This window comes from Chiroxiphia lanceolata, chromosome 5 (genome assembly GCF_009829145.1).
Source record: "Chiroxiphia lanceolata isolate bChiLan1 chromosome 5, bChiLan1.pri, whole genome shotgun sequence".
Classification (NCBI taxonomy): domain Eukaryota; kingdom Metazoa; phylum Chordata; class Aves; order Passeriformes; family Pipridae; genus Chiroxiphia; species Chiroxiphia lanceolata.
Window position 1 is genome coordinate 3,876,317 of NC_045641.1, and position 72,089 is coordinate 3,948,405.

Genomic DNA, 72,089 nt, shown 5'->3' on the forward strand with positions numbered 1-72,089 from the left:
TGCACATCCCCTCTGCAACCCCTTTGAGATACCAGACCCCACTGACAGACCTGCCACCTTCTGGTAGTGAAAAGGAACATTTTATTCTCTTTTTGGATACCTTTGCACAGTGCCCAGTCTTTTCTTTTAGATACTGCTCTATGCAGTAGTTGCAGTTGTTCAAATGTTTGCTGCACCTGTGTATTTATGGGTTGAAATTCCCCTGGGGAACATTCCCCAGACAGCACAGAACCATTTTAATGGCTTTTCTAAGCACCTCTGTTCTTTGTCCCTATTTAATCACATCAGTGTCCATTTTTCAATTGTACACAACATTCTATTAAACTGTACAAACAGCACTGGCATTTAAAAAATTCATGTTAACCATTCTAATTAAACATGATGACCAGCTACACAAACTGTGAGCACAGATACTCCCTGTGTTTCATACAACACAAACAAGGATTTCATCAGAGTCACTGGACTGAAACTTTCCCAGGGCACTCCAGTCTTCTTGTTGACTTCAGGCACTTCAGCCCTTGTTCCTGCAGGATTTGGTGCCTGCAGTCGCTGTCAGTGATATCACAGCACTGCCTGCAAGGCTGCATTTATCCTGTAGGGGGGTCCAAGTTGACAGCCCGGTCCAGCAGAGCCAGAAAGGCACTTCTGAAGCAAATCTGATTTTGGGATAACTCATCTTCTAGAGCTGCTCTTCTCCGTGGACTGGAGGGGTTGATGCAATGAAGTTTCAAATGTTTGCTCTTCAGCTAGAGCCTAACACCAACCTGGGTGACTGCCTGAGTCTAAGCTATTACAGAATCCTCTTTTTAGGTTTTGACTTAATTTTGACCCAGTATTTAAGTGGTATCTCAGTGACAAGCAGTAACTGGGCAATTCTACAGTTCTCCAACTTCAGAAAAAAGTGCATCTTTATTTAAAAGGATCCCATGGCAAAAGGATCACAGAAAAGACTCTTTTTAACCCAGCTACTTTTCCACAGACTGTAAAGGGATAGAGCACACAGCAAAATGTCATGAGATGAAGGCAAGGACCACCCTCACCTGATGTGCTGTCCTGCCCTCTGACTGTTGGGTGCAGTTCATTGATCTGTGCCCACTTTACCAAAGAGTTGGGGCATCATTTAGAGCAACAGAAAGCAAATCAGTCTTTGCAGGGACTGGTTAGTATCTCTCAAGTAAAATACCCCAAATCTGTGCCTGGAACACCAGTTTTACGATGCTTAAATAATGTTTTGAGGAAACATCTTCCACTTTTCTCATGCAGTTTCAGGATAAAAACCCAGAAATCCCAGTCCAGATTTTGCCCTGAGTTTGGCAAGGACAGTTAAAGTTTAAAACGTGGTTCTTGAGGCATTTTGCAACTTCCCATCCTCCCTGTTCTACTGCTAAATGTAAACCACTGGTTTTCTGTATTGATTTTGGCACTTCCCGTGGCAATGATCCTCCTTTGGGGTTGATTCCTTAGTTCCAGTGCCTCCAATTAAGATGTACAGATATTGGAATGGGCACCTGCAAAGTCTCTTTGTCCCAGGAGAGCAGAATTGAATCCTAACACCTTGTGAACAGTATTCTTAAAGTGTGTAGGGAACAAAATACTTCTTCAAAACAGTGCAGACATGCACAATTCTGCACATGTACAGGTGGAGGTTACCAAAGCATCCAATCTGAAGTCTTCCCAGGTACCTCCAGGCCTTGAGCAAACCACTTTTCCTTCAGAAGAAGGTGGGTCTAGGTGAGAGTTGCAGAAATGGGCACTGACATCACCAGAAGCTCAAATATACTAGTTTTTTTTACACAGAAGCCCGTTGGCTGCATGTACGAGTAGTGGGGAACAGGTTTTGGCAGCTCCTCATTTTCAGATGCTCTCAACTTTGATATCATTGGGAAGAGAGAGAAGAGAGACCAAAAGATACCACAAAGAAACTTTATCATTAAGGAAGAGTGGCTGGCATCTGCTACAGACTGGACTAAGCTGGAAGCCTCCAGGCATGGTACAAACTTTCACTGAGGTGTGTTTTTCTGGAGGGTTCTTGATAAAAATAACGGTGCGGAGTCTTCAGTTGACAAAGTGCTGCTCAAACCATTACAGAGAATTCCTTCAGTAAGGCAGATCTCAGGAAAATATTTTCTCCATTTTAGGGTTCACGAAGGAGAAGTTGCTGAACATGTTTTGGTCCATGCTGTTAATCAGTGCTCTGTCGGCACAGGACAGTCGAGGTTTTTCATTTAGAAATTCCTTGTCGAAGTTGCTACAGTCACTTGGAGATTTCTTCAAGAAAAGGAAAAAAAAAATGATGTCAAACCACTAATGTTGAGATTTTTATTACAATGATACTGGCCCTATCAGGCTGCTCATTCATATGGGCTTAGCTTATTTAGTCAGGAGCTAGTAAATATAAACATAAAATGAGCCTGTGATCCATGAATTCTGCCAGGCAGGGATGTTGGAGCTTTACAACACATCAGACTGGACCCATCAGTTAAATAACACTTGTGAAAGACTGTAAAATGAAAGAATGATGCTCTTTTCAAATTAAATAATATTATCGTTATTTATAGGAGATTAATAGTTTAATAGGACAGTTATTAAAAGTCAGGATTATTCTAACTTAGCCAACCACCTGGTTACCTGAACTGCTTTCCCTTCTGCAGTGCAATGGAAGATAATCCCTACAGAATGAGGTGAAATTACGTGGTTAAGGCAAGGCATTATGAGGCATCCAGACCCCTGCTCTGGTAACTGAGAATGTGATGTGTAATTTATGGTTTCTCAGGTGTGGACATGCCAGACCTGGGCTTACAGCCATCACAGAGCAGTATTGTGATGATCAGGTCAGGCAGCTCAGCCACTAGAAGTACATAGTCTAGAAGAACATGGGATGGATGGAACTGGAAGAAGATGCATCCTCACCACTCTTGGTTTGAAAGGAGGCTCCATCCTTCTTTCTTCTAAAGCTTCCCAGTTGATTTCCCGGAAAAAGGCATGCTGGCGGATGTTCCCTCTTGCTCCCAGTCTCCTCTCAGGTTCTCTTACAAAAAGCTAGAATGTTGATTCCATAGGTTAAATTCTGTGCTGATAATGCAAGCATTAAGCAGAGTGGAATATGATGTAACTATTGCGTCAGTGCAATGAGAACAGCCCATAATGGAGAAAATGTGAGTTCTTTTCCCAAAGCAAGGCAATTTCTTGATTGGTATGAAGATGATCACTATCTCTAATCCTAACAGAAGTACAGGTTGACTGTGCAGAAAGATGGCAGTGTGTGTCCCAGAAACAGATGTTCAACATCTCAGTCTGCTGTAACCCTTAGTTAACCTGCCTCGTACCTTAGGGATTGCTCTGCAATAAAACTGACCTCTGCTGGTATCTGGAACCCTGTGAGGAGCCATATCACAACTCAGGAGAAAGGGGACACATGGATGGCCTTATGACTTAGGTGAGGTGCAGTTTGAGGTCCACAGAAAAGACAGTGAGTCTCTCTGGTCCTATCACGCTGAATTTGTTTCTCTGTGCAACAGTTGAAGATGCACAAACCAAAGATGACAATTCAGGCAAAAAAGACTTTCATTCCCTATGTGGTTATTCTTACCTTCACCAAAATGTCCTTTGCATCCTTGTCAAGCCAGCGAGGGTAGAAGGGGTTATCCATACGGATAGACTGGAAAAGCTCCTCTTCATCTTGGCCGTGGAAAGGGGATTGGCCGATAAGCATCTCATACAGGAGGACACCAAAGGACCACCAGTCAACAGAGGTGTTGTACTTCTGCCCCAGCAGGATCTGCCCAAAAACAGGAGGGACAAAGGCTGAAGGGAAATGTCTGACATGAGTATTTCAGCTTCAGAAGGGCGGCCAGACCTTGACCTTCCAACAGCTGCTTTGCACTGAGTGGGATGGCAGAGGTGCTTCCCTCTGCCTGCAGGAGCCAGAACATCTGCCAGAGGTGAAGGGGCTGTGGTTTGAGGAGCTCCAAGTCGCAGCCACACCTGGGAGCCAAAACAGTCCTTCTCACTACAAATAAGGTTGCATGTAACTCTAAAGTTACTTGAACAAGTCTTTGGCATCTTTGAGACATCTCAAAACATAAAAAGCGAGGCAACTAATTTTTTTTGCCTGCTCTCCAGGTTATCTCAGGGGTTCAAATCAGGCTTGTGCTGTCCAAGAAGACAAATGGTTAGGCATTATAATTTTGGAACTGATTCAACTCACAAAAAACTGCATTTTAAATTACAAAAGCTGCAGTGCAAGGGTACTTTAGGACCGTTAGTCAGTTGAAATGGTGTGAATCTATCCCAGCAAAATCTTTCCCAGGAAAAACAGGAAATTGGTTGCTGATATGCCCTCTTGAGACAAAATGAGTTATAAGTAAAGGAATGGGAATTTGCCCTCAGTCAGTCCATTTGTTTGTGCCTTTCTGTGTCAGTTATAAAGTGGAGGCCACATCCAGTGTGTGGGGGCCAGGAGGGTCAGCTGCAGTCACAACCTCCCCCAGGTCTCAAGGACCACCACCAAATTCTCAAACTCTCTGGAGGAGCAAAATTATTCTCACCTGCCTTTATATATCTGTTATGGAGATACCTAGAGCTGAACCATTAGCTCCTTTTACAGCCAAGGAAGGGAATTAGTCCAATTTTAGACATCCAGATAAATATCTACCTGCTGTAAAATACAACCCCCTATTTGTCTCCTTTGGTTATCAAGAAGCCTAGAAAGCTTGCTCATATACAGATGTTTACAATGTAGATATCTAAAGGGTCATGTGATGACTGTGATGTGGAGGATTATCAGGATTTTAGAGCTGTAGAGGGGAAAAGTTCATTTTAAAGCACAATCTTTAGTCTTTTCAATGGGATGCCTGATACTGTAGCTATGGGATAGGTATCAATGACAAGTCCTGGTGATGTCTTAATACCATTGAAACAACTCTCCAGGTCAGTACAGGTGAAACTGCTGAGAGTTTAAAAATTATCATCTTACTGCCTAAAAATTATGTGTCTTATTGATTTATGCATGCAGTCTTTCTATGGTTATGGAGGGAAAATGGTGATTTAATTGATTTTTTCACTTGAGGTAGGAAGGGATGACTTGTTTCCTGGGATGTTTGTCCTTCTACAACATTATAAAGTGCCATCTAGTGCTTCATTTTTAGATGAATTTCCTCACATTAGGTGAGAAATATCCCCCCCCTTAGTACCTGTGGCATCTAACAAAGCAGGACTTTATTGTCAGAAGTCTAAATCCAATCTGGTGTACAGTGCTCATGACTAACACTTCTGTCTCCAAAGGAGGGGATGCAAAAAGGACAAAAAAGAGATCTGAATATATGATGTAACATATACAAAGAGTTTCACTCAAAACAAACAAACAAAAAAGGAATCAGTAAGACTCCCTAATATATTTCTTGTGAATCATTTACAACAAAATCATCCCAACCTTTCCTTCTGAAAAGACACAATTATTTTTGTAAGGTTTTACCTTCTAAAGGATAAAGTGTCTGGAAATTGAAATTAAATGTTTCATGGAAATCAAAGAAAAGATTTATTAGCTTGGAAAATATCTGGGAAAAAAAAGAAATAAACCCAGCAATTTCATTTCAGGTGAAGTCTTTTTATTTTTTTTCGGATATTTTTTTAATAAAAAAAATTGTTTGTCTACTAACCCAAAGCCTCCTTATTCACGTGGCTGTGGCCAAGGTGCTGGGGCTGTAACAAATTACAGTGGTAGCAGCTGCAGTGAAATACTGACAAAGAATCCAGCACTCCTGCCTCTGGCAGGAGAGATGATCCATAAACTCTAGAATTGCTTTGAATTCAGAGGTACAATGTTTTATATTCACTCGTTGAATCTCTAAAATAAACGATGGTGCAGAAACAAAACTCTGAGCTATTTTAGTTTTTCTCTTTTCTATAAAGCAAAACCACAGATAGTGGATCAACACTTGGTTCTCTTTTTATTCTTTTGGATAGAAAAATAGCTCTTTTTTTCTTAAATAAAAGGATATTGAAGTGGAATAAAATCCAATTGCAGCTTGATTGCAGAGCACACTTACACCTGATCTTAGGCAATAGAAATCCAATTGATTTGAAGAGACCCTTGATTTTCAGCAGTGGTGTAACCTAGGCCAGGATTGAGCCCTGAGTGCACAGTAGAGGATTAATGAATTATAGTAGAGTGAAAAAAAAACCACCAAAGGCTTTGAAAGCTATTTGGAAAGTACCAATATCCATCATGAAAACAGTAAAATTATGAAATGGGATCTTGAAAGGCAAATAAATGGATTTCAGACCGATGTCAGACATGGATGACTTGTAGGTTTTTCTCTGAGATGAAAAATGTTTCTTTGGCCCCAATTTTGCCACCTAATTAGTCAAATCCTCTCCACAGTAAGATCTATTATTGTGTGAAGTCACCTGGTTAAGGGTACTTTCTCCTTTCTGGGGGGATCTAGTTCAAAATACTGAAATTAAAAAACAACAACAACAAACCAAAACCAACACAAACCAAAACAAACTAAAAAAAACCCCATCAAACAAAAACCGAAACCAAACCAACAACAACAAAAAAGCCCAACCCAAGTTTCCCTCTGGTTAAAAATGGAAAGAAATAAAGGAAAGGGCACAATCAGCATTTCTCATGCTGTTTCTGTCCCTGAATTGCAGGACCTACATCTTGGAGCTTCTCCTGCCATGGTCCAAGCTGAATTTCTATTAACTATTCTGCTTCTTGGGTTAAGAAAAGCACTACTTATTTTCCATCCCCATTTGCACAAAAAAATGAATTAATTGCAAAAATATTCAATTCCAGACAGGAATGTAGAGTCTGGGTCAAACTGAAATCCGGTTTCTAGCCTGGAACTGCTCAAACCCAGGTTATTTCTCTTTGCAGCCTCCACTACTGACCAACAGTTGTGTCCTAAGACATGTTACTCTGTCCCACAGCAGCTTGATGATCCCCCTGAACTCCACACCCACCTCAGGAGCAATATAGTCAGGAGTCCCACAGAAAGTGCTTGTTTTTGCATCTCCAAACATGTTCTCCTTGCACATCCCAAAGTCAGCAATTTTGATGTGCCCCTCATTGTCCAGGAGGACGTTGTCCAGCTTCAAGTCTCTGCAAGGAAAGAGAAGGAAGACCCCCCCTTTAAAGTGTTCCAGAGACACACAAGTCATTTTAGTTATTTTAGCCTACAAAGGAAGGCTGAGGGATGAATGAAAAGTTGCTCTCTCGGAGTTAAGGATCTCTTTTCTTAATTTCTCTTGTCCCAGCACTGATTTACTTGCTGGAAAAGACATAGAATCATGGAATCACAGACTGGTTTGAGTTCGAAGGGACCTTAAAGATCATCTTGTTCCACACCCAACTTGTGTTCCTGCCCTAGCACAGCCTGGAAAAGGGGAGTAAGAGTGACCAGATAATTCCCACTTTCTCCTTCCCTGGGATTCTCAATATTCTCTCTGAAGCTACTGCCAGATCTCCCTCCCAGTGCAGGCTCTACAAATGTTGGAAGACACAAGGACACACAAGCCCTGCATGGCTCGCAGAGAGTCAGAATAATCCCAGACATCAGTGGAACACCCACCACCTTTTCACTGCTGGGCTGCACCATCTGAACCCCAGGGGTTTACAAAGCCCTTCACACACATCTGCCAGGCTGTTGTCTGAGGTTCCAGGCTCTGAGCTCCTCTGGGAAGCAGAGTCCAGAGAGAGGAAGAAAACAGAGATGCACAGGAAGGAAATGAAAGCCAGTGAGCTGATGAATCATGACCACTGATGGAAAACAATAAGGTCCTCGCATGAGAACAAACTCTGAAAGGAGAGAAAAGCTTGCAAAGAAGGAAAGAAAAAGACAGAAAGAAAGGATGGCTGGCATGGCTTCTATGTTAATTTTTTATATCTTACCTAAAAGTTTTGCTTTTCATTGAGGTAATGACCCGGGGAGATGTTTGGATCAGTGATGCTGCACTTCACATGGGAGGTAGATAGAGTTTGGGTCAGCTGGTCTCTGAGCACACACATTCCTGCATGTCCTGTCTGGTGCCATAATCACTGCTCCTTCTCAGGGCTCCCAAAGCACCCAGAGACATTTGCTTGTACTCATAACTTAGGATATAATGGTTCTTTTTCAACCTCTGCTAATTCACAGCCTACACACATTTTGGCCAATAGGCCCAGTTGGGTGAGGCCTGATCTAGTGAGTGGCATCCCTGCCCATGGTGAGGGGGCTGGAACTAGATGATATTTAAGGTCCCTTCCAACCCAAATCACTCTGTGATTCTTTGATTTTCCACATCTCAGGCGAGAGTCCTAAGAGTGAGGCTGCTGTATGGCCACCCTCCTGATGACAACCGTTTTACAGTGTGGATTTTTTTTCAGAAATGGTTTTGAATCCTTCAAAGAAGGTGATTTCTAATGCATGATGCTCCTGAGATGATTGCCTGCAACTGCAGGAAAGATGAGTGTTCAGCCTCCCTCTGTGCAAAGCTCCTTGTCTTGCTTTGTCCAGGTCCTAATCAGGGTGGGGGACGTCGAAGTGTTTACACACTAAATTGTTGTCATGGGGCAATTGTTTCTTGCTGCCAGAATATGGCCCAAGACAAAATGGGAGTCATCAATCAAAGAGAAATATAGAGACAAGTGAGACATTTGCCTTCCAAGTGGCAGACACTCATGTTGTCACAATTTCCAGCTGGAATGACTTATTTTAGTTACACCACTGAGATCAATCTCGGGCTGCCAGCACTGCTTTTATTTATCTGGTAGATCGAAGCAAAGCAAAAAACCCATCACCTACAGTTTGCTTTCATTATTTTGATGAGTTGCAAACTCATTGGCTCCAGGGACTGGAGTTTCTGCCAAAAACGCTTCGGCTCATTCATTAAAATTTAAGCCAACCTTTCCAAACGTGGGTGCATGAGACAGAACAGCTGGATTCATTATTCTTACGACATTGCAAGTGATGTAGTTTCAAAAATGATTTCTGTTCACCTTCCTAAGTGCTTAGTTCTCTCTGACAGAGATACTGATGACTGTGAGTTCTCAGCTGACCTCGTCATTGTCTTCAGTGAAAGAAGGAAAAGGGAGTAGGACTCGTTAAACCTCTTCTCACAAGGGTTGATTCTCAAAGCAATATTACAGTAACTCCTTGGAATGAGATATTTCTTCCTATCCCCATGCTCCCCAATGCCCAGATATCAAAATTTTCTCACATTTCCCAAGGTTCCAAACTCTGAACACCCCGCTCCTTTCAGGAGGAAACAGGTCCTAAACCCTGACACAGCACCGGTGTAGTGATTCTAAGTAAAAATGTGAATTATAAATAAAATTTGGGCATTAACAGTCCTGCCATAAACTCATCATGTCCTGCAGATATTTTTTTAATCAGCTTTTCTGAGAAGACTGAGCAAAAATGACAGGAATAGCAAAGTGGTTTGGGCACTTCGGAAAATTTTTCCCTTCAGTCATCCAGAATAATAATTAGAGCCAGAAACCTGCTGAGACCCCAGAGATCATCTTAGATTAATGCCACTGGTATTGATCTCATGTTTATGCAACCACCATCACTGGTCAGTAAAGACTATAAATGGCTCCCACGTGAGTACTAACAAGAATCAAAGAGAGTGTTTTAAAGGGGGAATGGATTGTAAACAAGCCATTCACTTTCAGTGTTTGTTCTGATGTTCACACTACATGACAAACATTGCAATATGCTCATTTTGAGTTCAGCAGACATCATTGTTGTGGTGTGCTTTCTTATTTGTTTGTGACAAGCTATTTGTTTCCTGCTTTTACAGAAGGCTGCAATGCAGTAACTGAATTTTGCCATGAAGATGAGCTTGACTAGAGCTCCCCAGAAATTCAGTTCCTCCTTTTGGCCATGGGAAATAAGACTGTGGCCTGACTTCTGGTAGAAATGGGCACTTCTTGTACACACTCTAACACAGGTTTGACAAACCTAAAAATGCCCACTCCTCTCTGCTTACTAAAAGAAGAGCTTGACAGCGAACTCAGACTCATGAAGGTAGGTGAGATGAATCCCATGTCCCCGTGGAACTGTGCAGAGTACACCTGCTAATAATCCAAAATTAAGATATATCACTGTTTCCCTGCTGTTGTTACTTGAGCTGAGCTTGTCACCACTGTCCCGGGGTAACCAGCACAACAGATATTTCAAAGTTCTCATGTCTGACTGGACCTTATATACCTTGATATGTTGAAAGCTTAAACAGGGTGCCTATACTGGGTGATGTGTTGTAAATGCATCCAAGGCCTTCTTTTAATGTTAACTGAAACAGGACTGGATTCTGAAAAAAAGCCTCAAAAATGCTTTTTAACTCTATCTCTTCAAAATAAAGTGCCCAGATTCTGTAAAAGGGAAATCTGCATAGAAAAGCAATGCCAGTAAGTACACCCAAGAAACAGGCTCTCTGTTACCATTAGTGCTTGCAAGGAAAGCAGAAAAGGTTTAGCATATTAGCATATTATTTACATTACAGAGTAAAATTACCTGTATATTATGCCCTTGGAATGGAGGAACTGGAGCCCACAAATTATTTCAGCAGCATAAAACCTGAGTGAGAGAAGGCAAAGTTAGAACGGATTCTTCCCAAAAGTGTTTTCAGTTAGACCCAAAAAGAGGGAAATTTTGTCTCTACAAGAACCAAAATTTCATTAGCTTCCCAGAAGGTCTGGAGTATCTCTAGAAGGTTTGGGGTGACTGTGTTTTACTGAGGGATGATGTGATATTCCCCAAAGTGTGCCACACAGCTAGTAGCCTAATTCCCACTGAAACCACTTCGGGAAACAGTAAGGATGTGGAGCCTACTTATCTTCAGGGATTTGGAAGCCACACTGCATGGCTAGATGCATTTTTCTCTAAGTAACTGATTCTGAGAATGGTTTCTTCAGGGACAAAGAATGTCTCCAGATCAGCTGTGGAGCAAAAAAACCACAAGCTCCTACTGCCCACTCTGCCTTGCCTCAAAATATGATCCCTATAAGAAAGGCAGACATGTCTGTACCTCTCCCTTATTTACAGATTTAATCAATGAGTTACAGTGATCATAGAATAATAAAATGGTTTGGAAGGGACCTTAAAGACCATTTAGTTCCACCCTCTGCCATGGGCAGGGACACTTTCCATGAGACCAGGTTGCTCCAAGCCCCACCCAACCTGGCCTTGGACACTCCAGGGATGGGGCAGCCACAGCTTCTCTGGGCAACCTGTGCCAGGGCTTCACCACAGTAAAGAATGTTTTCCCTAATATCTGACCTAAACCTGCCCTCTTTCAGTTTAAAGGCACTCCTCCTTTTTTTATCCCTACATGCTGCACCGGACTGCAAACTTCAAACAACAGTGAATGCCTCAGACCTCAGAAGAGCAGCTTTGATTTGCCACAGTGAGTAGCAGCTGCAAAAAGCATTGGACTGTTCCCAGCAATGGGACAGGCAGGTGGGCATCTGGGATGGGGAGCACTGACAGAATCCTTGGCTTGTTAGTCTGCCCTCTTCCCTGCTCAGATTTATGACTTGTGTTTCATTGACTCACAGAATGATTTAGGTTGGAAAAGACCTCTAAGATCATTGAGTCCAACCATTCCCCCAGCACTGCCAAGGCCACCACTAAACCATGCCCCAAGTGCCACGTCCTTGCCTTTTTTGATCACTTCCAGGGGTGGTGATTCCACCACTTCCCTGGGCAACATGCTCCAGTGACTGACCACCCATTCAGTGAAGAATTTTTTCCTAATTTTGAAAGCTTGTCCATTATATGAACTAGCAGCTTGGTGACCTTTCTCTGGAGTTTTTTTCTAATTTGAGGTCTTTGTTCTCCACATATTTTACCCAAAGGACATCACCACATCCTGCTGCAAAGAGGTAGCATCAGTGTGAAGAATGAAAGTGCCCTCCCAGAAGGCAATGCAACCAGAGAATCATATTTCCCTCCAGTGTGGCACAGCTCTGCTCACTCAGTCTTCAATGCATTGCTCCTTAATTCTGAATATTCAAATGCTTTTGAAAAAAAAGATCATCAAACATTTATTTAAATGACAGTCTGGGGTTTTTTTTAATTAAATTACTACATAAAAATTAATCCCTATAGTGGTTTCAATATTGACTTTCAAAATACCTATTGTTTGCAGAAGGATTAAAAGCACATTTTATTTTTTCTAATTCTTCTATTTGCTTTAATCAAAGCTAAATAAATTTTTAATTCTCTGTTGGTATATTAATTTTTTGTTTAAATTTACCTTTTGTACTTCTGATAGGTTTTATCTCTTTCCCCCTACCCCCTTGAACTTTAAAAGGAAAAAGGGAAAATCCCATTACTTCTAACAAATAACAGCTTCACCTCTGATCACTGGACTGGGAACCCCAGCTTAAGCAGGTCCTGCAGCTTGGCTACAGGCCACCCAGCGCTGTAAAGAACAAGATATTTGGTTCCATAGCCAGCTGAAAATGCATTTCTTGGATTTCTTTGATGGTGGTAAATCTGGAGCAGAGGTTGGGTCCACAATGTCATTATCGGGACCTCTGATTACGGGCTGAGCAAGAACTCAAGGAGTGTAACAGAGAGACTGCTGTACAGGGCTGCTGTAATTCACAGCAGACAGTTGTAGGTTGTTTTAACATGACTCTCATCCATGGGAAATGTAAGTAAAACCCTGAGATTAGCTCAGTTGGTTAGAGCATGGTGCTAATAACACCAAGATTGTGGGTTTGATCTCCATACAGGCCATTCACTTAAGAGTTGGGCTTGATCATTGTGGGTCCTTCCAACTCAGGATATTCTGTGATTCTGATTCTGAAGATCTGAGGCAGGTTTGGGGCTGTTCATATACAGTGGAGACACCTCCAGAGGTGAAGTCACAGCTGGACTGGCTGGTGCCTCTGAAGCCCTGATCTGAGTGAGGGACTGAAGCCTGGGAAGGGGACTAATCCATCAAGAAGGGTAGCCTAAGGGACAGCTTCCCTCCAGTTCAGCTCTCGGCTCTGAACAAACCTGTGTGGGACTGTGCTGAGGACAGTGCAAAATACAGAAGCCAGGTCACAGGCTGGAAGGAGATTGCTGGTTTGCAGGCTAAAGATTAATTCTGCAGGCAGACACAAAGCTGATGAGGGTGTAGCAGCATCTGTAACACTTCCAGACAGAAAAACCTTCCTGGTTGACCAAGAGTGTAAAGTAAGTTCACATCTGACTAAAATCGACTGCGTGGATGGGCTCCAAAAGCCTTCTGTGGGAGGGGAAAGAGGACAGGGAGAGGAAGTGATTTGCTCCAAGTCCTTCACTGAGGAGGGGTGACAACCTGCATGTCTATTTTGTTCAGTTTGGAGAGAGCTGGGATAGAGAGTGATCTGGTTTCCAGCACAAGTGTTATCCTCACTCTGCAGCTGGGCGAGGTGAAGAGAGGTCAAATGATTTGCCCAATGTTTCCTCTACAGAACAGAAGCAGAGCTGGGAATAAAATCAAGTTCCCAGGTGTCTGCTGCCTTTGCTTCTCTCATGTGGGCAACCTGCAAGCCCAGAGGCAATAATAATAATAATAATAATAATAATAATAATAATAATAATAATAATAATAATAATAATAATAATAATAACAACAACATCTTACGTTGCTCTTGGAAGGTCAAACTTATGGCAACTCTGGATATGGAACATAAGGTCTCCTCCATTGAGGTATTCCATCACAAAAAAGAGGTTTTCCTGAGAATGAGACAAGATGAGAATAAATAAGGTTGGGGGAAAGGGCAAAGTAAAAGTATAAAAAAACCCTGAACAACAAACCCCTTAGAAAGCACTCAAAAAGAGGAAGGAAAAGATTACTGTGAGGGTTTTGGAAAGAAAGCTGTTTCTTTTTTAGATTCCTCATTTCTCCTCTTTGTTTCCCAAGCCCATACTCACCCTCTCTGCTCTGATTTGTACAAACACCATTAGCAAACATTGCAAATCCACTTAACAACCAGCTGATACCGTTAATTTTTACCAGCAGACCTCCAGGCTCACTAGAAGGGGATGAGTAACTCTACAGTGCCTGTATAACAGAAGGACAGATGGATAAGCTTCCTAGAGGGACTAGTAGAAGAGGTAAAAGTCAATACTAGGTCTCCTCTGGTCCCCATTCCAGACCACTATCCATCCAGTGGAGTGATCTCAAGCTGCTGCCACCCGAATTCCTGCACATCTTCTGTGGAGGCACATGGGTCTGACTTTTTCAAGTTCCCAGAGAAACTGGCCAGATGTAGCAATCCGTTTTAAGCACATGCCTGATTTTAAACCTGAAAGCTGCTCTATTAAACAGGGTAAGATGCAACTTGCTGGTGGGAAGATTCATGAATTAGTCATATTTCTGGATACCCACTGAGTGCCTGCATGTCAGAGAAGCCTGGAAGAACGTCCAGTCTTTGTCCCCCATTGCATGCAATCATCAGCTGTTTGACGAGGGCAGTGGAAAGCCCTCCTCCTGCTACATAAAAATAATGGAATTGAATATTGGATAACGAGCAGAACTGATCACCTAGGTTTCTTTTTCAATCCTTGATGTAGAATCATAGAGCCACAGAATGGTTTGGGTCGAAAGAGACCTCAAAGATCACTCAGTTCCAACCCCCCTGCCATGAGCAGGGACGCCTTCCACTAGACCAGGTTGCTCATGTACACAACTCTGATCCTCTCACAGCTTCACCAGCCAAAACTTCACCACCAGACCCCTGCAGAAGGCAGAAGCTGGTTGAGACTGATCCCTTCCACACTAAATTGTATCTACAAAGCAGGAAGGGCACCTTCTCCTGGAAGAAGAGTATCTGTGCACTGAGTTACGCCCTCAGTCCAAACTTCTGTTCTTGTAATCTCACCTTCTGTGCATAAATGCAGGAATAAAATAAAATGGATGCAGTATTTTTATTTCTCAAAAGCCTCCCTCTGTTCCCTACACACCTGAAGTCAGTCATCTCTCGGCTGTGCTATAAAGTTTATGAATACCTTCCCTGTGTTGCCTATTGCCCATCACATTTTTTCTGGGGGGGGGGGAAATAGAGTTCTTTTCACTTACACTTTTAACAGTTGAAGATTTTTATCCATAAGATCTAATATAAGTATGTCTGGCAGCCAGCCAAGAGCTGGCTATTTTAAAAAACCACAACAGTGCTTGTTCCTTTCAAACAACAGCTGTCTGCTCTAATTTGTGAAATTTCTTTAGCCAGATCCTTTTAATTACAGCACTCTTATTTAAATGGATGTCTCATTGGAAACCCCACCTGTCATCTAAGAAGCACAAGGCCAGATTTGGCCTCCTGGGGAAAGAATACAAATTTTATCACTAAACCAAATGGGTGCAGGTTTTCAGTTCGAAGGTCTTGCATCTGTAGAGGGCTATGCACGTAAATCAGTTTAAGCAAGTAAAAGGGCCAAATGGAGATGGGTAATTTAGTGGAGAAATGCATAAATCTTGGAAACAATGTGAGCTCAGGAGCCCCTTAAGGAAAATACTGGAACATATGCTCTTTGTGAAGGCACACAGGGAGGTGATGAGGTTCAGCCACCAACACACCAGCAGCCACATGTGTCACACTGGGACAGAACAAACCTGATGGGTCCTCAGATGGGTTAGATTCAGCTTTAGTGGACTGGGAAGCAGAAAACCCTTGGGTTTCCCTGGAAAGTCCACTAATTTTGGCTACACCTTACCACACATCTTGAAGTGCAAGTTGAAGCCCAAGTTTATTCAGCAGAACAAGCAACCATGCTCTGTTTGCTCATGGATTTGAGCAACCACCTGATGTGCCTATTTAATCAAACCAGGGACTCTAACTTGAAACTGGGGGCTTTGTCAGCACCCTTCTGCCATCCAAGGAAACAGGTTTCCCACCTCTCAGATTAATTTACATCCAAATATATGAACTCTGTTGCTCGACTGCCTTAAGCTATAAAGTTGCAGACCACAAACTCAGGTATGATTAGTACTGAAGTCTGTAGCCTACCAGGTGCTATAGAGTGGTACATAAACACTGTTGGAAAGAGAGATGGCATCACTCTGACTTTTTTGCTCTGGGGCTTGGATGTTCTCCTTGCTTCTTGCAAAGGGCAGTTGTCTGGAATGGGTCATGGAGAAAAACTGCTTGAGATCAGCCCTAAGTGTGTCATTATGAGTAGGAAGGTGTAATCAAGCAGGGCAAACTGCAACAAGTTATTGGAGTCAGCTTCCTAAGCCTGAGATCTACAGAGCCACAGAACGCACTAAAAATGGGAAGTGGCAAGACCCATACTTGAAACCACTGAAAACTCAACAGTCTTACTCAACAGAGGTTAAAGGGTTAGAGTGGCACAGGGGACGTGTTTGCAGACAGGTTCCAACCTAAACTTCCTCTTGGCCCTGGAAAGCTGTCTGATGGCTCCTGACTGCTACTGCCAGGCTCTGAAGTCTGTCAGCACCTGGGGCACGTCAGAGTGGGTTAAGTGGGTATTATGTAGTTGAAAATGCCCCTGCTCATTCGAGGGGGGTTGGACTAGATGACATTTAAAGGTCCCTTCTAAGCCAAACCATTCTATGATTCCATGATTCTCAGACGTGGCAGCTGGGATGGCATGACTGGGATGCCAAACAAACAGGAATGTTGCTCCTCGGTGGTGAGACCTACAAAGCTCTGAAGGAGGCTTGGAAAGAGTTCCCTGCCTCTCTCCCTTGCAGACGTGTGACAGGTGACATCCTGACCACCTGTGGGAGCATCCCCAGGTAGCAAATTCTCAAGCTAAACTTCTGGCCATGGTTCCAGACTCACACAGCAGAACAGAAAAAGTCTGGTCTCTCAGCAGAGCTTGGGACCATCTTTTACAACCACAGAGCTCGAGGAGGACTATAAAGGCACTTCCTGAATTCAGGGATGGCTATTGTCCCACGGTAGTTATAGAAACATAGAATCATAGAAATCCTGAGTTGGAGGGGACCCATAAGGTCATTGATGTCCAAGTCCTGCCCCTGCACAGGATAACCTCAGGAATCCCATCATGTGCCTGTGTGTGTTGACCCAACGCTTCTTAAACTAATTGGCACATCCATGTGGATAAGAACATCCATATATCAGCCGTTCTCTACTTCCAGACCATCTTCCAGGGGCCTTCTCCATTGCAGCACAAGGAACATGACAAACCTTTTTGTGGGAGGATGAAGTGTTGCTCCTACAGCAGCAGAACCACACAACATGACGTTGTACAACACACAGACATGCAAAAAATAACACAGTTCCCTCGTCTAGTCAATCCTGCCAGGTGCTGAAAGCTTTGATTACTGCAAGAACTCAATTCCCTGCCCCATCAGCCCCTCAGCACCTGTGCTGAGCTGAGCTCCTCTCCACAGAGCCACCTGCTCCCTCACTCTCCAGGACATGGCAGGGATGGAGTTAATCCAACCTGCTTCGATACTGCATTTTGGCTGCTGTGAGAATGAATAGTCACTATCAGAGATGCTTTCAGCTTTATAAACAATGAGTAGAAAGCAGGTAGCATTTAAATTGATCTTTTGAAGGTACATCCTTTAACAGGCTCTTAAAATCCTCAAACCAGCTGGGAGCCCTCCCAGAGCACTTTTCTGCAGAGATTTTTAGATTTTGTTTTCTTCGCATTTGAAAGCACTTGCATCCATACAAACACACAATTTAACACGATTTACTGAGGAGAGAAAATTCTTCTTCCCAGGGCTTCCAGGAGGTTGAATATCAGAATAATTAATGCTGCACGACAGTGTGGCTTTACCCTAATTTAGAGCATGGCTTCATGTGGAGAAGGTTCCAAATAAAGTGACTTAATCCTGCTGCATGCCATTGAATTAGGTCAGCCACGGCCAAGAGAAAGGTTTGACATGATACAGTGTTCTTTAAGGTCCCTTCCAACCCAGACCATTCTAGGATTCTATGATTCAATTCCTGCAGCTGCCTCTTGTCTCAGCTTTTCAGGTAGCTCAGTTCAGCCCAGTCTGGGTTCTTATCCAAGCTTTGGATCTATTTTACTTCATCCATAGATGGGAGTCAAAGGCCTCAGCCTTTTCCACCACACCACTCAGAGTGTTTTGCAATCCCATCACAGCATCCCATCTGGTGGAAAAGCAGGCAATGCTTTCTACTCCCATGAGGAAGAGTAAACACAGGGTTACTCCTGGTTAGTAGGTGACCATAGAAGTTCACCTACATTTCTAATTTTGCTATTTGCACCAAAACACCCCCAGGTTTACTTTTGTTCCCTAGTTCAAAGACTTTTTTCCCCCCTCTTGTGTAATATCAGTCCATCTTCTGGAGATGGTAGCATTTCTTAGAGCTATCAAATAATTCAGTCCAGTCCCTGATCTCACTGTTTATTTCTTGTTCTAATCTTTGCACTGTCAGCATTTTTAACTGCCTGTTAAACTGCTCATTTGGGATGCTTAGTGTTTTGTGCCCATGTGCCTGGTACAAAGCATATGAACATATTTTTATACACATATATAGAATACATATGTATAGATAAAGGTGTAGACATGGCTGGCAATAGTTCCTTTCACCTGAGTTCTGAGATCCCAAGATCATCACAGCTCAGAGCAGATATCCCTCACTGGTAAACTGAGTTACTATCAGCCCTGTCTTGCAAGAGAAAGTGGCTTTCCTATCAGTATTGGGTGGTATATTGGAAAAAGACTAATTTTTTCAAGGCTAGGAAAAGATTCTGTGAAGATTTACAGATAAAAAACCCACCAGAACAAAAACTTAACAAAAAGTAGTCAAACTTGTGAAATGTAAATATTTTATCAGCTGAAAAAATTTAATGTTTTTATTTTAAGAAGTAATTTTTTTTTTCAGGATAAAGAGCAGCTACAGTGCAGATTTTTAGAAATCTCATGCAAAGCTTTATGCATTTTGGGCTGATTTTCCTCAGACTGGACAATGGGAAGGCAAAGAGAATATGTGTATTGAATATGTCAATTATCTATCACTTAAAAACCCCCACACTTATGAGATGTCATCCTCTTTTCCTGGCCAATACACTCCCCCTGTTCACAGCACATGGGCTGACACCACCCAGAAGTGTCTTGCTAAAGCTTCATATATTTGATGTTATAATTACAGCTGCTCACACCTTCTCTGGCACAACCTTGTTGGAGTCCCAAAGCCCTGCTGAGATGCTGCTATTTCTGCTAAACCATGTTGAAATTTTGGCCAGGATTGAAGGAGACCTTGCCAGTTTTCCTGCCTGCTGCTTGCAAGAGGCAAAATCCTCAAAGCTTCCCTAAACACCCCAATTCATTCCCAACTTTCCCATTAGCTGGTTCACATATGGCCAACTAGCCTTGAATCAGATTTTTCCAAGCTCAAACTACTCCAAATACTAGGAGGATGGACAGATGTTTCCAAGCTGATGTATCCCCCCAAAAAAACCCAGAGAAGATCTATGGACCTTGTAGCTTCAGGATTGTGTCTCCCAAATGGCTGCACACCATGGGATGGTTTGCACATGGGAAAAGGATGGTTTATACAAGGAAAAAAAATTACTGTGATGCCCTGTACTCTATTTTTCAGCCTTCCTCCCTCATCAGTAACAAAATTAGGATGCTGGCCAGAAGGACATCTGGTCTGACCTCCCAGGACACCTTGTTTCGTGACCAGCACATCTTATTTAGTTTGTGCTGTGGTCAGAGAGGACCATGCATCCCCTGGGAAGGGCATGGGGGCCTGACCCAGGGCTGTTCAGAAGGTCTATGGCACAACCAGGCAGTGGAGCTGAACATCCACCGGGTGTGAAACACAGATGTGCCAAACCACACACTCTGATGCAGGTCAGACAATTCAGCCCTGTCCCTCAGTAGCAGGTCAGAGAGAGAAGAAAACTCAAATTGTACTTGGAAAAATTTTGCAGGAATTGCAGTATCCCCTCAGGAGACATTTGAATGAGAAATCTCCTGATGATACTCATAGAAAACACTTTAGAGCCTAAGAATTTTTAATTAGGACCACACTCCCTGTTTATAATCCATTTCTCCTTCCTGCCAATGTAAGAGATTTTAAAGTCAGTGCTAAGCACGTAGAAGCAACAGAGCATGTGAAAATGGCTCATCACCAGGACTTTGAAAAGATATAATACATCAGTAAAGCAGAAAATAAATGTTTCTGTAATATTCGCTGTTAAATTGCAATAAAGATTACTTCTCTTTTGGGTTGAAATAGTCTTTGTTGCTATTTTGTGCTACAAGTCAAAATGCCTCAAGATTTAATTTGCATTTAGGTAAAGAGTGTTAATAAAACTTGGTCAGTGAAGTAAAGAAACAGAAATAAAAGTGACTTTCAAAAAGGGAAAGCCTATTTTTATTGCAGAAGATCAGTGAGATGCAAAAAAGAAGAATAAAACATAAGCACTGGGATGCCAATCACTGTTTTGGCATTACTAATATTGGTATTTCATAGAATCATAAACATGTTTTTCCTCCTCTTTAACATAACAGCATCCCTTTAAATCTAATACAACAGAGTAGCTCCCTGAGCTTATTGTTGAAATTCACACCATATAATTATGTCAGCTGAATATCTGGATACAAAGATGAGTGCAGTAAACTCAAACATACTCAAAAAAGATTGGAGAAAAAAAAACCAACCACCCTGGGCTTGCATTTGTTCTCATGTAGCAAAACAAGACAAGTATTCTGAGTTTTGAATCACTGATCATTCAGCCTCAGCAGGAATAAAGAGGAGCATTAGATGCCTACTAAAACCTGTCTGAAAGGCTGTCAAGCTTTATATATTTGAGTGTTCACTGATTACCTCACTGAAACTTATCCCAGAGCTCCAAGAACTGTCCACAGATTATAGAACTTCTTTCTTCCCCTCTGGAGACATGTGGACTCCCAAGGTCCTTGTTTCAGTGTAGGAATATTCTGTTTTTACTGTCCTTTGCCAGGGCACTCAATACCTGAAGCAACTCAGGTAAGCCAAAGCATTAAGGACTCAGAAATGCATCAACACATGTGTTTCTGTCTGAAACTACTCTACTATTCAGTGAAACCTTAAAACCAAAAAATATAATTTTTTAAATTAAAAATTCACGTTTTTAATATTAAAGTCCAGACAGGGACTCTACACAGCGGTGCCCTGGCTTCTGCCCATGGCAGGAGGGTTGGAACTGGATGATTTTTAAGGTCCCTTCCAACCCAAAGCATTCTATGATTCTAAAATGATTGCTATAAAAGGTATTCTGACTGAACCATGCTGTCCTTTGGGCCATGAAAGCCCATCCACGGCTTGTCTCAAATCTCCTGCTCTGGGTGACTCTCCCACATTGTGTAATTGCTGCTTGGCTTGCAAAGGTCAGAGGAGAAAAAACATGAGCTAAAAATCAATCACAGCCCAGAGCAGCTTTGGCCTGGGCAGCCACATTCCAGCTTCTCTGTCTGTGAACTTGAGGGCAAGATGGAGAGATTACATAACCTTAGAATGGAATAAGGGCTTGGAATGAGATGGATGGAGATTCTTTCTACAGGACAGGAGGGCAATAATGTGGTGCTGCCCACAAGACACTGTGGGAAGAGATCATTTGGTTTTTGAGCCTGGAACCCACAGTTTTTTCAGGCATTCATTGCTTTTCCATCCTGCAGGATTCCCTTTCCTCAGCCATGGCTGGAAGCACTCCTCTTAAATGGTCAGAAAATCCCACTTGGCTCCTGGCACGACATCATTAGGTTTCTCACCTTTCTGTTGTGGACTAATGAGGGAAGTGGACCCTTCTATGCATGCACTGCCTGAAATCAGAGCTGCAGACTATCACTGCTTTATCCATCCTGAACCTGACCTCCAGCTTCCAGACCAGGGATAGACCAGGCTGGAGCACAGACAACATGGTGCAGCTGCTGTGTGCCAGTCAGACGCTGGCATCAGCCAGCATCCCTCTGGAGATACAGGCAGCACAAGTAGTATTCCCTGGAATAAATGCTCCCTCACAGAGCTGTGACTGCTGTGAATATTTTATCTCTTTCATTAAATCTTGATTTTCTCTGCTTTTGGAACGGTGTCATTTATATTTTCCTCTGAAATCTAGCTCCTCTAAATAGGGAATTAATTCCAGGCAAGGATCCATTCCCAGGACATACCATCCTGTCAGTCCCAAAGGGGTTAAACATTAATGCCTGGGCTCAGTGTCACATCCCCTACAGCAGTTCCCAGACATTCCCTGTTATAAATTTAATCTGTCTTCAAACAGGTGCCACATCCCACAGATGACTGGAACGTACCACAGAGGTTATATTTGTTTCTCCTCACCCTGCAGAAGCAGCGAGCCTCTTGCTGAGCAGGCCCTAACCTCACTCTGAACAGTGATTTGTGCCACTAAATCCTGGGGCTGAACAGGGACTGGGAGCATCCTGGGGCTGAGAAGGGACTGGGAGCATCCTAACAAAATCCTGGACAGGTAGCCATGTGACACTGCTCTGAATTTGAGCTTTCAGGAGTGGTTTGAGTAGGTTGAACAGACAGGACAACCTCTCAAAATTCCACCAGTACTTTCTTTGCCTTGTGTATGCTTTGGTGTTAAGGTGATTGGTTGTGGCTGCAGGAAAAGCTCTGGAAGGCTAATCAGTTGGTGTTTTGTTGGCAAGTAAAGCCATGAAGATATATACACATTACTTAAATGTCACTTCAGTTTTGGTTTGGAGTCCTAAGCAGGTTTTTAGGCGATGCTTTGTGCTGCCCCTCTGAACTGCAGCCACCATCACCAGTGTTTGGTGCAATTTACCTGTTACTGGGGACAAAGAAGTAAATGACAGCGTGTTTATTCTCCACAACCAGAGTTTTTTGAGTTTGCTTTGATCCAGGCTTGTTGTTGCAGCATAATGCTTCATGGTCCAAGAGGCCCAGGTAACACCAGGGTGGGCACATCTTTACTCTGGCTGTGGATGTGGCCTTTGAACATCCTTAGCCCAGGGTACCAGAATGCAGATTTTAACAGCAGGTCTCTGCATACCTCAATCAGCTTTGGATGCTCTATCCCATTCCCAGGTTCATATGGAGAGGCAGATTAAATTTCTGAAGCCACTTCCCAAGTGCTTAACCCGAAGATCCCTTCCCCGAGCACCACTTCATGTTCAAACTATTCCCTAACACCTGGCAGACTTAAGCCCTTCGCCAAGTATCTGTGCTGCAGTAAAGAACACTCAGCTCACGGAGGAAGGTGACAGATCCTTGTCTTACCTTGGTCTGGAACGTACAGAAGACGTGAGTCAGGAATGGGTGTTCCCAAGCTAAGGAGAGGACTCTCTTCTCCACCATCGTACATTCAACGTCATCATCCATCAGCACCACGTCCTTCTTCAGGGCTTTCACAGCAAAATACTGGTCTGTGCTCTTCAGCTCAGCAAGGAATACCTAGAGTGGAAACAGCTGCTCAGCAGGAGTGCTTGTCTCCTCTCAGAGCTGGCAACACAACCATATGAGGGTGGGAGCTGAGCTCTGGGGAATTCACCAGGGTAGACCTTAAAAAATCTGATGTTTAAGGCCCAGTTCTGCCAATTAAGATTTTGTAGACTTTGAGTTTGTTCCCCACACCCAGAATAGTTTTGCGAAGTTGAGCCCTGGGGAGGGATGAGAAGTTCTTGGCGATTACAAAAGCAGGGTCCTACATGCCTGTATGGACAGGACATATCAGAGAGCCACTTCTGATAACAGAAACCATCCTCATGCAAATGCTCCAGAGACACATTTCCTGTTTTCTGACTTCAAATAACAAAACAGAGTATTGCTTTGTCAACATTTGAAATGCAAACGTCCTGCACCAGATCCTCAGCAGGTGGAAATTAATGTCCACTAGTGGTTAGACTGATCTATATCAGGTGTGGCTTTCTCCCCTTCCTCCCAATTAGCAGGTCTGAGCAAAAAGGTTGGGTCCCCCATGCTGCTGCAGGAGTTCTCTAAGAATGGGAAAATACATCCCAGAGGAGTTACAATCTCTATCTATTTTTGTAGGCAGTGAAAATGAGACATGGAGCAGCAGCAAAGTGTTTTCTAGAGACCACAGAGCAAAGAAGTCTACCTTGGAAGGCAGTGCCAGTCCTGATCTTCACACTAACAGCCTGTCAACACTGTTTCCACAGACTAAATAAATATGTAAGATTCATCAAAGAGGTCTTTGAAGTTCTCTACCAGACACTATTTACTGAGTAAGCTCAGACATGTTTTAGCCCTGACAAAAGTTTTATTTACTCTTTTGGCTACTGCTGCATTTCACTTTGTAGCACCAGACAGAGAGTAGAGCCTAGAGCCTCCCTCTGTCTGTGCAGTGAATGACCAGAAATGCTAACAAGTGCTGATGCTGCAGGCACCCTTTTTACCCTCGTTTTTGTGCAGGGCACTGCTCCCGTGGGGAAACTGGGGAACACGCCACAGTTGTGACGTGTGCTGTGACTTCCAAGGGGCAGGTAGGCAATGCTAGACCTCATGCAGAGGCTGTGGATCTGGTCCTCAACCTCCCTGGTCCACGCAGAGCTGGGGAGACCACCCGGGCACTGAGATCTGCACACCCTGTCCCCTCTATGGGGAAGTGAATCTCGCTCCAAGCAAATGAGGGCACCAGGAGCGACACCTACACAGGAAACTCGTGGGTGAGTTTTGTTGCAGAAAGGCATGAAATAGCCCATCCTCTGCACACCCACATGGTGCACTGCAGGGAGACACAGATGCTTGCAGGCTTGGAGAGTCCATGTTAGCATGAGGGCTAAAACAAGGTACAGAATCTACTTCAGTGGAGGTATTCAAACTGGACTAGACAAACACCTGAGCAACCTCATCTCATTAGACCTGTCTGGAGCAGTGGTTTGGATTAGAGGACCTCCAGAGGTCCCTTCCTTCCAATAAAAATGTTTCTATGACTTCTCTTGAGTCCAAGTTAGTCTGGGCTGTGGGGTTTGGGGTATTCCGGCTTAGCTCTGAGATGCCTCAGGTCTGGTTCCCATGCAAACTGTAGACACGACACCTTCTAATGGAAAGTGTCCCTGCCCATGGCAGGGGGGTTGGAGTTAAATGGTCTTTAACATCCCCTCCAACCCAAACCATTCTATGAGACTATGATTTTCAAGTGTGAAAAGCCAACACAGGAAATATTTTCCCAGTTTAAGAACTGGCTGCAGGAATTGCTCCAGATCACTTAGCAGCCAAAAAGCAGCTCTTTGTTTAAAGCACAGTTTGCACCTTGCAAAGATGTGGGATGTGAGCAATGTGATACATAATGATACTCCTTCTCCTTACTGGCTGTGAAAATACAATAATGAGTTCTCCTGAAATTGCTTTTTGCAGCTCTGGCTGGTGCTGAATAACGCGAGTCCCCTTCCAGGGAATATCTGCAAGAAGGAGGAGCAGTAGTCCATAATTCATCAAGATTAATGTATCTGCTGAAAACAGGTGGTTCTTGTTTCTAAAGCACAAATTCTTGGCTGTTGTAAAAATTGCTTCACGCTCCAGCACAGATCAGAGCTGGGAAAGAGCAGTTATTGTTCCCAGCTGGGGACCTGCTGCTCTGGAGACAAGAGAGGATCCACACTCACCTTGTCAGCTAATGCTTCCATCTCCCTCTGAGTTTGCTCACTAAGCTGGCAGAAGTAGCTGCAGGAAGGGGGACAGCACAGAGATCTTTCCCACCAGCTTTCTGTGGATGCACAGGACCCATTAACCCACAGAGAAGGAGAAGTTTCAGATTTACTTGGGGATTTCCTCTCCTGTCATGGGCAATCATGGGACAGTAACTAATGCGACAGGGAGAAGATCTTTGTTTTAAACAAGGAGAAGACAAGAGTCCAAGATTCAGCCATGCCAGGGTAAGGATTCTTTGAAGGCTTGAAGATTTATCAGCGACAGTGTGGCCAGCAGGACCAGGGCAGTGACCTGTACTGCCCACTGGTGAGGCCTCACCTCTAATCCTTGGTGCAGTTTTGGACTCCTCACAAGAAAGACGTTGAGGTGCTGGAGTGAGAGAGAAGGGAATGGAGCTGGGGAAGGGGCTGGAGCTCCAGGAGTGGCTGAGGGAGCTGGGGTGGCTCAGCCTGGAGAAAAGGATGCTCAGGGGGGACCTTCTGGCTCTCTACAACTCCCTGACAGGAGTGTACAGCCAGGCAGAGGTTGGGCTCTGCTCCCAGGGAACAAGGGACAGGACAAGAAGAAATGGCCTCAAGTTGCGTGAGGGGAGGTTTATATTAATTATTAGGAAAAATTACTTCACTAAAAGGTTGGCCAGGTATTGGAACAGACTGCCCAGGGCAGTGATGGAGTCACTATCCCTGGAAGTGTTCAAAAGACATGCAGATGTGGCATTTGGGGACTTGGTTTAGCAGTGGGCTTGGTTGGACTTGATGATCTTCGAGGTCTTTTTCGACCTAAATGATGACATCTATGACTCTATGTTTTTTCCCAAGTGGCCTTCAAACCACGAGCTATTTCATGCCATAAAAAGCAACAGTCAAACATATGCAGTGGTGTCTCAGTCCCCTTCGGCTTACCTTGCCAAAACTGCCCTTCCCCAGCATCTTGTGCAGGACAAAATCTTCAATGGTCAGTTTTAGCTGCACTTGGTGCTCTTGCTGCTCCTGGGACTGTTCTCCCAAGTCTGTCTCTATCAGAGCCTCCCCCTTCATTGTGCCCTCCACCGGAGTCTCCCAGGAGATGCCTTGTGGCTCTGCAACACACATCAAAGCATACAAATAAACCCCTGGAAATGAGCAGAAAATCCCCAGAACACTTATAGGTATTGTTCTTAGAGGTTTAAAAGGGTATTTCAAACAAATAGAAATGTTGTGGCCAGATCTAAGTACATTGACTCTGCTCCCACTCTGCTTTCTCTCTAGAGGAATTTTTACTCCAGTGGAATTTCATCTTCTTCAGCTACATTACTTTACAAACCACTTTACAAACTCCTTCATGTTTTTTTTGTTTTATGGCAGCAAAACATGACCAAACCCTTAATTTCTGGCCACCTGTCTTCTTTGGTCCTTCTTGCTGGTTGCCATTTTGATGTGGTCCCATGAAATGTGGTCCAGACAACAAGATGGGACAGCATTTTCATACTGGGTGTTGGGTCCCTGCTCTGGATGTGAAACATTCCAGCTCAAGCATTCCAGCTGTCCTGGAGTGGAATTGCTCAGAGTTTATTCAATCATCCATTCACTTGGATGTAAACAATAACAACATGAATTTGTAAGAGATTCTGTCCCTCACTGGATTTATCCCATTGCTGCACTGTTCTAAAATGCTGATCAGCAAGAACACTCAGCAGACAAACAGGTCCACATCTAAAACAGATGTGAAACCATCTGGGGCTTTACTGATTCACATCAGCATAACCATTCTACTTGCAGAAAAGAAAGAAACTAAGCACAGATGTGGACATAATGTATTTCCCCTTGGGGGCTAAAGGATACACTATCTCATTTATTCTCCTTAACATCTGTTCTTGTACATAGAGGGCTGTGACACCTACATCAGCTCCTGGGTGAGTGAAGTGAGGATCTGTCATTGGTTCTCAAAGCTACTGGAAGTCAACCTTCACCCAAAAATAAGAAATTGGAAAGAAAATCGGCCACAGTGATCAGAAGAACTCCAAACCTCTTGTTTATAGCTCGGTTTCTCTGTAAAGTTCTCTGGTTTTAAAAGTCTGTGAGTCCCAAGCAGGGAATAAGCACATTATTGCCAGTGGAGGTATGAGATGTGCTCAAGCACCTGGTCAGAAAGAGTGTTTAGGTGCTGGCTGAAGGAGTGGTGGTTGGGGTCTCGAGTCACCAGAGGTTGGGATGACATGGGGGAAGTGCACGTTTGCAGAGAAAGAACCAGATTGGGATCCAGGGTATCTGCCATGCCCAGGTGATGTGGCTGGGAAGTCGTTGATATCCTGAGATCAGAAAGGGCAGAGGTCAGATATTAGAAAAAGGTTCTTTCTCCAGAGGGTGGTTGGGCACTGAACAGGCTCCCCAGGGCAGGGGTCACAGCATCAAGCCTGACAGACCTCAAGGAGCATTTGGATGACTCATGGGGATGGTTCTGTGCAGGGCCAGGAGTTAGACTCAATGATCCTTGAGGGTCCCTTTCAACTCAGCATATTCTGTGATTCTGTGGTCTTGCTCTAGGCTGGAGAGATGCATGAAAGATTCACGGGCTAATAAATTCCCCATCCTTGTCACCTCCAGCTAACCTTGGACCACCCAAAACATTAACAGAGCTGCTGCCCCGTATTACTAGATGGAGTTAGTTACCTTTTTTACCCGTTGTAGATGCTGGCAATGCCTGCAGTGGTGTTACATCCTTCGCTGGAACTGGGAAGCCAATTTCCAGAGGTCCATCCCTGGAGATCTGCTCAGTGTCACGCTGACAGCGAGCCTGGAGTACAGGAAACAGGAAACGGCTCCTGAGCCAAATGTCATGTTCTGAGCTTAAAAACATGTTAGCTTATTGAGTGTGACCCACAAAAGCCTAGACCTATAAAAGGTCTTTGCTTATGAGAAGAGCATCTCAAGGCTCAAATGATTTATTTACCTGCTGAGTGCTCTCTATCATTGCCAGAGCTTCAGCCATTAGCTTCTGGTTAACTCCACAAAGATTTGCTACTTTTGTCTGGCACTTGTGATGGACATTCATGCCACATGCTGAAAGAAAGAACAAGAGGAGTCACGAAAACAAAGGCTCTAAAGGGTTGGGCAGGAATATGTGCTGCTGTTGGCTGAGGGCAGAGAACAGCCACTTAAACAGCTCAAATGTCTCATGAAATAGCACTCGGGTCATTTTTTGGTTCTCTGCAGAGACTTTTTTCTATCTTCTTCTGGTCAAAGGTTGCGTTTCCACATCCATCAGCCTTTGCAGGTACAAGCCACCAAAACTCTACAGCTCAGAGATAAACTGTAATCACAGAACAGGATCTCCCCATTGGCGTAGGATTATGAAGACAGTGAAGTATCTTAGGTCTGTCTGGTATTGGAGATAGAGCATAGCTCATACTAGGGATGATTTTGGAAGATCAACAGTGTTCTTTGATTTTCTTTGCCTCTTCAGGAAGCAACCTCAGCCTTGAGGACCACAGACCTTTCTCTATATGGACAGTTCTCATCCTCCTTGAAGAATGATCCTTCTTGAAGGACAGTCCTGTAGGCCACTCCTGCACCACCCTGGATGCCACCTCATGGAGATTTTGCAGAGAAGGGTGATAAATGAGATCTGGCTTTTCAGACTGCAACCCTCTAAGGACAATGACCCCCTTGCCATGCTCAGCTCGTGCCACACACACCAGGCACTCACCATCACACTTCAGTCCTTGCCGTGCAAGGCCCCAGAGGAGCGTCCCACAGTGCTCACAGAAAGTTGGGCTCTTGTAGTTGTAGACTTTGAAGCGGTGAGGCATGTCAATCTTGAACCTCTCTTTGTGGAACTGCAAGAGAAAAACCACGTTGGCAATTCACTCCTCTCCACCTCAGCTCCGCGTGGAAAACCAAACTCGCGCCACAGGATGCCTACAGCCTTTTAATCCTTTATTAAGAATAAACTATCTATAACTATGATTCAGGCACACAAAGCCAAATTTTGATACATAATAACACATGCAATTCAGTTATTAATTAGGGAATTGGGTAGTTTCAGCCTTGGGCTTGATTTTATCTGACCAAAGAACTGCTTGACCCTCATCTGCACACCCAGACTCCCCTAATGCTTAGTGGAAAAACATTGATACTTCTAAAAATGATTCATCTCATCCTGAAATGAATCTCTACATTTGCTGCCATGAATCACTCCTTGGAAGAGCCTCTTTTTCTTCTTTTAGTACATAAGGAGTGAAAGGTGATGACAAAGTTGGATACATCTACCGCAGAGATGTCAGAAGACAAGTGAGATGAATCTCATCTCTAAGAACTCCAGGAGAAAAGAGGAGTCAGGGTGGGATTGAGAGCAAAGAGAAGTTGTAGGACACAAGGAAAAGGGCATTGTCCTGTCAAGAGTTTAAGTTCTGATTTTGCCTACCAAAAAGTAAAGTTGAGAATAAAGTGACATGAGAATAAACTGACATGAGAAAAATAAAGCAATTAATAGTGGAAATAGATCTTCCACTGACTGCTTGGAAATCTCAGATAACACAGAAAGGCATGTTCGAGTACAAATCTGAAAATTCAGTGTGATGTCCTAACATCTGATAGTGAAGATTTTTCTCCAGTGAATCCCCACTTCATGTCCATGACTTCCCTCTGAGCTGTACTTTATGCATTAGAAAAATGTCAGCTCTGATTCAGCAACTGCCTTCTTCAGCAGCTGCATTTGAGTAAATCCTAAGTAGGAGGTAATGAAACCACTGGGAATATAATAAGCAAAGGACTCAGATCAGATCACACAGTTTTTAGTTTCAGTAGGACCTTTTGCTTCAACAGAAGTTGTTTTATAGAGACATCTGAATTACACTCAAGTTTTTAAAAGCAATCTAATAATAAATAATAAATGACAACAACAATAATATTAATAATGATATTAATAATAATACATACCATTGTTTCTCTGCTATTGATTGCTGATCCTGTACACTTGGCTATTACTTTATCAATGCACTTCTTATGAATGGCAGCATTACATTCTGCAACAGCAAGTGTGTCATGGTGTTAATAAAGCAATTCCGTAAGAAAAGATTAAAGAAATAATGACAATAAGAAAATAAAAAAAGTTTCTTACGTCTGCACTGATAGCCTTGTTTATTCAGACCCCTGAAATAAACAGAGAAGTAGTTAATTCTGAGTTGTCTGAAAGTCTCAGCAGAAGAAAGGAGAGTAACATTAATGAAAGGAAGACAACAAAATTACTTTGCTTTTTATCAGTCTTTGTAGAGCTTATTTAATTTCACTGCCTTCACTCAGTCTAATGGTGGAGTGATTCTCTGTGGTTTTCACAGCCTTTTCAGCACATATTCACAATCCGAATTTCACAATATTCAAAGAGCAAACTGGACTGATGAGAAATGTCTGCACATTTGGCCAAACCCTAAAATATTTGTAAATAATAAAAAAATGAAGGGAATTTTCACAGTTGGGATTACAGCTGTGAACCACATTCTTGAAGTGATGCAATGTAAGCTGTCAAGGGTCTGACAGCAGGAGTAGGTATTCATCAGAGAATCATAGAATCTTTTAGGTTGGAAAAGACCTTTAAGATCATTGAGTCCAACCACTAACCTGGATCTGCCAAGTCCAACACTAAGCCATGTTCATAAGTGCTACAACGACACAAGAACAGTTCTCTGGGGATAAAAGAGAAAAAGCATAGCTCTATTTTCATTTACCACACAAACTCATGACAGACAGAGCAGAAGGTGGGTTGTGGAAAGAAGGTGGCCGTGAATTCATGACACTTGACATTATGGATTTTGGCCTGTTTGATGGCTCCCCTGCGCTGGTGCAAGGAGAAGAAACCTTCAGTCTCACAGTCAGCCAGGTCCTTTGCATCTGGGGGAAATGAAGCAGAAGATTTATTAGGGTACCTTGTCCTGCTCAGGTGCCTTGAGAACATGCAGCTGCCAACATACTAAGTGACTGAAGTTGATGATTCACTCATGGCAATGAACACTTAAAGAAATATCATTTTATGAAACCCACACAAGGCTTGTTTGGGTGTTTCTTTGGATGCTTTTTATCTACCATTCCTGCACTAAAATTACTTTAAATTTGGGATTCTGAGCTCCCTTGAGTATTCACAATGTTGTTTTTGAAATGCAGACCAGAAACTTCCTAAGAGATAATTCAAACATAAAATTCTAACTTTGAATGAAAGAACCATGCCATGAAAAAGATGAAATCACATTAAAATAATTAATTATTTATATATGCACACAAACTCACGTGTGTGTGTATTTATATATACATACCAATATATATCCAAATATGTGGATATTTGACTGAATCCCTTATGTGATCATGTACATGTGTGTGCATATGAACATATGTATGTTCCTAGGATATTTTGTTTTGTTATTTTTTCAATGCCAACATTTGCTTTGTTGTTTGCTGTGTCCATGCCATTATTCACAGTTCACCTTTACACTTTTCAGAACAGCAAACAAACCAGTTCTGACTTCACGTGCACATATGGGCTCATGTGTGTGCTTGTGTCTACAAATGCACACAGGATCTCCTTCTCAATCTCTGTTTTGTTTCATTCACACATTACCCAGCAAGTTACCCAGGTAATATATGTGGAAAATGGTCCCCTCTGTGATCTGATGCTGATCTTGCTATTTATAACACAAACACAACTTAGATTTCCTATGCTTTGGCCTCTCTGACGTCTTATAACACACAAGGAGGCAACAACAGTCTAGTCTCTATTAAAGGTAGGAATGGTTAAGAAAACATCAGCATGGACATTCTGTTGTCTGATTTCAGTGTTTCTATGTTTTTATTTTTTTTTTAATCCTTCTAGATATCTACATTTTACAGCTTCGCCCTGAGGGTATGAGAATTTTGGCAACAAAAAGACAGAAGAATAAGCATTTATATTCAACCCATTTTCTTCAAGAAAGCAAAATGCATTTCACTTGGACATCAAACTCTGCAGGTGGGATTTGGTTCCCAGTGAAGACCTGTACGTGACTGTGTCCCCCCTATCCAGGGTGACCAAGCTGCTGACACATCCCTGGAGGTCTAGTTGGAGCAGGCAAGGAGCCCAGTGAAAGGTTCAGCTCACCTTGCAGCAGAAACCTGCATCTGATCAAATGAATCACTCTCTAGGTTCTTTTCCTCTTTTGCCTGGATTGCTCTTGAACTTAAAAGCTCCACTAACAAGTGCACTCAGGTGTTGTCAGCTGGAATTCTATCCCAGACTTCACATTTGCACTATAATGCACATCACGGTACATCTCACATGTACAGAATCATAGGATTATTCAGGTTGGAAAAGACTTTTAAGATCATCAAGTTACACCATTAACCCAGCACTGCCAAGGCCACTACTAAACCTTGTCCCCAAAGGCCACAGCTACATGTCTTTTAAATGCCTCCAGGGATGGTGACTCCGCCACTGCTCTGGGCAGACAGGGCTTGACAACCCGTTCAGTGAAGAAATTTTCCCTGATATCCAATCTAAACCTCCTCTGGGGCAACTTGAGTCCATCTCCTCTTGTCTTATTGCTTGTTACCTGGGAGAAGAGACTGATCCCCACCTGGCTACAGCCTCCTGTCAGGGTGTTTTAGAGAGCAAAAGGGTCTCCCTGAGCTTCCTCTTCTCCAGGCTGAGCTCCCCCAGCTTCCTCAGCCTCTTCTCACCAGATTCGTGCTCCAAACCCTTCCCCAACTCTGTTCCCTTCTTTGGACACACTCCAGCCCCTCAATGTCTTTCTTGTAGTACATAAAGTAGAATTATTTGAGAGGGAACTGGCTCATTATGTTTCTATTCTGTCTTGTTTAGCATAATGGGAAAAGCTATGGGAAAATCTACCATTTTAGTGGTAAAACAGCCAAAAATCTGCCTTGCAAAACACAGAACAGTCAGTGTTCATCCCCATCACACAGTAAAAATTGCTTTTCTGGAGTTTTCATTTCAAATAGTTATGTTAGTTCTTATGAATCAATCACTAGTAACACAGACACTGCTTTTAGTGAAGACATCACGTCTCACCCACAGACCAGGAAACAGAGTTGTCAATTAAAAAACAAAATCACTTGCCACTTATTTCCAGGAAGTATCTTGCATTCATCAGCATTCGCCCTTGAGGTTTCAGTTCTAGCTGGTTGAGATAAGTGAAAAACAAGAAAAGAAGGCCATTAAACAGTCGTTCAAAGAAGGAAAAATCGTTTCAGATGACTTCAAGACAGCAATAATTTCAAGATGACTTCATCCTTTCAGATGACTTCAAGCTATCTCCTTTTCCCAGTGGGAATTGATGAATACCAATGAATGCTAATTTTAGGGTTGCTCCTACCCAGGGTAGAAGAGAGTAGGGTAGATCACCTCTAACCAAACACTCAAAGCATTATGATGGAAGAGATGTGACTTAACCACGGAAGATGGAGGCAGATTTTTAGACACCAGATCAGGACCAGCTCTATCTATAGAGAAAACTTGTTCCCTATGGATCCTGCAAGGGGAAAATAGGAGAAAGTTCAAAAAACCCAGCCTTCAGAGGGGTGATACTGAAGTCTTTTAGACACTGAGTTCTACAAGTCTAACTTCACTGTGAGGGATGTTGTGAAGGATGCTAGCAGCTTACTCAGACACATTTTTTGACCTTTCCACTGGACCTGGAAATTCCCACCTACCTGAGTCAACATCCATAGGTGCCTTTGGAAATCTGAATCCACTTGCCTAGGTATAAAAGGACCTAAATTCATGGATTCCTTCAGCCTGAGAACCACAGCAGTGCCTTCCTCACTCAATCTCCAGCACAGCCCAAGCAGGGTCACCTCTCTAACCTCCAGAACAAAGAGTGCCCTTGCACAGAAAAGTGAAAAAAATTATATTATCTCTCCTCATGACCCTTGGAGGATGAGATACCTGGGACCACCCTCCCCAGGGTGTAACTTGTATCAGGGAGTAAGTGGAGAGATCTGAGGAGATGTCACCAGGCTGGGACACAACAGAACCAGGGTCTCTCAAATCCACTTCAGCTCAGCACTCCAGACTATGTGTCCCCTCTCTCCCCACGAGGTTACAGGGGTTGGAGTCATGCTGAGCAGAGCCTTTTAGTTTTCAATTCTATCCCTAAATAATCAAAATTCCTTCAAAGTTATGTTTTAAAACAGAGTGGACCATAAAGACCATCTAGTCCTAACCCCCCCTGCCATGGGCAGGGAGACCTCCCACTAGACCAGGTTGCTCAAGGCCTTATCCAACCTGGCCTTGAACACTGCCAGGGCTGGGGCATCACACCAAATCCAAACATGAAAATCTCAACCAAATCTTGTTTTTAGGTCTTGTGAGTGACCAAGGCCTTTTTGACTTTTCCACTCTCTCCTTAACCCAATCAGCTTAGCCTAAGAACTGTCATGAGAAATAATGCAAATGAAAAAATTCCATTCTATCAGTTCCTCTCCAAATGTCTTTCCAGTTCATTGTTACTTATAAATACTGGGTATTACATTTTAAATACTATTATCAAGAACTTTACTGCTTGGACTAGCGGGGAACACACCCTTACATTTAGCATTCTTATAAAGTCTGTTACTTCAAGTTTACTCCACTCTGACTGTAGCGATTTTAAAGGAGTTCCTCTGACATAACTCTGAAGTCAGGCAGCCGTGAATCAGTCTCCTGACATCAGATTAAATTTTTAAAGCTGCTTCCCCAGAGAACATAAAATAACTCATGTTTAGCCAGTCATATCACCATTTGTTCCCAGTGAGTCTCCTCAGCAAAGATTAATACGTGGCCACAGCTCACCTGAACCAGAATCCTCACTAGCACAGGGCATGTTTCAACCCAGCAGCAGCAGGTGATATAAATGTGCCACGCTCTTCTTTTCTGACAGGTCTTTCCCTCAAGTCACACCCAAGCAGACTGAAAACATCATTCCTTGGACGGCAGCCAGTTCCTGCTGCCCTGCTGGTGGCAGTCACAGCCTGGCACGGACACAAGGCATTCCCCTACCCTGCAGCACCTCCCCACTGCATCCTGCAAGGGAAGATAACGATGCTCACCCATATCTCTGTCTTCCCATTGCTCTTCTTGCACCTCTCTGCCAGCACCTTGAGTTCCACCGTGGTCTCCGAAACCATTTCGGCGCTTTTGTCCTTGACGACGATGTGCATGACCCTGCCATTGTTGATGTGGGCGTCAAAGGTGCTGTTCCAGGGTGGGTACATGGTGGGTTTCTTCTGCACGTACACCTGGCCATTCTCTGTCAAGAAGAAGTGGTTTGGATTGACTGGACCTGCTTCTCTTCTGCTATAAGGCCACCACTCAGCAGCCCGTGAAACAGATCTGTGTTATTTACCCATTTTAAAGTCTCTCTCGCAGTAGGGTGTGTAATGGACCACATTAGACTGTCCTAGGAGGTTTCTATGTGAAGTGAAGCTTAGGATGGGATTAATCTCGCTTAAATTTAGATGTCTACCACGTGTATGCCCATATCTGGGCTGCCTGAAAACTGACTTCATTCAGAGCCAGTGAATATAATCAATATAAACCAAAGGACTGAGGGCGGTTCATTTGACCACATACAGACACCTTAGAAAAGGTAATTTCCACCCTTGACTCCATCTATTGAGTATACCAATTATGCAGACTCCAACACCATAAATACCCACTTCTAATCACATGAATCTCATCACAGATAACCAGCTATGTGGATCATCTGTCCCAGTGTAAAATGAGACAGGTTTGCTTCAATCCCCCAAAAGCTGGGTGCACTTCAGGATTAAGGTTCAGCTGGAACACATGTCTAGTCAGTAGCTAATTAAGGGATATTAATACATGAACTGTCTTGCTGACCTGCAAACATTCCAAAGGGATGCAGAGATTTCAACCAAGCAAACTTTTCCTCATGCTTTAATTCCTCATCCTTCACAGCATCTTAAAGTGGTGATACATAGAAATGTTGTCTCTGAGGCTTGCAGAGTTCTCTCTAGTTATTTCTTTCTGAAAAGTCTCAGCCAGATTTATTTGTCTTATAGAGCCAGTTTTATTTCCTACAGCCCTGTAAAAGTCTTGGAAACTTACTCAAGGTAAATTGTATATCACAGCTACCCTCTGAAAATTGTCAACCCATCAAATGCTGAAGCTGGAGAAATAGGAGAATAAAAAGCAGTTGTGTGAGCAGCAGGCCTGCGACTCCTGTCTGCCAAAGACTGTGCTCCTATTTCCAATAATCCCAGCCTTTCCCTCATCCCACCCAGCTGGAAAAGAACATGCAGCTGATAGCCTGGAAGGTGACATGCTGGAGAAAATTTTTCCCTAGATGAGAGGACTAATTCAGTTTTCTTCCCTCTGCTCAGTTTTCATTTACACAGGTAGGAACTCCAGGATTTCTGAGGCTTTTACCACATCTTTAGGAGAGATTAAAACTGGTAAACAAGCTCCAAAGTTACTGAAAGCAGGAGAGAAGGAGAATAAATTCATGATTGTGTAATATTCACCTCAGGAAATGAAAGAATGTTTACCGGGGAAAGAACAAATATCAGGCCTGTGAGATTATAACAAAAAAATCTCCCTTGGGCACCCTGTACACTGGAGAAAGGGCTGCCAGAGTTTCTGCATAAACTACACTTAGTGAATAGATTTAGGTTGAGATGTTTTTTGAACACTTTCAAGGATAGTGACTCCACTACTTCCCTGGGGAGAACTGATCTGATCCCCAGATCATTACCGCAGCATAAAACCACTTCTCAACCCTGTCCTGCCTGGTGTGATGAACAGCTGTGCAGCTAAATTTTAGGCAGGAATTCAATTTCCCCAAATCTTAGAGCACCTCAATCTAAGGTGAATCCACCTCTGTCAGTTAAGTGGGGTTGACCTTTCACATAAGCAGATTGAGGCAATCATTTACTGAGCTCATTGTCTTCAGGCTTAATTCACTCACATCAAGCTTGCAAATATATATATTTGCCACACTCTTTCAACAAAATCACAAAAAAATCAGAGATAAAAATGAGACATAAACTTCTCAGCACCCCAGGGAACAGAAATCTCAGTAAGGACCATTATTTCTTTGCTACATCAGTGAAAAACCACAGATGTGAAACACAGCACTTGCAAAACAAGTGCTTTCGTTTGTGCTGCACTCCAGAACACCAGGCTTAAACAAACAAACCCTGGTATGTGGATGAACTGCCCGATATATGGGATCAGACAGTCACCCCTGGTGCATCCCCGCTGGCGGCTGTGGAATTTTGCCAGGGATTAATCCAACCCTGGGTTCCTGAAAAATAAAATAGCAACTGTTCTTTCCCGGGGAGCAGCTTCCACTACAGCTGGGAGCCCTTTTCCTGGAGGCTTGCTGAGTTCAAACACGGAGCAGGATCTCTCACGAAGCAAATGTCACCAAGGCAGGTGGTGAAATGGCACCAGGCCAGGTGGTTTGTGAAGGCAGAAGCCACTTTTAAAGGGCAGATTTTTTTATACCTCAGAGGCACATATGATCTCTGAAAAGTTTTGTCATCAGTAATAAATTGCTATAACACTTCTAGGTGTAGGGGGTTGTGGCGTTTACAGGTTTTTTTAAAAGATTATATCATAAAAAAACAGGGACCCTTTTATAAAATAAGCAAGTGGAAAACCAAACCAAAACAAAAAGGATGTCCAAGATTTTTCCTGAGCTTCTGAAACTCTTTAGGGTGGCCTTGTTGTGACATTCCTGTGCCCACAGACAAGGTGCATTACTCTCAAAACCCTGGGGACTTCTGTCCCAGTGTCTTTTTCATCATGGCTGGATGGCAAGGTACAGCCTTTGGCGTGAATCCAAAGTCAAACTCCCTGTTTTTGGAAACCAAACACATTTATCATCTACCACAGTTCTGTTTGCAAACAGACAAGGAAACAAAAAAACCCCAGTCACAGAGTGGTTTGGGTTGGAAGGGACCTTAAAGATCATCTTGTTCCACCTCCCTGCCATGGGCAGGGACACCTTCCACTATCCCAGGTTATTCAGGGTCCCATCCAACCTGGCCTTGAACACTTCCAGGGATGGGGCAGCCACAGCTTCTCTGGGCAGCCTCTGTAGAGCCCCCCTTACAGCAAAGAATTTCCTCCTAATACATGGTATATATAACATGTATGTGCATATATGTATATATCTCATTCATAACAGGACATTGAAAAGTCAGAGCAGAGTCATCTTCCAAACTGGTTCCAGCACAGAGCTTGAAAGGTTTGAGACTTGGATCCATCCTGAATTCAGCTCTGGGTTTAGGCACGTCCTGCCCTGCTCAACAATCATTTGCCCTGAAGAAATCTTAAAGTCCAAGTGTCAGAGCACAAGGCTGGTGGTCAGGATGGTTTGCATCTCTTACCAGCTGTGCAGCTGATCCACTCCTACTCCTTGGTCATGGCAAAATTTTAGCCAAAATTTGCATATCAGGGAACCACTTTGTTTTTAAACCCATTATTATTGAGTAGCAAGTGCTCTGTGAAACCAGGGACCAGAGAGCAAACTGTGACCAAAAAAAATTAAAAAAAAAATCATGAAGCAGGGATAAGACATGGTTTAGTGGTGGAACTGGCAGTGTTAGACTTGATGATCTTAGAATTATTAAGGTTGGGAAAGACCTCCGTAATTCTACTACAAATATATTCAGCTAGTGTTTGTCTGGAGACCTTTTGCCTTCTCTAAGCCTGTTTGAGCATGACAGCTCCTCAGGATGCTCATGCTGAGAGCATTTCTGGGATTTAGAGTCAGGCTTAGCTCTCTGAATGTCAGATGTGTACCCCTGAGTGGACTGTCCAGTCAGCACAGAGCACTGGGCTTTTCTAGGGTGTGATTCATCACACTCACTATGGATGTGTTCCTCAAGCTGAGATGAATCTCATCATGGACATCCCTCTTCATTCCCTGAGCTATAATTCTCTGGTGGTTGAATTGCTCAGACATCAATATCCTTGCAGGAGACTGGAATTATAGGGCAGATGGATCCCATGGTGGCCTCATCTTTTCTTAGTCACCTGAAGGCAAAGTTCACCATCTACACATATAAACACCCTCCCTCAGTAGTAGATTAAGACCTCCCAAGGGGGGGTTCAACCCACCCTAAGAGGGGAGTCTGAGGTGAATCAGTCCCAGGAGGTTCCTGCTGACACTGATGTGATGAGAGTCCCTCTGGCTGCCCCACCATGCTCTGAGCAATCATTAGATGAAACAACACCCCAGCAAACAGAAATCTTCTAATACTAGAATGTTGTTTTTCCTATATTCAGTCCTCATTAATGGGGAAAAGTTCCCTCCAAACGTACTTTTTTTATTTCTTGCTGGTAGAGGAATTATTATAATAATCATAATAATATCTATAATTATTATAATAATTGTGATTATTGACCCTGAGTAGCACAAAAATTATATCCCTTAGTAAGTATTTTTGTGTTTTTTACACAACAGAAAACACTTTCAGCTCTGTGCGAGACTAATAAACATAGGTCTGTTCTGACCAAATTGATTTTATCCACTTTCAAACTGACACAGACTTCAGTTTGAGTTATGGATTTCAAAGGCCTCACTAAAGCAAACAGCCAAGAGCTGCATAGAGCTGAAATAGGACGTATTTTCAGTTAAAACTGAGATCTTACTGATATTTTGTCATGCAGTATTTTCTTTCCTTTGGAATTTACCAGTAATTGTATCTTACATAATAATTTAAAATAACATTTAAGCCAAGAAAAAGTTCAATGTGATAAATGCTGACTCTTAAAACAAACAAACAATTCCAGTGAAATACTGAATTACTTTAAAATTCTAATTTTTTTTTTTTAAACTACTTTAACATCCTCTGGGGTTTAGAGTCATGGGCATTCTCAATGAAAAGGGATTTCTGAGTGGATTTCATTTTTTTAAAGAATCACAGCAGTCAAATTATGAATTTATCAAAGATTTAAGATAAATAACAACCAGCGTTAGGGAATTCCCTAACACTGAAAGTCTTGCTCCTCATGATTCTTCAAAAGCACAACTGAAGAACTTTTCATCCTCACTGGGACTATTTTCATGCATAAGACATATAAGAATTGTTTTCCCTATGAGGACTTATCAGTGTTGGTCCATCAGGAAAAGTGTCCATCCAGACAGAGAAAACTGCTTTGCATGAGGTTTCACTTTCAAACCTTTTACACAGCACAGCAATTACACAGAGAAATTAACCCTCTGCAAAGACCAGGCTGTTCAAGTGCCTTTTTTTTTTTTTTTTTTTTTAAATCATGGAAATGTCTGGATCCGTGAGTTTTCCAGAAAAATATGATAAGCATGGACAGCTCTGCCAGGATATTTTAGGACACTCAGATTTCATCTGTCTGGAGTTCCACTGACAAACCAACAACTGCTCACAGAAAAGTGAAACCAAATACAGCTCAGCTCATCTGCTCTGTCACATGCTGGGACTTGTAATGTAGTTGATAATAACCCCAAACTGTAGACATAGATTTGTTGGGCATTAGCTTAAAATTGGATTGTCTTGCAGATCATGACAAACCCAATCCAGTACTGTGCTGAGGCACAAAAAGGACTTCACCTTCACCCACAATCCTTTTAAAGGGGGGTGGGCTTCACAAACCCATATAAAGGGGGGGAACTAGATGATCTTTAAAGTCTCTTCCAAGCCAAACTATTTTATAGTTCACTCTGCGTTTTACCAACATGCCTTCCACGCACCAGAAATGACACATAAAGGCACCCACACGACTTATAAAAGCTCACATGCATATCTAACACTTCCCCACTTACCTGACTCCACGGCTTCTTTCACCATCACAGCACAGTAAGGGTTAATCACCTCCCCCTGGGATGGCAGGTAAGGGCCACTGTCGTAGTTGGACAAACCAATACGCAGGAAGGGAGACATGACAAGTCCTGTGTCAAGCAAAAGACAGGCGACACTTGGGAGACAGTCTGAAATTTCCCTTGGTTTTAACCAGGCTCTTATCTCCGCCGGACAGGGGGATGTTGGCCGTTAGTTATCCATGAGCTGGAGACTCTCTGGCTTCCTCCACTGACCAGCAAGGCGAGGGACTGACTTAACGTGCGCAAGGTAACGTAACTCAGCCGTCGGCTTAACCACGGAGCTGAGCTCATCCCAGGGCTGGAAAACCCACAGGAGCAGCTCTGAGCACTCATGGCTTGACACCAACGGTCAGGAATGAGAACAAGAACACACAGGAGCCAAATCAGAGCTTTGCTGGCCGGGATAAGCCCTGCTGTAATTTAGGTTGAGTCAACACGTTCGAGAACCCGAATGCTGTGGGATAGGAAGAGTTTTGGGAATACAAGGGTGCTGGAAGCCTGCAAGATGAATATGAAACTGTGAAATAGCTGCGTGCTATTTATATACAGCATGGAAAGGATCTCGAGCGTTCAACTGCCTGGGTGCTGACCCCTATTCATAACTGAAGCTACAAAGAGAGAATTCAGCTCATATGAACCACCCTCTACAGACAGTAGAACAAAACCCCCCACCAATGAAACAGTACTTTGGGATGATTTTAAGCAGCTGAGAATAGAAACATATAAAATCAAGATGCCAGGAAACACTACAAAACCTTTGGGTTGGTATTCTTTGTAGGCTCTTTCAAAGCTTTCAGAGAGAAGGTTCAGTGAAACCAGAAATTATTAACTGCTGTAGTTAATGCCCATCGTGGTGCCATCTGGGCCCAAGAACTGCGATTTACCACCCAACTTTTGTCTCAACTTCTGAGCTTGTCATTCCTGGTTTCTCTTCTACTCAATGGGGAGCAAGAGGCACTAGAAACTCAGCTGCAGATGTCTGAGTCTTGGACCACCAGAGTTAAAAGACATCAGTCCTATCACCAGCTGTTATCTGTCAAATATATTGCAATGACATATTGTTCAACAGCAAAAAGTTGAATAACTTGTGGTGTGGGATGCAGCCCAAGTCTCTTCTCCTTTTCACACATAAAAAATGCTCTATCCCTAGGGCAGCTTCTCTAGTCTCACATGGAAGAAGTTCCATATTTTTTGCTGGGAATAGCAGTTTCTTACCTGTAAATGGTATTTTCCTGACAGACAAGTTCAGTGTCTGAGAGGGGCTTCTCTTTTCATCACAGTTGTGGACAACATGAAAAGGATTTTCTCAGCTGAAGGAATGAGGAAAACTGCTCCTCTGGCTGGGCTGACTTTAAAATTTGACTCTCTGTTCAAGGAGACAGAAGGCAAGACCATCCAGGAGAGAGGAAAACTGGAGAAACCAAGATGCAGCCCTTTGCTTGAGTGTCTGCTCTCTTACCCAGCAGAGTGGAGTGATGAGTTTCCATCAGCCCCTTACACAAAAATCTGGGGCAACTGTAAAACTCAGAACAACTTTGTGTCAGTGCATGGTCAGGTGGCAGCAGGTTGTTGTTTCACTTGTGCCCTGGATATGGTGAGATCTTCTTCCTGTTTTATAAAATGAAGACAAACAGCTACAGTTAGTGCTGGGTCTGAAACACCAACTCTCCTGGCCCAAATATTCACAAGTACTGAGCACTCACACTCCCAACACTTTCTGACACACATGGCCCATGCAGCCAACTGTAGGTGTTCTCTGATAGAGATTTTGGCTTCCCAGGAGGTTTCCCTAACTTTTCTACCCTACATAAAGCCAATCTATACAATAACCTACAGAGGAAGACTCTCCTTCCCATTTGAGCTCCTGGGTATGTCAGCTACCAACCAGGCTGAGTTTTCAGGAAAACAGCAAAAAAGTTATAAACCCTCTTGGATACTGCTCTTAAAAGAGAGGAAAACCATCAGGTTTCTGGGGGAGACAGGATGGGTGTAGTGGGTCTGTGCAGTTAAATAACACTTCCTTTTCCCGAGAGCAACAGAAGAAGAGAAAATAATCCTGTGATTTATGTCTACTGTGTATCCCTAGGAATGATGGGTCATGGACCTCTGCAATGTGGCATCACCCTCAGTCAGGAAAACACCAGCACTTCTGCAGTTTCCCAGAAGCTCAGGGGAAGGCAAAAAACCAGCTGGAGCTGGATACAGGAGATTGGGATGATCCTGTTCTCCTCTGGATGAGGGCCACTTGCATTTAGATTTTCAAGCACAGGCAGGCCTATAAGGAGAAGCATTTGTGGCACTGAGTGATTTATGAGTGGTCCATGGCACAAAAAGGATAAATTTTGTACCTCAACTGTCAGAAACAGAGAAATTTGATCAATTTAAGTAGGGAAAAATCTCTTCAACAGAAAGACACATATGTATATATATTTCTCCTCTCTGTGTGATGCAATTATTTAGACATTTCCTTTGTTGCAAAAAATAAGAAGCCTACTTAGTCTAAAGACAAAAGGACAAACAAATCAAAGGGTCTCTGGTAGCAGAAGAGAAATTCAAGGAGTTGCATGTTCCATAGCATCAGTGTGGAAAGCTAAAGACAGTCAAAGACTAAGGCCAACAGTCAAAACATCTGCATCGTGCCTCTAGTCACTGCTGGGCAAGAGAAGATTATAATTGTCTTCCAAATCCCTAATTTCTATATCTTTGGCTCTAGGAACCTGTTGTTCCACAGACAGGAGCAGCAGGAAGTGCAGGGGGAGCTGTAAGCATTCCCTTACCAGGACTTTCAAAACCCACCTTTCAAAACTCAGTGCTACTCAGAATTACTGATCCACATCTTTTGCATCTAAAAGCATGAGTGTTGCTAAAGGAATCCAAAGGGTTTTTGATGATTCCTCAGCCCTAAACTGTGGTCAAACTATTAGCTCAACTACTAAATAAATAAAATTAGGGCTGAAGGTTTGAGCTGACATTCACCATGTTTCAACGAAATCAATGTAGTTACAGCATAGTTAAAACTGTGAAAACATCTTATCCTGCTAAATACTCATATCCCTCCTCCAAAAATCAAGGTTGGATGTGCTTCAAGGCACCTGTTCAGATCTGTGGATCAGCCCTCTAAGCAGTGACATTTAAAACTTCCCTTAATCTTAAATGCTGGACTACCCCTCCCTCCCCTCCAGTGCAATATTTCATTCTGGCTCTGTGCAATCAGGCACTTAATTATTAGCTTTCCCAGAGATGTTTTAATCCTTGAAGATACTCAAAAGCAATCTGGACATAGTCCTAGGCAACTAGCATCAGGTGTCCCTGTTTGGACAGAAGAGCTGGACAAGGTGACCTCCACAGGTCACTTCCAATCTCAACCAGGCTGTGGTTCTGTGAAAACATGAGTGGGACAGATCTCATCGAGCCCTAGATGTCTACAGCATCTCTATCTCCATCTCAGGGAGTTAGTTACCTGGGCTCCTGAGAGAGGAAAAAAGAGTAATTGGCACCCTAAGATCCATTAACATGTGATTTCCTCCCTTCGAGAGCAAAGTGGAATGCCTGGGAATGATCTGCTCACATAAAGCACCTCCACTGTAAGATCTAGTTTTGATCAGATTCCTCAAGCCTCAATTAAATTTCAAAAAAATCCCTTCATTGTATCAGATCTAAAAGATTTATGCTGGGATGTAGCAGTAAATCTGCAGTATATGAGAAACTGTGGTTTAAACATGCTTCACTGGGACTTCACATAAGTTTATTGCACGAGATGCTCTGCAGCCCCCAGCAAATAAGTGAGAATTTTCCACCCAGCTGCAAAGCATGTAGGTTTGGCACAGCCAGTGTTAGCACTGGCAAACCAACAGCTGCCCATATTAGCCTTAAAATGCAGGCTAAAGCTTGCTAAGATCAGAGTTTACTGCTGTACCAGCCTCTTGTGAGCACTCTGCCCTAGGGTGAATTTTTTCCCCCTGTCCGATAAATCAGACAGATAACTGGTTTCCTGCTTCTCTCTCACTGTCTTTCCTGAAACCACCTTGGCTTTGGCCCAAACATCTGTTTTCTAGGTCCTATCTCCAGCGTTTGCCACTACAGGACTGCTGCTTGGCTGGTATCCACAGCCACAAACAATTAAGGAACAACACAGCTCAGCTCCAGCACGGCTCACTGTAATAGCAGCAGTTTAATTTAACACTGGAAACAGCTGCAGTGGATATGGAGAGTTCTGCTTAATTTCCCAGTGGAAAGGATAGTATAAGGTATCTGAAAACTGAGATGAAATGCAGCTTTCTATCAGAGGCCACCTGCAAACTCTCCTCCAATAAAACTTTAAACACAGTGTAACTGGGGTTCAGCAATACTGCACCCAACTTTGCTGGCACAGGGGAGCTTTGCCCACTCTGGAGAATAATGCAACACATGGAAATAATTCCCAAACTATATTAGGAAGTAATAAGACCCTTAATATCCGAATCAATTATGGTTAAGGACAAAGAAAGAAGCAAGCTCCTGCTCCCAGTCAGCAGGAGATCCAAGTGGAGAACAGCTGCCTTTGGTGGGATTTATGCTTTTGCCTTTAATTCAATGAAAATGGATGCTTGTATGACACAGTAAAGATGGCAATTGACTGAATGAGGGCCGAGAGGGGAAATATTTCAGGATTTGAGATGCTGCTTTCAAAACTCAAACACTCATTTTCCTCGAGGTCAGAGGGAGTATTTCCAGCTCTCTCTCCTTTCTGAGGCAAAACTGTGCTTGCAAAATGAATTCATAATCTCAGGATCAGCATCACCAAGAGGGAAAGGAACGAGGAGTTATAGCTGAAGGGTATGAACTTTTCTTCACCCCCTGCAAGGCATCTCCCAGCCAAAAAGGCAGGTCTTGACCCTGCAGAGATCTGTTTGTATAGTTGGTGGAGACCTGCACATGAGCATAATACACCTCAAGGACTTCCTGCAGATTTCAAGAGCAACCCTGAACACCAGCAGTGATGGCTGGAGTCCCTCTCTCTCTTTCCCCTGACTCCTCATATCCCACAGACCATACAGTAGAGAACTCCCCCGTGTGACTCATTTTGGGTGCCCATATAAGCTGTTATTTCCAAGAAGATCAAACCGGCCTGTTCAGGAAGGAGGAAATTCAGAACCTCTCTGGGTGCCACCCAACATTTCTCACACTCTCCTTTTATGAGGATTTGGATCAGAGGAGGAAGAGGAAAAGGAGGGCAATTTGCACAGCCATTTAATTTTCCCTGTCTACATAGTCAGCCACACCATCTGCAACATCTCACAAAGGCAGTGGAGAGAGTGGGTGAGGAAGGGCAGGATCAAGTCTTTGATTGGACTGGTACAATACTAGACTCAGTGCAACCAAGAACCTCCCAAAACTTCCTGGAACAGCTTCATTTCCAAACAGAGGTGATGCTCTCCACCAAAACCCTTCCTCATCGACTGCAGTCACAGAAGGACCCAAGCAAAGCATTTCTTCAACATGTGGAAATGAGGCTTGCAGACTTTTCTGGGGCCAACAGCAGGCATGGGAAATGGGGATTTCTCTTTAAAAGTCTCTGAATCTTGTGATGCTTGTTTAGAGCAAGTTGTGTGCGTTAGTAACAGGACCTGGTCTCCTACATATGGCCTACAAACACGTCTGGCTGGACTCTGCTGAGGTCATGGGTTTCTTTCTGTTGCATTTGTTGTGCACAAGGCAAGATTAGAGCCTCAGGCCTATTTTCAGATCTTAAAAGGAATTTGTGTTTTGCTATCCTTAGGACTCCTCATAACAATTGCTTTAATCCTTAAACCTAAATGCAGGCTATGTCCAAGGATATGGTTCAGCTTTCCACCCCACGTCACACTGCAGGTTCCCAATCTCTTCCAGCACAGCCCAGTGGTTGTGCAGGATTTGGGATCAGGGTACAGACTTCTCTTAAAACCAACCCTTCTTTTTTTAACTCTGCTTGACAAGTGAGTTTGCAGCTGTGTCCATTCCCTGATCTGACTGACCCTGATGGATGCAGGGCCCTGTCCTAAGCAGGAATGATGTGGGGGATGGTATGCAGGAACTGCATTTGGCTTGGGATAATGAGACTGGGAAATTGTAGCCTCGCTGCTAGTGAAGAGATTAAGGGTGGATTCACATGAATATACACAAACAACTGCAGTGCACATATGGGGCCACCACCTCAGCTCCCAGAATATCCAGCAAAGAGATATAAGCACTTGTAGGGGTGCATCACCCCATCCTAAAGAAGATATTTTAAATAGCTGAAGCCAAACTCATCCTGCGATCGCTGTCTCCTCACTATAATTACATCAGCCACAAAGACAGCCAAGATCAGTCCGACCACTGATGTTCTGATACTCACTGAAAAGGACCCAGATTTTAGGGTTTGAGCCAGGAGCAGATGCATTCATGTCCAGCAGTTATGACAGCTTGGAAAGGTAGGGAAATACAGCTAGGGGAGGATCCCACCCCAAAAACATTCACTGTGAAATTTTCTCTAGAAATGGAAAGACAGTCGGGAAAGACACCCCAGGAACACCCCTCAGCACTTCTTAATTTGCTCACAGAGGAGACAAATTCTTATATTAAAAGTATAGTATCTTTCAGATATGCCTTTTGTTTTCCAGTAGACAATGTGAATTTATCTCCCTCCAGAGAGGCAAGGCTTTTAAAGCCAAAACCCTTGTTATCTGTGCAAACTGGGAAGAGAAGCAGAGTAGACTCACCAAATCTCTATTTGGAATAAACCCTTTTAGGTCCTGTCCCTGCATCTAGGTCAACCCTCTTTTTTTTCTTCACATTTAGTGAATTTTTGTCATGTGTGGTCCTGAAACAAAGCAAACTTGCTCACTGGTCCCATTGGAAAAGTGGCCAATTATTCAGTTAGTCTTATTTGTAAAATTCCCCCCCCCTTTTTTTTTTTGTTAATTTTTTGGGAGTCCAGATTATTACTTGTCAATTTTGCTTCCTTATTTTCCTGGAAAGCTTCTGGTGAATTTATTTTACTGTATCACTTCATTTCTGCAACACTTGGGCCACACAAACTGGAAAGAAATGCTGTCAAAGTAATTATCCCCACTGTACTTTTTATAAGTTAGTATTTAAAATTATCTTTTCAGGTTTTATTTGTTTTCTAACAAACACAGGCCAAACTAGAAGTGACAGTGCCTTTTTAATCAAACACTGAACAAAAGAATCTTTCAAGAGCTTTTCAAAGTAATGAGGGAAATAAAAATATCTTGATCTGAGATGTAGCTACAATATGTCTTTTCCTTTGGCCTCTTGTTCGTTCGCACAGCAGTTTTTGTATTTCTGTAACATTTTGGCACTAGCTCACAGATTTCTTGTCTTTTGGGGTTCTTGGTGCTTTTTTAATGACACAGGTGGCGTGTTCCTCAAATACTTCACCATGTTGTATCAGGATGGTTGTTAATGCAACAAATTTCCTGCCAGTGCCAGCACTTGCACCCATTTTTTATTTTCTTTCCCTTAAAAAAAAAAAAAAAAAGTCCCAAGGAGGGGGACAGGACTAGAATGGGGCATATGAACATCCTTCCTTCTTAAGGCACAGTTTTATGCTATGATTAACCTCATTCAGCAGTAGAGATATTTAATGTCTTTGCTTAATCCAGAAATCTGCTAAAGGTATTTGGACCCTTAATTACCAAAATGTTGGGCTAGAAAGGAGCATTTCACTCACCCCTCTGCCACCCAGCAGACTGTCTGCATCATCCTTGACCTATCTGTCTGGCCATCTGTCAGGAGAGAAGCTTCTTGTGAGCCTGGTGTTACCACATACTCCTCAAAAAAGTGGGCAGATTTGTCACAGAGAAACCTCATATTGTAACTGGAGTCCACACTGGACATCCACACCTTAATTCTGTGTGACACAAAAAGCTTGGGAGACGTAGTCCCTGAAGAGGGCCTGGTCTAGTGGAAGGTGGCCCTGTCCATGGTGGGGGGGTGGAACAACTTGATCTTTAAGTTCCATCCCAACCCAATTCATTCTGTGATTCTCTAATTCTATATATTTTAGGAAACTAATTTTGACATAGGATTGTCCTGCATTTTTCCAGAGCTTGCACTATGCACTAAGTAGCACTGGACATTTTCTCCTCTCTGCAGCCCTCAGCTGCCTCCTCCTTGCCCTGAAATCCTCACAGGAAGTCTGCAAGAATCTCTATCCCCTTGAGCACCTGGCCCAGCCCACATTTTACAGTGAACAGCACCACAGGTATCTCAGATAATTCAGCCTTCTCCACACCTTTGCAGCTTCACATTTGTTCTGCTAAATACCTTAAAAGCATAAATATTTGTTTTGCACAGCAGCAGATGGTAGACCTACAGCTTCTGCCTTCATTCTCTGCTCCATCCATCTCTGCTGCCATGGCTTCACCAAAATCCCCCCCCAGTTATTATATTTGTTTGTTTCCATCAGTCTCAGGGCTCCCTGCTCCAGGTGCCCTCTCTTGTCAACACAATCACAATTCCAGTTTCTATGTCTTTCCCACTCCCAATGCCACCTACTTAAATGAATTCTCATTTATAATTACCTCTTCTTCAGTCATACTCAGTTTGAAACTACACTTCTATTTAAGTAAAGAAGCTCTGGCTCCAGTTAGGCTGAAAGCACTCTTCCCATTTTTAGCCTGGTGTCCTATTCTTGGTGTTGGAGCTTCAGATCAGTTCCTGAGAGCCTTTCAGTCTCCATCTCTTTATAAAACTTTCCATTGCACTCACCATTTAGCTCACATCAACTTTACCATTTATCCACCAGTTTCTTTTTGTGCTTCTGCCCTTAGTTATCTCCCTGACTGGGGGGGACAGAGGACACACAGTGGGCAGAAGAACAAAATACAAAACACAGATAACATTCATTTTAGCTCAAAGTGCTGAGAATCAGGTTTTTGGAATGTTTCTTTGTTTTACTTTTAAATTTAGTTTCTCTCTTTTTTTCATATCACCATCTGGCTGCTTAAGCAAACCTTCATGAGTTTATCTTCACACTGTGTGAAATGTTCTGTCACGAGCATGCAGACAATATCTGCTTCTCTTCTTCCCAAAATTCACAGTATTTCTCTACTAATTAGCCGTGGCTCACGCTGTTCCCTGAGCTCAGGAGGTAGCACAGAGCCTTGCACGAAGCAAACAAATGTTCAGTCCATCCTACACTGCCCATCTCAGTATTAGTGCAGCTCACAGTCCCCAGGAACAAACTCAGCATCACTTCTGCAGCTCAGCTAAGCAGTGCAGAACACGAGGAAGATGTGCTGTCACTCTGCACACACCACCTGCCAGAGAAAAGCTCAGTTACACACTCAGATGTCCAGGTACACTCACAAAATCCCAAACGGGGACCAGCTCAAAAGCTGGTCACCTCTGGATGATGGTTTGAGTTATAGCCACAGCAGCATTTGCAAAGATACAACAGATGACTGTTTATTTTGTAGACAGATGACTTTATGTAGTGATAGGATGAGGAGGAATGCCTTTCAACTGAAAGAATAGGTCTAGATTGGATATTAGGAAGAAAATCTTTACTGTGAGGGTGGTGAGGCCCTGGCACAAGTTGCCCAGAGAAACTGTTGCTGCCCCAGCCCTGGAAGGGTCCAAGTCCAGGTTGGATGGGGCTTGGAGCAACCTGGGATAGTGGAAGGTGTCCCTGCCCATGGCAAGGGGGCTGCAACTGGGTGGTCTTTAAGCTCCCTCCCAACCCAAACCATTCTATGATTCTATTTTAGACAAAGGAAGTCTCTTTATTATGATCAGAAAAGCAAGGATTGACTAAAGAAATAAAGGCAGTGCTTGGCTCTAGAGATGACAAAGGTTATAATCAGTTACCATCCTTTCCTCACCACACACAAAAAGAAGAAAGACCCTTCCTCTAATGTGACAGCATAGCTGGTGTCTAACCTAGAACTGCAGAACTAGAGGGTTTGTGCAAGTGGGAGCTGTGCCATGAAGAGGAGTAATGGTGGCTACCAGGACTTCAGGAAGCAGAGACAGCATTCCCTGAAGGATCGAGTTCAGAGGCTCTGTGTCCAGAGATCATTCAGTTAACACCACATCTTCATCTAACATTCCACTGCCCCTCTGCCTCATTCACCTCCACATCCTCCCTCCGAGTGATTATCAAGAGAGGTCCATGCTCACATGGGGCAGTAGCTGATGATGCTTCTATTAATGGGGTCCCCTGCCTGAAAAGGACCACATTCCCCAGGAACCACCCTATGGCAACTTCTCCCACAGAGACAGACCCATCTACTGATCCTGACACACTGGAGGCCTCTTCCCTCCCCTCTTTACCCAAACAAGCCAATTCCTGACATTTAACTTTAGAAATTCACTCTCCTACCTACTCCATATACATTTGCATATGGACTATTCACCCCAGGCCCCCTTTATAAACAGTAGAAAGAAAGAGACCTGCTGGGTTTTCAATTTCCATTATCTCTGTGGAGCTGACTAAAATGGGTCAAATGCCTGGTGACCTCAAATGCCTCTTTCTCCCCACTGCTGGTTCAGGTGGAGATGTCTGTCTGGCATTTCAGCTTCTGAGACAAGAGGAGATGGTTCCCAGATGGGGTGTCTCATCTGCCAGAAACTGGGCAAATTCAGATCTACTTATGGGTCTTTTTTCTGCATTGAGACCCCCATGAACTAACACGTGTATTGCAGACAGAGACGCATAAGATGAGGACTTTTGTCTGCAGGTTTGGCAAAGGACAACAGACTCTGAATCAAAATGCACTGAAACCTTTATTTACTTTCTGTGGGGCTTGAAACTGGTCTATAAATAAGGCAGAAGGACAATGTTAACGGCTAGGAACTGGAAAAACTGACATAATTGAATTTTCTAATGATGAGATTTGGTAAAAGCACCATCCTTTCCAATGTCACTGGAAAATACCTGGCAAAGAATCACCTTACTTTGATGGGAGGGAAAGGGAGAAACTGAGCTGTTTTGAGGAGTCCTTGTCTATTTTATTTGCTCAAACATTTTAATAACAATATCTGTAGCTGCCCTGACATCCTCCCCTTGTATGAGGGGGAAGAGGGACAGGGGAGATGAAAACGGAAGGTGGAGGATGCACATTCTTTACTATTACACCAAAGTTACAAATCAAAACATAAATAGCAAGTGTTACTGTAAGAGTGGAAGGGGAAAACCTGAGTAAATTCAGCTCTCAACACGTGCACAGTCCTTCAAGACAAACAACAGTGACTTCCACAACAGCATTTGTCTCTCTGGTTTCTGTAGATACATAGGGTACGACCTTGTCTAATTTCCATTCACAAGTCAGAACAGATCTCTATAAGCCTCAGCTGCTCTTTCTGTTCTCGACATATCAGCCCCAAAATGCCTCCCTTTTCACTCAGATTCTCCTCCCACCACAACTATCACTTGTGCTGCTGATTTACATGAGAAAGAGAAGCAGCCTCACCAGCACGTAGGAACTCCACAGCAAAACCAAATGTCCACATTGAAAACTTCCTCAGAACAGTAAACTTGGACCCAAGTGAAAAATTAATCATATGTAACTTAGTTTTCAAACAAAATAGGGGTTAAACTTCTGCTCCCTCTACACTTGCAGAAGCCAGGAGCCAGGCTCATGGGGATTTATGGCACTAGGTGACCCCAAAGCTTGGCCTCTTTGCCAGTGTGGTGGCTGGGATGTCCCTGAGCAGCCCCTGGGATTTTTATTTGCTCTTTGCAAAATCACAGGGTCATTAAAAGACCAGCTCGAGTTAGGACTTCACTCGTACCAAGGCAAAGCTGCAACAAGCCTGCACGGTTCAGGGAAATTACTCCAGCCTTCTGTGAGTGTGTTTGATCTCTCTCCTCATCCCTGGAAGTGTTCAAGGCCAGGCTGGATGGGGCTCTGAGCAACCTGGTCTAGAGGGTGTCCCTGTCCATGGCAGAGGACTGGAACCAGATAATTTTAAGATCCCTTCCAACCCAAATCATTCTGGCATTCAATGATTCTATGACAATTCTGCTGCCACTAGCAATTCTCTCTCTCTTTTTCTCTTAACTGGGCAGTTTATTTAGGTTACAGGTTAAATTTGGCTCCTCAGACAGTCATTTAGCCCAGGTGAAGCTGATGTGTATTTGAGCCCAAAGAAAGAACTGCCTCTGAACTGAGTTATTGCATCAATGAGGACAGACAGGGACAAAGTATTCACTACTTAACCAAGCAAAACTCACTCTCAGTCCAAAGTTAGGAGTGCATCTGTCAGAAGGGTTCTTTTCCCACAAAAACCAGCATAACTTCACAAAACAACGAGTCAGCCAAAGCCCTACAGCCATTCTGCTGTGAGAACACACCCTCTTTCACCCTCAATCCCTGCATCCCTGAGATGAGCTACTCTGAATCCACACTCTCAGCAAATGTGTGCATTTACAGTGGTGTGACAGCCCTTCTGCTTATTGGGATGGACTGGGTTTATTTGCTTTTCCAGAAAACATGTGGTGCAATGACATATGGGGCAGGAACTGCATTTCCCGGCCTGGGCGGGTGGCTGCTCTGCATTGAAATATCCCAGTGCCAGGAAAGAAGAGGAATCTGTGTTTGACTTAGAGCTGTTGTTCGGGGTTTAAGTTGTCTGCTGTACTGTTCCTGGATCTTTCTAATGCCTCCCACTTCACAGAATCATAGAACTGTCTGGGTTGGAAGGGACCTTAAAGTCTAGTTCCATGGGCAGGGACACCTTCCACTAGACCAGGTTGCTCATGGACACCACACTGAGCCCCTTGTTGCTTCATCAGCCGTAACTTCACCACCAGAGCCCTTCAGTACAACATAATAGACCTAATCACAGCTGAATCCATGCCTTAACCATTCACCTTTCTGCAGTAGGGAGGCCTGTACTGGCTGTCCCCAGTCCCACACATACCCTGTCACCATATACTTGTCTGTCTTCTACCCACCTCATTGCAACCAGTGCCTTCTCAGTCTTTTTCCTGCCCCAGATTGCCATCCTGATGAGGTCTAACACACCTTCTCAGCTCAGTGAACCACTTCTACAAGCACACTCACATCTTGTCCTGTGTTACAACCAGCATCTGGAATAACCTTTTCAAACCAGTTTCTAACATCATTTTCCTTCCTATCTAAATGATAAAACCTTGCATGTGCAGCAGGTGTTGAGCCAGTGCTTTTTGTTGCCATAGAAAACTCTGTTCAACATATCTGATAAAGAACCACTTTTTCAACTAAAAAATACGCACATTTTCTGAAGAAAAGGGATTGGTTTTGCTCGGGGCTCTGAAAGGTTTTGATACAGCTGACCTATCATAATGACTCATGGAAACTATAGATAAGGTTCCCTCATACCCTCATTTTTAGTGTCAACCAGATTTATCCACATTTAGACACTGGGGATAGATCCAACACCTTTTTGCACCACATGAAGGAGTCACGTTGCATCTTGGAAGCACCAGGAAACAACTGAGTGCAAATGCACGTATCATCTTTAACTAAATTCCTACAACACACAATAACAGCACACAGAATGGAAACATCTTTGCTGTGGACCAAAATATTTCCACGAAAAAACTTAAAAAGCTCTGAACATCATCTGTGTTTTGGAAAGGGAAACCTTTATTTTTTTTGTCCTCTAAAGCCAATTGAATCTGTAACCCTGATGCTTCCAGCTTAAACCCTGCTCTTCTAACACCCTACCTGGGAACATGTCACTATGCCCATGAAGGGCTGTGATCTTGCTACACACAAGGTTGCAAGATTTCCTTCTTCCTTCCATCTCCTTCTTTCACCTTTTCTACTTCTATGGGTACCATGGTTTTGCTACCTTTGCTTTCACTTATTTTTATATGCATTTTAAGCACCTTAGGATCAACTTGTTTTTATACATTCATGTGCTTTCTCATCCTCAGATCCTGGTCAGGGCAGTCATATTTATGGAGATGGTCCTTCTACTGTCATGTTTGCTCATAATTATGATGTACTAAGTACAAAAGATTTTTAATGTTGTCTTTGGAGTCCTTTACATACAATGGAAGATGTTCCAACAGTCTCCTACAGATGTCATATCAAATACTTTCCTTTAACTGTCCATGGTCTGTCAACCGTGAATGGAAACTGAAATTTTCATCATTGTAGATGCCTGGCCTATGCCAGGAGATGATTTCAATGCAGCAATATTTTGGCAAATAAATACATATTTCTCATTAAAACAAAAAAGACACTTCCTATAATTGCTTTTTCTGTTTTCCTAGTTAATAGTCAGTGGGGTGTCAAACACTTGTAGGTTAAAACACTTGGCCACTCAGGAAAAGCACTGCAAGGGACACAGCATCAAGCGCTCATATAATGAATTCCACCCACCAGTCCTTCCCTCTTCACTGACCTGGCAGGGTTAGGATGCCCTAAAATGGTCTCAATATTAGGACTCCCTTCACTTTCCCAATGAAATGGCAAGTTCAGTAGATGTAATTGAAGTCACAGGAGCAACAGAGTCAGGCTGATTATGATACACGGGTGGCCATGAGATTCATGATGTCCCTGTTCTCACTCGTTTATCAACTGGAAATTATTGTGTCTTTTAGGGTTGGTATTTCCTATGTACATGATCTGACTACACTGTATCCCCAGGAGATAAGTGAGACATTTGTCCTTGACAACGATAAGGAAAAAGGGACACACTTCTTTTGAATGAATGCCAAGCAAATTAAATGATACAATAATTGGGGCAGTTGTTTACTGAGAAACAATCCAGCCCCAGACAGGTAGAATGTGATGTGGAAACGGCCACTCACAAACCCCAGAAAAATATTATAATATTATGTACAGGTTATCATTTGTACATCTCGGGTCTCTTTACACCTCAGATAAATATAAAGAAATTCACTTGAGAGATAACTGGTACATCCTCACCACACATGACCCAGTGGGGAGAGCGAAGAGTTACAGTTGTGTGAAAGCTGCACCATTTTCTTTTCATCTCCCCCTGGTACCTCCTTTACAACTATACGCTTATTCCATTCAGCATTTCTGCCCTGAAGGAGCAAATACAGCATATATTCTTACACACAGGTGGAAATAAGAATATCCCCAAATGGAATGGTACCATTCTGCCCCAGCAAGCTGCTCTGAAGCAATGATGTTACTAAAATACAAATCAGAGGAATTATCCACTGCTAAGACAGCTGGGCATAATTTGAAAAGCAATCTGGGCTCCTTCCACTCACATCATCAAAGTTAAATGTTATCTCTGCTGCTGGATGTGGTCTGGTTGGTGGTGAGAGATCAAAAAACTCCAACAGGCCTGATAAATAATAATGTTGACACAAACAAACAACGATGCAGATAAATCACAATATTGACACAAACAAGCAGTGATGCAAAGGGCATCACTGGCTACAGAGAAGGGTTTGCAGTTAATGCTGCCTTTGCCAGTGCTCTCCTTCCAGCCAGGCCAACAAGTCAGGAGTCAGACGCAAGTGGAGGCAAACAGAGAACGACACCGCGGAATGGAAACAAACTGTCACTGGTGCCCACAGGCTGCCTTCTGATGTCAATCACAAACACCATCCAAACGTCTCTGTGTGAGAACAGGCACAGAGCACGTGAGCAGCCCTGTCAGGGAGCTGTGCATGCTGAGCTGCAGGGACCTGTGACTGCAGAACCCAGGCTCTAGTTACTCCTATAGTTGATTTCACACACAAAGGTGTTGGATGTTTGTACTCCTGTATTGACTTTCTCTTCCCTTCCTATTTCAAGCATCGCTTTCTCAATGCTTAGGCAAAGAACGACACTCTGCTTACACAAATCCTGGCTCCAGCAAAATGGGAAGCAACAGCAGAATTTGCAGCCAAGTGTTTTAATTTGATCCACAAACATAAACATAAAAAGCCAAGAGCAGAGCAGCTCTCCTAACAAAGCCCTGGAAGGTGGTCTATATTTCACCTCCCTCCCAGGCTGCTGCAGAGCTCTTTACAATTAAATCCAGACAATAAGAGAAGAAACCAAAAAGTTGCCATCAGAAGTTATATTCACCACATCACTTCCTGCAGAACAAAAGTGGGAGGATATACAAAGACTAACCTGGAAAATATCCCAAGGGGAATCTAAGCTGCTGCTCTTGTTCTCTCCATCCCTCCTTCCTCGTCTCTCCCTCTAAGCCTTTCCTTTGAGCCTCTCCACCTCTGATGGGATAGTGAGGCTGGACCTGTGAGAAGCTCTGAGAGTCAATCAATTGATTTTCTTTGAAAGGAAACACACCTGAGGTAGTAAAAAAAAAATAAAAAATGAGCTCCACTCTGGCAATGTCATAACCCTCTGCTCACAGCTCTCCTAGACGTGAAAAAACATGAAAAGGTTTCCCCAGTGTAGCAGTGACTACAAAACCAGCCAGGGCACAGGTGGCTGCTGAGCTGCAGGATGGAGATTCAGGAGGGACATCTGAATCTTTAATAGGGCTTTGAGAAAAATCCAAAAAGACTTGTAGAAGTGGAGAGAAAGTCTAACTAAACTCTGTGTTGCCCATACCACTGCAACTGTGGCATCATTTTAAATCAGGGAGTCTTTCCAGACCGAAACCTCTGCACAGGCTGAGCATAACTTGCTTCATTCATCATGTGTCCTCACAGGGATTGGCTAAAAAGTCATGTGAGGAAAATGAGGAGCTCAGCATGGCTCAGGGAGCCTTGGCAAGTGAAGGCTGGTGGACATCAAAGTCTCATATCCAGCCTACACACCAAAAAAGAGACAGAGGCAACAACATGGAGCCCACATTGGGATTTCGGTTCAACCCTGATGTCAAGTGTTTAGGGAACAGCAGACCCATGAACTCCAGGAGGCCATCTGATACTTCCAGCTGAATGCAGCCCCACTCCACCACAACCAGGTGGGACAGAACCTCCTTGGAGGTGCTCTTTGCTGGTCTCTCAACTCAGCTCCCAAAGCACATTCCCCAGAAACTTGGAATGCCTGGTGGCCTCAATGGAAATGTGGAGTCCTTTCTTCAATCAAAAAGAAAAGAAACATAAAAACCCACATGTCCAGGGCCTCAAGGACTTGGCTGTTTAAAGATACAAAAGTCTGAACATTGCCCTATTCACTGCAAATAGTTCTGCTTCTCCCCCCGCCTTTTTTTTTTTTTTAATAGCAAGTTCAGTGAAACTTTATCTCTTCCTGCCCTAGTGACCGTACTAAATAATCTGCTGTTAGCATGACTCAATTGAGTGGCTCTCAGCTGCTGAAGTCGGTTTTTTTTTGCTACTGTTCTTTCATCGGTGGAAATTAAAAACTTAGCCCGTAGAAAGCTTCCCCCTCCCGCCCCGAAAAGTATCACACTACTGGAGATTGAAGTACAGCCGAGAAGTCAGTTACTTGCCTTGGAGTTGCTATTAAAAAGGGTCCGATTACACCCAAGAGTGTAACTTCATTAGCATTCAATGTGCATGCAGGGAACACAGCCCAGGTCTCAAGCAGCCGGGCTGGGTCTCCGAGTCCCCTCCTTCAGAAGGAAATGCAGCTCAAACACTACGGAGTGGAGGAGGGACGGAGGCAGCTCCTCTCTCTTTACCGCTCAAATCTGCTTTCCAACTTATCACAGCTCTTGTTTGTAGAACGTTACAAACTCGATCCAAAAATTATATATCCAGCTGCTGAGATACAACATCGCCTCTAAAGCTAGACTTCTATCTGCTGTCTCATCACATACTGTTGTAACCAAGAAACACCTACAAAGCACCACTGAACCCAGAAGGGGAAAGTATTTTCCCCTCTCTATTTTCCCCAGTTTGTTCATTGAATAACACTTTGTTTACGGTCTGTTTTAATTGTGTTTCTCACTTTCCCCTCTGTTGCATGAAGGTACACGGGAGAAATCAACACCGTCTTTTTAAAGGCAGGAAAATGTGATGGTGAAACCACAAACACTCCCTAAATGCATCAGGTGTAGAAGCTGAAAGTAATTTAGATTCTTATTTAGGAAAAAAACAAGTAAAATAATGAAAAAGAACTCTCTGGATAAATGTCAAGTTGTCAGGTTTAAAATATCCCACAACAGAAGAAGAACTGATGGCTGGAGCAGTGCCCGCGTACAATGTAATGCCGACAGCAGCAAGCATTGCCCCAAACTTTCTCGGTGCTGCTGCATCCCACTCCGAGGGTCCCATCCGCTCCCACTCGCCCCCGGCACACTTTCCCGCAGCGCGACGCCCTGCCCGGTCCTGCCCGCGCATCCCCCGCGCATCCCACTCCGCTCCGCCGGCGGTACCTGCTGCCCACGCAGCGCAGGGCGGCTCGGATCAGCTCGGATCAGCCCGTTTCGGCTCAGCTCGGCTCAGTCCGGTTCGGCTCAGTTCAGCTCGGCTCGGCGCAGCCTCGTTCAGTTGTGCCCGGCTTGGCTGGAGCCTAGTCCCGTCCGGCTCTGAGAGCTCGGCTCGGTTCAGCCCAGCTTTGCTGAGCTCCGCCCGGCACAGCCGACTCGGCTCAGCTCGGCATTACTCGGCTAAGCTCCTCTCGGCTCAGCTCAGCTCAATTCCTCTCGGCTCAGCCCGGCTCGGCGCTGCCCGCCGCCCCCGCAGGGAACCAGCGCACCCCGGGCCGCCCGTCACCACTGGCGGGGCTGCCCTCGCCGCCTCTTCCTCCCCTTCCTCCTCCTCCTCCTCCTCGGCACCACCCCGCTCCGCGCCCGGCCGCGGCCCCCTCCCCGCCCCCGCGTCCCCCGATCTCCTCTCGTGTTTGCTCCCAAAACGTCCCGACCCTGAGGGTTGGAGTTGAGCGTCGTGTCCAGTCCTGCACAGGACGCTGCCTTAGGATGGGACGCGCGGGGTGCTCCCGTGGCGCCGGGAAACCGTGGCTGCAGCAAAATGCGCATCCAAAATAATGAAATAAGTAGGACCACCTGAATTTTTTTTGCAGGCTGCGGAGCCTTGTCGTCGTGGCTGGACGGGGAGGTTTGCTGATGGGTGCACAGGGAATGTCAACAGGGAAGTTTTTCCACATTCATCTGTCTCATCCTGTTACGCTGTTGGCCTTGGGTGATTGAAATGACTCTGTTCCAGGCAAGTCCAGCCTCGGACCAGGTTGTTCTATGAAAGGCCAGGTGGAAGTGGTGCCTGTTTGGTGCACCTTGCTCAGGCCTTAAGAGTATCAGAGATGGGGTTTGCCCAGGACATTCCCCGGGAGACCTTCTCAGCTCCTGTGGCTTCGTCCTGTGCAGTAGGATTACAGCACAGCAGTGTGATGCTGGGGCTTGTGGACAGGTGGATCTGGAGCAGGAAACTGGCCTGGGAACCTGAGAGAGGAGACAGAATGAGGAAAGAGAACCCCAGGAATGTGGGTGCCAAGGGGTTTTGGAGAAGACGCTGGTAAATCCCCCCATCCTTCTGGACCACACCAGCTCTGTATGGACTTCATTGCTGCCAGCAGGCAAATAAATATGACCACATCTATAGCAAGGAGATCTAAGATGTCCTTTACTCCCCTGACATGCAGAAGGCACAAGGCCACATTCAGGTACTTTCTCTGTCCCCAAAAGCTCTGGTGAAGAACCTCAAATAGTGTTTCCCTAAAGGTCAATGCGCAATTACAGGTGCAGAACATGACGCCAGCCAGACCTTTTTACACCAGTAAAAGATGTTTTCTTTGAGATGACCCAAATGAGGTGTTCAGAAATTTTAGGACCTGTAAGGCTTAACTTTGAACAGGCTGGGATGGTTCTTTGAATACCATTGTGATCATTTTGCCCTAGATGCTGATCTCTAAAATGTAAAGTATGCATTAAAATAAGGAAAAGGGAGGCAAGGCAAGGCAAAGGGAAAGGCTGGTGGGATTTTGGAAATCAGGGGAAATGCTGCTTTCAAAGAGTGGTTCTTTCCTATTTTCTGGAACAATTAGAACTGAGTCCATTATACTTGGTTGATACTGCAAGCATACAGAAGAGATTCTTCCACCCCAAGTGAAGGTGAGCTGTAGATAATTAAAACCCTATGTATTCCCATCCCAGGCTTCAGTTTTCAACTCCACTGGTTGCTGATGCTGTTGCTAAAGTTTGCACAGGAATGTGATGCTTGGAGGACCATCGTATCCATCTGCAGTTAGGCTGAGTGCAAGCTTTGGGCATTGTAGTGGCATATCCCCATCTGGGTTGCAGTCCCATGGTCTCTCCCCCATTCCCTGCCCCTTTGGATATTGCTTCCCCCGCCACAGATCAGATTCCATCCCTGGAGGTGTTCAAGGCCAGATTGGATGAGGCTCTGAGTAACCTGTTCTAGTGGAAGGTGCCTCTGCCCAAGGCAGCGAGGTGGATGGAACTAGGTGGTCTTAAGGTCCCTTCCAACCCAAACCATCCTAGGATTCTACAATCTGGGGGACAGAGCCTGTTACATGAGGATCACTTTACCTACAGGGGAATTTTGCAGATGTGTAAATATTTAGGCTCAGGATCAGTTTCCATATATCATGCACCAAACAGTGCATCCAGCCACTTAGCTCCAGTTTGGCAGAAAAAGGTTTCAGTCTGTTTCCCCCTCCCAAAAAACATTTGACTGTGCAACAACAAGGTCTCAGATCAGGAAAAATCCTTGACAAGACAAGGCAAGGATTCCAGCCTGTGCTGCAAGGGAAAATCAACACAAGCCCTTTCTAAAGGAGCATTAACCCATCTTGTGACTCTGGTAACAGCTCCACACCTGCTTGCCACATCCTGTCCCAAAATTTTCCTTCACTGCCCCTCATGTGTAACCTAAACCTTCCTTGCTGGAATTTAAGCTTACTTCTTGTTGTGGGATCACAGAATTTCAGAATGGCTTGGATTGGAAAGGATCTTTAAAGACCATCTAGTCCAAACCCCCTGCAACGAGCAGGGACATCTTCTACCATATTCTATCCACCAGGGATATGGAGAACAGTTTTTCCACTTCTTTCCATTTCTTTTTTCCACAGTTGCTTTTTTTTTTTCATATATGAAAGCAGCAGCACTGTGGTCTGGAAGGCAGCTGCCATATTAATTAGCCAGACACAGGATAATTACCCAGCTGACACAGAGCTTCCACTGAAACACACACCGACTGCTCTGTATTGTTATTGTCATTTAACTTGACTTGTACAACTAATCAGGCATCGCCTTCTACAACAGATGAGGCCACTCCACTGGGTGTAGGTATCTGGAAACCAAAAGCCCTTAAAGCTGCATCTTTCTGGTGGAAAATATCACCACAAGCCCGTTGTGTTTTCTTTCCTGTATTTGAAAACCACCCACATTTTCAGTAAAAAAAAAAAAAAAAAAAAAAAAAAGGCAAACTGATTGAGTGTTTTACCTGGGCAATGGGCCTTTCTGAAGAGTTTAATTCTCAAAATATTTGATCTCTGTTGTTTGTTTTTTTAAGGATAGTTGTTTGCAATTTATTGTCAAAGGAGATGTGGAGGGAAACTAAAAGGGAACATATTTAATAACTACTGCAAAGGAAAATATAATATTCCTCTTTGTCTTTGCTTTGAATTCACTGAAACTCAGTTAATGAGTCAATGCATTTTAAAAATAAAGAAGAAAATATAGCAGGGGACATTATTTTCAGTTTTTCGGTATTTTTGTTTCCCCACCCCAAATGTTTCCCTTTCTGCCCAAAGTGTGCACTGCACGTTACCACAAGGTTTACATTTCAGTCTCTTATACTGGTCATGAAAAAAAGGGTTTAGAAAGGAGCAGAGAGGTCATTTTATCCTGTCTACCATACAGTGAGTCCTCCCCCCACCCTGAACCCCTCATTCCCATGAGATGTCTGTCCAGCTGGTTGTTACACATTTCCAGCCCGGGAGTTCCCTGGGCTCCCCCAGAAGAGGACAGGAAATGCAGTGAGCAAATCAAACCACTTGCAAAACGCTGTGTGATGGTGCACATCCCCCAGGCTTCACCAGGAAACCTTGAGTAATTGTGGGAGAATCTTTCTGCAGGGTCACACCTGATTTTACTTCCTTGGAACAACTTGACTGGAGACACTTGTTGCCCCTTTCAAGCTATAAAGAGAAATAAATCAACTGTGATGTCGGTCCTGTCACTGGTGGTGTTGCAGTAATTTAAAAAGTTGTTAGTCTCATACTAAGGATCAACCAAACAGACAGTGCTAAATGTGTTCCCAGTCCACAGAGTTTGCCCAGCTGTGATTTTATAACGTTTCAAAGCTTTTCCTCAGTCTGTGTTCAGTCATTTTGGGCTCAATGCTAAGGTTTGTCGGCAGCATTCAAAATAATCAGTTTAAGCAGATGTATAAAACACATATTAGTGCATAGTTTGAGGGAGGCAAAGCCACTGCCTGCCCTCACCTGCTGGTTCCCACACTCTGCCTGTCTCCTGCTTGTCTCCTGCCTCCCCATTCCAGGTTATGCTCTCTCACTTTGCTGACTCAACCGATCACCTCATCGTGCTCTTCAGCCAGAGCAACAAAACAGGCTGGATTTAAGAAAAACCAGCAAAGCAAAACTGAAAAAGGAAAAAAACCCAAACCAACCAACAAAACCCAAACGAAAAAAGGGATTACCCTTTGCCTGTAACAGGCATCATTTTCACAGTAAATGGACCCATGAAGGGCTGAGTAATCAGAGTGGTGGTGGGGAAGAGGTCAGGTAGATGGTGGGGGGATAGGAGCGGGTGAAAACTTCCCTATAGGCAAAAGATTCATGATGTGTGACCACACACTCTAGCTGACCCTGCAGGAAAGGTGTGTGCTGCTTTGAGCCTGATAGGAAAATACAAAGTCGCTTGTGATTAAAAGCTCTTCTCCTGTCCTGGACAACAGTCCCCCATTGCTTGTGTGAAAGCAATACCTCTTCACTGGCTTCTGCACAGAGACACCATCTCTAGTAATTCTCCCTGAAATGGGGATCATGGAAAGCCAGCTCCAAGCTTGTAGTGTTCCCCTTCCTGGATATCAGCTGTGGACCACCCTTGGAGACAAACTGCCTGGTTTGGAGGTTGCAGGACCACTGGCACACACAGTCTGCCATTCCAAGCCCCTCTGATAACATTAAAAATTGCACAGGGAAATCTGAAGCAAAGTCAACAGTAAAAAGTCAGCTTAAAAATCACAGAACAGTTGATGTTGGAAGGGGCCTCTGGAAGTCTTGTCCAACCTCTTTGCTCAAGCAGGCCCACACAGACCTGGTTGCCCAGGACCTTGTCCAATACCTTTTGAATGCCTTTGAGGATGGAGAGCCCACGACCTCTTTGAGCAAGCAAATGACATTGGGCTCTTTCCATTATGTATTTATATATCCCCTGTATTTACTGTTTTACCAGTTAAAAGACATTTTATTTTAAACTCATTTGGGATTAGCAGAAGTCATTGAGGTCACAGGCATCAAGAGATCAGTACGATTTCAAGTATGCTAACATTTCTCTTTTAACCCTCATTGGTATTTAGCACAGAAATTTGTACCCCTCTAGAGGGTACTCTAAAGGCAAGATGACTGGAAGGCTGATTTTTTTTTTTTTTTTTCAGTTTTGGATCTGGATGTCTGAGTTTTGAGCCTTGCGGCTGAGAATTCACACCATGGTGTCCTCCCACGACTGAGGTCTGTGCCAATATTTAAACTGAAACCTGAAATAAGCACCATGGCTGGAAGATGCTGATGAAGCTTGTTGAGGTGGGACAGATGTTCTCCTTGGAGACACAGTCACCTCCTTCAAACTGATAGGTGGCAAGGGCTCTTACATTTGATCTGGTGATCGTGTGCTCACAACAGGTTTAAAACCTTCTCTCAGGAATCCAATAATGTTTTTCGTTTTTATTATTATCTGTACCATTTCAACAGACACGCAGTTAAAATAGTTTACCAGAAAGAGCAACAAGACACCACGATGCTAACAAAAATTTGGATCTCAAATGACTGCCATCTCTGTAATGGTGAGGAGCTGAGAGGTTTTACCTGATAACTTTGGTTCTGAGTTATACACTGCAGTAAGTCAAAGCAGTTTATCACACTGCAAAAGTGCTGAGTGTCCAGTACAGAAACTTCTTGTGCTGGGTCCTGAAAGGGGCCAGCTCCTAAGAGCAAATGGACAGCCTGGATGGGGAAAGCCCAACAGAACAGGTTGTTTGAGGCAAGACCAAAGGTTTTCACACCTACTATTAATATCTTCTAGTTTTTAATGTATTTATCCTTACTGTGCACTAAAAAGGAACAGCCTTCCCTCTTTTATAGGCAAGGGACTGGAGCCTAGAGACACAGAAGGGCAATGTCTGGCTCTTGGGTAACCAGTTGCACATCCCACATTATGAGTCCCCAGACACCTTGTTTCAAGGGGTCTTTTGCACTTGGATATGTCTAGAAGGCATGTAGTGAAAACTGACAGGTCAGACCTGGCAGGGGAGAAGATGGAGACTTGTCCCATTATGTTTCCTGAGGTATGGCATGAGTTAATCACAGAATCATGGAATCCTAGAATCATGGAATGGTTTGGTCTGGGAGGGACCTTAAATATCATCTAGTTCCAACCCCCTGCCATGGGCAGGGACACCTTCCACTAGACCAGGTTTTTCAGAGCCCCTTCCAACCTGACCTTGAACACTTCCAGGGATGGGGCATCCACAGCTTCTCTGGACAACCTGTTCCAGTACCTCATCAGCCTCTGCATAAAGAATGATGGAAGCTGCTTCAGGTGGTGAAGACTTAGACAAAGGAAGATCTGATTTATCACGGGAAAAACTGCAGGAACTGCAGTAGGAGCTGGTAGATGCACACACAGCCACTGGTAAGCCAGAGGTAAGCACCAGGCAGACTCCTTCACCAAATTGATATCAGATGCTCATTAGGGGTCTTCACGACCACAGTAGTGCTTTTTCCAAGAAAGGCTTTGAAAGAAGCCTTCAGTGGTTTAGGAAATGGGGCTGTGAAGCTGAAACAGTTTGGAAAGTGTGCTGGGCTGAGCCTGCTGGCCCGGACTCAGCCCACTCTGCCTCCCTCCCAACCCAACGCGGGGATGCTGAGCAGCCCCTTGCTCCACTTCCATCCTGCTACTCCACTGTGTGCTGAGGCACCTCCTCGATGCTGCAAAATGAGCACTGATCTACTCCTGTGCTTTGTTTGCCAGAGCTACTCCCTATCTGGGACCACCCATCCAAACCCCAGCTGCTTCTGTATGTTTTACCTCTCCTCTGCAACCTCCTCATGAGCAGGTGTGAGCCAAAGATGACCTGTGAAGGTCATTAATTTTTTTCTTTGATTTCTCTCTTTGTTTTTCAGCCGAGCTCGCCTGCTAATTCTTGTGAACTGGCCAATTCACAAGAAACAAGGATGCCAGCAGACAGTGTTGTTTCCCAGTGAAATTTTGCTAGTAATTAGTTGTTCAGTTGGGTGCTGAGGCGTGTGAGCTCCTAAATTTCCCAGAAATCGTTCTCTGCTGCAGAATTAACGTAAACTGGGGTGAGCAGAGGTTGGTGATGGTAACATTTCAAACCTGACCTCCGTGTGGTAAATATTTTGGGTGAGGAGTGGGTTTGCTGCCTTGCTTTCTTTTAGTGGTTAAGGGGAAAGGTCAAAGCACTTTCTTGTCAGCACTGTGAAAGTCTGATGTGAGCGCATTTACCATCAGGGCTGGCTGATGGAAACACACCAGGGTCTGGGTAAGGGAACCATTGTCACATCACTGTCGCACATTTTAACTGATTCTGTGATTCTGTGTTAATTGATTCTGTGATTCTACATTAATTATTTCTGTGGTTCTGCATTCATTGATTCTGTGTTGACAAGGTGGTGTTCAGTCATAAGTTGGACTCAATGACCTCAGAGGTCTTTTCCAACCTAATTGATTCTGGGATTCTGTCGTTCTGTGATCCCTTCTATTGTGGCCATAACATTCTCAAAATTATGACTTTCCACAGTAACCTCCATTCCCTGCAAGACTCTGGGTGTCCAGGATACTTTTCACATCAATAACTTCTGCTCTGGGACACCCAGCAAGAAACATGATGGACTCAATTTTCAGCAACATGGAAAAGAACAAAATAAAATGGTGTCAAATGGTCGACTTCCCTGTGAAAACCAAGTGCCCTCAAGCCACCTCTGGCAGCCAGGAGAGCTGGTCCTCAGAGCTAGGTGATTCAGAGGTCTCAGCTAGGATCAGGAGGAGGTACTTGGAGCAATGTCCTGAGCAAATGGAACTTTAGGAAGATATCTGAAGGTAAGATAAGCAACAACCCTCTCTTACTGACACTGGCAACAGTCAACTGGTTAAAATTCACTTAGGTACCCAAGTGTGGGAAGCATCGGTAGCAGGAGTAGAAATGGGATTTCAGCAAAACAAGAAATAAAAGGGAGAACCCCCGGTATTTCATGGCTGTGGCTTGGCTGTGTGCTCACTGTTCATTACTATTTTCCTATGAATGGCTGAAGGCCAGTCTATCAACCCCTTAGAAGCATAACTCTAACTTGGTGTGACCCTCATGTTCTCTGTGGTCAAGGGGTATGGCAGGGTTGTCAGAAGAATCAAAACCTCCACACTCATGTTAGGAGACCAGAGGAGAAAAAAGGGAAAGAAATTAAGGACAGGTTGGTGCTGTAGGTGACCTTCAGTGACCTGTCTAAACCATGAAGTGTGGGAAGAGGAGAGGGCTTTGAGGGAGGGACAGGAAGAGCTCATGCACAGCACGGTGATGATTTGGGGCAGCACACAGAGGGGACACTTGCCGTGGGGAGGTGTGAACACAGAGGATGTTACCTCACAGGGCTTGGTTTTGGGGATGCCAGTGCTGCTCCCTCACATTATTTCCATACAGTACGGAAATACCTGAGCTCAGCTGAAACAAGCTCTTGTAGCTATTTCAGGGAGCTGCTCTGTGACAGCAGAGATGTGGGGGAGGAAAGGCTGAAGTCAGTAACTGTGCATTAGATCACAGTCTTTGTATATTGTACTTGTCACTACAGCAACAAAAATGCAACCTTGGGATAACCTAACAACTGGCTTCAAGTCTTCTGGATGCCTGGCATGAAGCAAATCCTGGGCTGCTTCATTGAAAGTTGGACTTGATGATCTTAGAGGTCTTTTCCAGTCTTAATGGTTCTCTGTTCTTCAGTGCTCTTGTTGTGTGTTGGTAACAAATGAAAGCCATGGTACTATTTCATGATCTAGTCACATCTGTTTGGAGGAGGTCAGACCCTGAAGGGTGAAAAGACTCCAGAGTATCCTTTCCCAAAGGATATCTCCTAGCTGTGCTGTGGGCACCTCACACATTTACCCCAAACACCCAGTCCTGAAGCATTAATTTATTATTAAAAGCAGGTCATCACGGTGTCAGCTCAGGCTATTTTGTCTCTGGTGGATTTGAACTATTTGCTTTCCAGACAATGACAAACACAATTTTATATGAGTCATTTTTTGCCTCCAGGTTTGTCTGATTCTTAGAGAGAGCTCTCAGAGAAGATTAGGTGACTGGAAACCTGCTCAGCACTGCTGCTAATGAGAGGAGAAACAAAAGATGCAGAGGAAAAACAAAACTAAAATTTATTTTCTACCTTCTGATCCCAAGTGGTTGATCCTATGATTTCCTTCAGAATATGTAAGAAAAATCTCAAACATGCCCTGAAATTAAATGCCTTTATTCTAGAGGGTCCCACACACAGGAGGCCCGTTGTACTTGAGGGCTTAAGTGGGACTTCAGTGATAAGAAGGCTTTGTGTTTTATCTTTCTGTACAGCCTTGCAGATTTGGATTTAATCTGGGTGTTGTGTAAGGCATCAAACTGCTGTAACACTCAGTGCTCAGTAGTAACAATTGAAACCAGCAATTCTTTTCACTGGTGCCTCTGGTTTGCACTCAAATGCTCTTGTAATTTCTGAGCACTCTTCCATGCACAGTGGCATTAGTCAAAAGTCCTTTTCCAGGTGAGGGAATTCAGGGCTCCGTTTAGTAGGAGCAGAAGGGGCTTAAATCTCTCGAAGTCCCAGAGTGCTGAAGAACCAGAGGAATCGTGCAGTGACAAAAATGAATTTGAAAGGTCACCACACATAACCAAGAAAGTCAGGTCCTACCAGCCAGCCCTGGGAATCACAGGGGTTTGTTTAATATTCATTGTGGGCTTTCCCTAAAAGTCAGCGAACGTTTAAAAATGTCACTGCACAAACCCTTAATTCATGTTATTTCTTAGGCCGTTGCATGTTCAGTAACAGGGAATCAGCTCCATATTGCAATTGGAAGGTCATGAGGTACACGGGGCCTTGACTTTTTGTAATGTCAGTACACTTAGCATTGAGTATGGAGACTGTGCTTCTGGGTTTATAATTCCATTCTAGTAATGTCCCTCTCTTCCCCCAGTTCTTTTTGATTTGAATCTTTAAGCTCTTTGGGACAGCAGTTGTCACTTCTACAGGTGTGGACGTGTTGTAGCGTGACAGCTTTTCACCATGGTCTGTATCAAGGTTCTAGTGAGATATGAATGCTAAATAACAACTGTGGTGCTAAGGCAGTATATATTCCCTTCAGGAGTTATGTCTTTGGCTTCTGAAATTCATGTAGAATTTCACTTCCATGATGAACTGCCAGTCTAACTCAGATCCAATTTGTCAAGAAGGTGAAGTCAGGAAAAGTTCATTGACTTGCTCTGCTTATTTAAACCACAGCAGGCACATCTCCAATCATTTCAGAAGTCTGGATCAATAAGAATACTTGCACGAGCTTAGCTTCAGTATCAGTGAAAGGGGTTATTTCTTTTGAGTTTGGGAACAGAAGGAATGTGTTGGAACCAAAAGTTACATGGACTGGCCTGTGTTTGATATTTACTGAGAGAGTAACATAAGATGCAGGCTAAGAGCTTAATTTGGGAGCAAAAAAGATGTTTTTAAGAGCCAGAAAACTAAGCATTGAAACCATTGTGCATTAATCTAGAGGCATACAAATAACCAAACCCAAGATATTTATGCATACAAATCCATATTCATGCACAGAATCATTTATTTTGGAAAAATACTTTTAGATCATCGAGTCCAACTGTTAACCTAACACTGCCAAGTCCTATCCACGTGTACTCTGCAGAAATGTTTAGATGCAGGGCTGTAGCAAAGGCATAATCTACACAGGATATCAAAGGTCCTTTATCTGTACACCTACAGACACCCCAGGGTACCACCACAGTTTTCTGCATCTAAAATCAAGGCATGGGCCTTGTCACCTGCAGCAGCAGGGCAAGCAGGAGGTGACAGCAGCTTAAAGATATAAAAAGAGAGGCCCAGATGACAAAGGAGAGCTGTGGTAACAGAACAGTCTTGTGTTCCATCTGCCCATGTGAGTATTTATGCATGTGAATATTTGTATTCTCCACCGGTCTCACTATCAGTTCTGCAAATGTTCTTATTGCTTTTGTCCAGCTATTGGAAGCGAGGGAACAATGCTGTGTAACACCAAGGACATAATTGAGCCAGGGAAGCTGTTCCAGGCTGTTATTCCTGTGAAGCCATGTGAAAGAAGTGAGGAAGTGGACGGACAGACTCTCCATGCTTGGACCTTTAATCCTTGCTCCACTGCCTCAGCACCGTGTCTGAGTCTCCACCAATCCCTCAGCTGATGCATACGAGGGAAAATGAGAAAAATTGCGGAGGTGGGCACACACATGTGCTGCTAGAGATGGTGTAGGAGACATTTCAGAAGATCAGCATCATGGGGAGATAATCTAGAAGATGTGGAGCAGAAGGTTGAGAGAAGTGACAGTTAGAGCCCTGTCCCAACCTGTAGTGGTACAGCTGTTTTCTTGCCACTTAAACAGTTGATGTAATTTTGCTTTTGCTGTTTCTGGTGAGGACTAAGGGGCAGTGGAGGAGATGGCTGCTCCTGTCTGACCTGCCCAAGTATCCCCAGACACAGAATCATAGAATGGTTTGGGAGGGAAGGGACCTTAAACTCCATCTAGTTCCAACCCCCTGCCATGGGCAAGGACAACTTCCACTAGACCAGATTGCTCCAAATCCCATCCAACCTAGCCTTGGACACTTCCAGGGATGGAGCATACACAATTTCTCAGGGCAATCTGTGCCGGTGTCTCACCACCCTCATAGTAAAGAATTTCTTCCTAATATCTAATCTAAATCTACCCTCTTTCAGTTTAAAGCCATTGTTCTTTTTTTTTTTCCTATCACTATCATGGCTAGGCTTCGCCCCTCTCCAGCTTTTTTCCACACCTTATTCTTCAGATTTTTTGTAATAGAGACAGACCTATCTCTCCAGCTGTCCAAGTAGAGGGCTCTCACCTACCCATATGTTTCAGGAATCACACTTATGCTGCCAGGCCATTCAGCAGCCAGAACTGGGTTGTGACCTTCCTCCTGCAGCATAAACTTCGAGGCATCACCTTTATTATTGCACAGGTCTGTTTGTCTGCTTGTCACCAGAGCAGACAAACTGAGCCCATTAACAAGAGTTTGTACCCCTCGTTTAAACAACTTACAACCTCCCTGTGACTCTTTGGGTAGGGCCTGGTTTTGTGTTTGTGCAGTGCTCTGCAGGGTAAAGGGAGAAAGGGGAAGTGATCACTTGTGACCCAACACTGGGCACTATAATAAGCAGAAGATGATGGTACATGTGAGGCTGAAAGGGAGGCAGGAAGTGCTCATTTGGAGATGAGTAGGTTTGATTCTAATTCATGTGACCTCTGACCGTGTTGGCCTGGGTTCATGCAGTGGCATCCTAGTGAGCACAATGAGGGCCACAGCAGACAGGGATGGATAA

The 72,089-nt window shown here is 43.8% G+C and overlaps 1 protein-coding gene across 3 annotated transcripts; it reads right to left on the minus strand.

The window, feature by feature from the left end:
• Positions 1 to 890: 890 nt before the first annotated feature.
• On the minus strand, positions 891 to 59,956 carry PRKCQ (protein kinase C theta). Of its 3 annotated transcripts, XM_032688729.1 has the most exons (21): positions 59,652 to 59,956; positions 57,473 to 57,596; positions 42,871 to 43,019; positions 42,627 to 42,775; positions 41,355 to 41,480; positions 35,632 to 35,831; positions 33,662 to 33,722; positions 31,284 to 31,446; positions 30,680 to 30,711; positions 30,499 to 30,584; positions 29,267 to 29,396; positions 28,511 to 28,620; positions 28,231 to 28,354; positions 26,485 to 26,660; positions 23,192 to 23,365; positions 13,612 to 13,703; positions 10,503 to 10,565; positions 6,970 to 7,108; positions 3,590 to 3,778; positions 2,911 to 3,039; positions 891 to 2,268 (listed from the first exon to the last, which is right to left on the minus strand). In XM_032688729.1, the coding sequence occupies exons 5-21, from the start codon at positions 41,470 to 41,472 to the stop codon at positions 2,113 to 2,115; spliced, it is 2,142 nt and encodes a 713-aa protein (XP_032544620.1). In that variant the 5' UTR covers positions 41,473 to 41,480; positions 42,627 to 42,775; positions 42,871 to 43,019; positions 57,473 to 57,596; positions 59,652 to 59,956; the 3' UTR covers positions 891 to 2,112. The 3 variants fall into 3 exon arrangements, with proteins under 3 accessions (XP_032544620.1, XP_032544618.1, XP_032544619.1); XM_032688727.1 differs by having other exon boundaries at positions 42,627 to 43,019; XM_032688728.1 differs by lacking the exon at positions 57,473 to 57,596 and having other exon boundaries at positions 42,627 to 43,019.
• Positions 59,957 to 72,089: the final 12,133 nt, after the last annotated feature.

What these genes read in the sequence shown, in the direction of transcription:
- PRKCQ (XM_032688728.1), bottom strand. Translation starts at nt 41,472, where the DNA reads ATGTCTCCCTTCCTGCGTATTGGTTTGTCCAACTACGACAGTGGCCCT. An exon ending in TCTGTACGTTCCAGACCAAG is followed by an intron (nt 13,704 to 23,191) that starts GTAAGACAAGGA and finishes TCTCATTCTCAG; the next exon opens with GAAAACCTCTTTTTTGTGAT. An exon ending in TCCAAGGGCATAATATACAG is followed by an intron (nt 7,109 to 10,502) that starts GTAATTTTACTC and finishes CTTTCCTTGCAG; the next exon opens with AGACTTGAAGCTGGACAACG.